General features: G+C 35.2%; 2 protein-coding genes across 2 annotated transcripts; both read right to left on the reverse strand.

The window, feature by feature from the left end:
- Positions 1-3,705: 3,705 nt before the first annotated feature.
- Positions 3,706-6,831, reverse strand: LOC150032726 (RNA-binding (RRM/RBD/RNP motifs) family protein). Its single transcript, XM_090306735.1, has 6 exons — positions 6,440-6,831; positions 6,218-6,258; positions 5,945-6,108; positions 5,762-5,861; positions 5,515-5,684; positions 3,706-4,556 (listed from the first exon to the last, which is right to left on the reverse strand). Exons 1-6 carry the CDS (start codon positions 6,574-6,576, stop codon positions 4,029-4,031), a joined length of 1,140 nt encoding a protein of 379 aa, XP_090162861.1. The 5' UTR covers positions 6,577-6,831; the 3' UTR covers positions 3,706-4,028.
- A 3,056-nt stretch (positions 6,832-9,887) lies between these two features.
- EMB3012 (embryo defective 3012) lies at positions 9,888-55,236 on the reverse strand. Its single transcript, XM_090306736.1, has 36 exons — positions 54,859-55,236; positions 54,002-54,267; positions 52,354-52,520; positions 52,031-52,247; positions 50,579-50,925; positions 47,736-47,915; positions 47,424-47,562; positions 47,198-47,346; positions 45,635-45,746; positions 44,889-45,478; positions 44,666-44,789; positions 44,188-44,465; positions 43,798-43,908; positions 43,371-43,433; positions 41,555-41,746; positions 41,194-41,253; positions 41,056-41,124; positions 26,746-26,892; positions 26,517-26,636; positions 26,229-26,348; positions 23,720-23,875; positions 23,578-23,640; positions 23,366-23,496; positions 22,121-22,532; positions 20,874-20,976; positions 20,674-20,786; positions 15,010-15,081; positions 14,276-14,351; positions 13,952-14,059; positions 13,694-13,835; positions 12,984-13,059; positions 12,680-12,901; positions 12,209-12,275; positions 11,160-11,248; positions 10,870-10,930; positions 9,888-10,752 (listed from the first exon to the last, which is right to left on the reverse strand). The coding sequence occupies exons 1-36, from the start codon at positions 55,032-55,034 to the stop codon at positions 10,379-10,381; spliced, it is 5,892 nt and encodes a 1,963-aa protein (XP_090162862.1). The 5' UTR covers positions 55,035-55,236; the 3' UTR covers positions 9,888-10,378.
- Between the last annotated feature and the right edge of the window lie 16,853 nt (positions 55,237-72,089).

Here is a 72,089-nt window from a genome sequence, read left to right on the forward strand (position 1 = left end):
GAAAATTTACAAAATGAAACGAAACAATGGTTATTTCAACATTAAAAAAAAAAAAGATTAAAATAAAAGCGACTAAATCAAAACGTTAGAAAGAAGAGAGACGATATGATAAGAAGCTCTGAACATCGAATGGGAAGGGTGGCAACTAAAATGGCAATGGATTGATGAAGAATTTGCGATATGATGATGCAGAGATGGGAGAAGAAGATATTGAGACAGTGCCCTAAAATGTGGGACCAAACACCCTAATGATAGAAACATGTTCAAACAATCATTTTCAATGTACATTGTATGTTACTTCATTCTCTAAGGGAAGGGAGAAATATATATATGTAAATAATAATTATTAAAAGGAAAAAAAGAAGCATCTAACCAAATTTGAGTAAAATTAATATCAATCTAGATTGTTTTGATTTTTGTCGTTTATTTTTGTATGAAAGTTTAATAGATTTGAAATGACAAGTTTTGTCGTGTTGAAATCATGTTGAATGCTAATAATTGAATAGATTTGAATGATGGGATCTTAAACAACCTATAATTTAAGTTGCATTCATTTTAACATCAAATATATTACTACAATTCATTTTCAAATAGTAAATTATATTGACTGAATCAATTTAAACTTTAAGCTATATAAATTGATTTTTACCATATTTTATAATAACATTTTCTTGCTTAAAAAGAAATCCTAGTTGTAAGACTATTTCACTTTATGAAAATGTTATTGATATAATTATCAAAATTATTTGAATTTGTGTAGATCCACTCTACCTATTTCAACCAAGTTCACAACTAAATTTGACATAACAATATTTGGTTGCCAAGAAATCGTAGGATGAAAATGTACTATACCAGTCGAAGCGAACCTTACTGAACTCTCCAACCCCTATAAAAAAAATACTGTTTAAACTCAAAACCTCTCCATTGTTTTAAGGTTTTGAACTAAGCTAACACCTTTTTTCCCATTAAATAAAACTTCAAAAGTACTTTTTTTTTTAAAATTTTTTTTAATTTTTTATTTCTTTGAAATCTTAGCTAAATTTAAGAGCATAGTAAACTTCTGAAAATTACTTTTCATTCCTTATACGAGATTATGAAAAAGGAAAATACTCCTCAGTTATTAATAAGAATAATAATTATTATTAATATTATAGAAAATAATAATTACAAAAGCATTAAGGGACTCTCAACATCAAACTTCTATCTCTCGAAGTGTTGTGTGCAACCTAATACAACATTTAGGATTTTCTAAACTAGAGAATGTTTTGGTCTTGTCTTTCTCATCAAGACGAGAGAACAAGAAAATAATTGCCTACAGGCTGTGTATCTATAAAAAAATGTTCGTATTCAATACGTATACCTATTTTCGTGTCTAATGATCCAAAGACTTCAGGATGTCTAAATCTTTCTACTTTTACTTGACTTATTCTATATATATATATATATATATATACACTCATTGCTTCATTCTAAAAAAAAATGGTTAACTAAAAAGGCCTTTTACTAGAATAGAGTAGAGATTCAGAATGGATAGTTCCAGAACTGACCTCTTTCTGATGTGGTTATGTACAGGTGGATTCTGCACAAACAACAACAAAGAAACACAAACAAAAATTGAGAAATCAAAAAACAGGGAAAACGGAAAAGAATCAGGAACCAACACAACAAAATTACATTATTATATGCCAAGAAGATAATGTTTGGCTGAAATCTCAAACAGCCTGCAACAAGCCCTACCATACATATTCCACAGTGATAATAAAAGAAACAAAAAATATGGCAAAAAATATGATGGAATAAGTCATGTTTAAATGGTATGGTCTTGGTTCAAGGAATTTGAGGAGGGGGTATTACCACAAGCACTCTACTTCCAAAGATGTCAGGATCATGTGTACTATACCTGAAACTGACTTCTCATATCAACAGACATTTGAAAAAGTTCAATGATTGAAATCTAATTCCAGGTAGAGGTCATCAGCCTAGCTTTTCTTTTGCCTATTCATTACTTTTCAGAATTGAAAATGCAATGTCCAAGCTCCATGTTCATCATAATCTGAAAGTGGATAAGACAGCTCGAACAATTACACGGCCTAAAATTTCCATATCCTTCAATATTACTTTGTTATCATTGAAAAAGTCGAACCACCAACCGAGAAATTATTGGAGGTTGTCATGTTGTGGTTGATCTCCATTCTCCCATGATCATTATGAGTCTTAAAAAAAGCATCTCTCAACTTCAATACTTGGCTATATAAAAAAGAAGTGACAAAGGTCACTCACTAGAAACTGTGTGGACAGCCACTGTGGTTAAATAACAACTCAATGAGAAAAGTTAAACACAAAACCATGCTCTCATTAAGCATTAGCAGTGTTATCATACTTGAAGTTAGGTAACTTTTTTGTTAGGCTACCTCCCAACTAAAACTAAGATCTAAAATATATTGAAATATAAAGGATGAAGAACTAAAAGATAATCCCCCAAGGCACTTCGAACCTTCCCTCTTGAATATGCCAACCCAACCCTTAGAACACTCAACAATTGCCTACCTTCCTTAATCCTCTACCCTCCATCTATAACCAAATACACACACTAACTCCCTATCTAATTACCCTTGTGCCCCTTACTAATACCATGCCAATATCCCTAGCTAGGACCCTTGCACTTTCATGAGGGAGATGTCAGAGTCCACAAAACCTTGGAATATCCTCTCAGTTATGACCATAATATGTTATACAGCTTCTACATGCATATAACTTGGACCAAAGGCTCAAAGAATTTGTTACAATCCAACAGCCCAAACTACATTCATACTAGCAAAGAATAGTCACGTCTTGGGGTGATGTTTGGAGCATGGGTTAGACATAAGGTAAGCATAATTTCCTAAGCCCAAATCACATTCGTTTGCCCCCACATAATTTGGCTCCCATGACTTAAACAAGCTATACAATTAAAGCTCCCCACATAGTTTTCTCAATAAGCTTCCTGAACCCTCCATTCAGGTTTAAGATGGTGAACAGTGAACATTCGACTGAAATGGGCCCTCAAATTCTCTTGCCTACTTTGGGTCCATCCTATTTTGCATGAAGGCAAAGGATCTGGATCCTACATTGGGATCTACATCCCCCTATTTTGCTATTTCGCTGAAAGGCTGAAGGATCTATATCCCCCTTCAAAAAGTACCTTAAAGAGTTTCTTTTTTCACATAAAAGTCTGCACCCGTCCCAAGGCCCAAATTCTGGAGGCATAACATAAAACAAAATTACTATGAACTCACAATTCAATCAAGAGATAGCATTTCGGTTATGCTCTTTGAGCCAATTTACAGTAATTACATCAAACAAAAAGCATTATATTTTAACAGCTTGGCTTTCTAGCAATCACTCTTAGAAGTGAAAAGGGGTAACAATCACCGAGTACAAAATTCAGTGGACAAGAAAGAGAGACTTACAGGGAAAAATTGACGAGCATATGGAGTTTTTGGAGAGCAGAATGACTGGCAACGAACGACTTTAGAGAGGGATTGCATCTATCATGCCATGTTTCTACTAGGGGCTGCAGCGCAAACATAATACAATTGGAAACTGCTGAGTTCCATAGCCTCCTAGTGCTCTCTGTCGAGACCTTTATCTTTATTTCATAATATCACGATTTCTCCTTTTCTTATGCTATTGGTGGAGTGAAAAAGAATATTTAGAACCATGCAATAGAAGGAAATCGAAAAATTCCAATTCATTAAACATTCTTCAAAATAACCATGTCACTAAAACAACATAACAGTTGGCAGCAAAATGGAGAAATTAATGGCATATATAGGTGATACATAATCTTAGCATAATCTCCAGCAAGTTAGTCACAATCAATTGTACAGTCAAATTCTAAATCTCTGAAAATTGTGATCCTGATGAACATGGCAGGAATCTTGTGACGGTAAGAGGCACACATATTTATCATTATTTTGAGGATCGGGGACTTATCAGCATTGCCGTCGTTGTAGCACATCAATTAACAAGCTCCCCGCCGCTAGCTACTACCGTCCATAAGGATGATATCGACCACTTGGAGCACTCCCTGCACCATCGTATCCTCCTCCTCCTCTACTTCCATAGAAGGAGCCTCTACCACCAGCAGGGTATCCAGTGCCCATGCCCATATCATAGCTACCTGCATACCCACCAGTATTAGGAGGACCGCCGCTGTTATATGCACCATAACTCTCGTCAGGTCCACCATAACCACCTCTAAAATCATAACCTCTACTAAAGCTTGCTCCATAACGAGCAGAGTACCCCATAGAGGGGTCTTCCCGGTAAGCTCCCATGCCACCAGTACCATACATGCCATAACCACTAAAATCGTTTCCGCCATATCCACCATATCCACCACCTCTAGCACCATATGGTCCACCTGCCCTAAAACCACCACCATACCCACCACCTCCAAACTCCCCATATGCATCCCCATAGGCACCACTGTAACTTGGCCTTGAATCATGGTATCTCTTTGAAGGGGCTGGAGGTGGATTTGCTTTTTTTGGCTCCGCCTTCTTGATCTCCACCTTCAGAACAATGAAGCACAGACCTTAATTTGTTAAAATGACTTCAACAGAAGAAACATGTTCAGTAAATAATCTCTATTCTTATGTTTCCTTTTCCAAAAAAAAAAAAAAAACGTGTATAGCTTACAATAAAAGATGGCCTTTTGTAAGAGAAGAATTGTTTTGATGAGATTTGAATTTGAAAATGTTCAAGATTTGATTCCAATCATTTTCTATTCTATTAGTTTAAAATATTCTAATATTTGACTCCATGATCAGGAAAAAAATCAAACAATATCAAGCACTAATTCCAAAAAACAAAATATCATTTCCATTTTCTACTAATTTACTTCTTTCAATAAAGTTCTCCAACTAAATTTTGCAAAAACAGATATCAAGATTTAGAACTCTTTCAAACTTCACTCCAGATCATCCCTGAGCAAATCTCACAAGAAATATATCCAAAGGCACAAGTTCAAAAGAGAAGCTACATGGCATCATTAGAAAAGTTCCCCAATGCTCAGTATAGACTTCTCAATTGAACATGGTTGTGCCTAGGTAACTACAAACATAATTCAGAACATAGTGGCAACGAAGATTTTGGTACAGATAAAGATAATGCAGTCTCGATTCAGTAAAATGTATTCATGCAAATATAAGTTAATTTTTCAAAAATTATGACTTCAGTAGAGGATGGTTTGAAGTGGCAACTATAAGACATGCTAGCTACACAGAGATTGGAGATAGTCAATGGCAATTTTGGACTTCTATAATCAATCTGTTTTTTAGCATCATGGTCATGTTGCTGTCGAAGGTTCATAGTCCCAATTCAAGAAATTGGGCCAAAAAAGAAATACTAAAGTTGTGCAACAGCAAGGGAATGTTCCATCTAATATTCAAAGAGAATTGAAACAATGAGACCTAGCGCATTGGTAAATAGACACAAAAATTATAGCAGCCAGGAAAGAAATCTGCTGACCTGACTGCCTGCCATCTCAAGCCTGTTCCCATTTGCCAAAAGATCATCAACTGCTTGCTCTGTCTCAAATGTAATAAAACCAAACCCACGAGACCGACTGGTGGAGTGGTCCCGCATGATCTGGTGTTCCTTAACCTCGCCATATTGCATAAAAAAATCCCTGAACTCATCTGCTTGACACTCAAAAGTGAGTACGATAAACCACATAGTACCATCTAAACAAGCATTGGTGTAATCAATAAGCTACCTTCATCTACAGATGTGGGAATTCCACCAACAAAAATCTTTTTGGTCTTGAAATCTCGAGAGCTGGAAGATCCTTTAGGTATTGTTCGCTTGATTTCCACCTAAAAATAAAGTCAAAGTTTGAGCACGATATCATCGAACCCCCTAATGTCTAACTCAAATTCAACACTAAACATAGGCCTACTTGTTTCCCATTAATAATATGTGTGTCCTCAATGACTTTATCTACCACAGAGGGATCAGCATAAGTCACAAACCCGAATCCGCGGGGATGTCCAGTCTTCCGGTCCTTCATTATAACAGAGTCCGTAATTTCCCCATAGTCACCAAAATGTTTAACAAATTGTGCTGCATATAATCAATTGAAATCAACTACAACAACTAGACTACGTAGCAAGAAGCTTGACGCCAAAACAAAGCAAAGTGAAAAAATAAATAAATAAATAAATAAACTAACCGGAAGTCGTTTCCCGCGGTAAACCTCCAACAAAAATTTTCCTACAAACACCGTCCATACAAAAAAGGAAAAAGAAAAGAAAACAGATCAAAAAACATAAAACTAAACAAACACTTTCACAACCTCACTTCCTGGATTCATCACAAACCCACAAAACAATACTGACCCAGTATCCAGAGATGCCCTTGGACTAATAACACAAAAGCAAAAAAGAAAACCTACCCAGCACTCGCACCGTCGCCATGAGATGGAGGGTCATGTCTACTCCCATCGTCTTTATGGTTCAAGGGTTTGGCATCGTCATGTTCACCATTAGTGGCAGCATCATTTGGCTTGGAATCCATGGAGTTTTCCGACATTAACGGAACAAAGAGAAGAAGAAGAAGGAGAAGAAGAAGAGAGAGAGGGTAAAGACAAAGGAACGAGAGAGATGGCTAAGCCCTAGAGGACATGTGTGAGCTGCTGTTGGTTCGCACCGCTGAGTACGGAAAAAATGGCGCCCCCCACCTTAAACCCTAGAATTCGCCAATTCGCAATTCGCCACAACTTCCAGACCTCTTTCTTCTTAATTCATTGGACCAGTACAATAAATAAATATCTTGCCTTTCGATCTGCTACGCCCCGCCCTATTTCTTTACCCTACAACCGGATCTTTTCTAACCGTTGTGATGATACGGATAATACCACTAAATTAAATTGATTATTTAATCTAAATTTAGGGTGAATTGCAAAAAAGTGCATTTGTACCATGATGGTAGCCGCACGTCAATTTTTTAATTGTAAAAATCGACTCCTCAAACTTATAGAAGTATTGAAGCTCAAATTTCCAATGTTTATATAAATTAGACTATTGAATGATAAAAATTGAACGCACAAATTTATGTAATTGTTACAATTTTTACGATAATATAAATATGAGAGTATATTTCTCATTGTTGTGATATAGAGGTTCTTGAAGCAATGAGGATTTGTCTAGACCTAGAGCATTTGTCTAATTCTAACATCTAGATCTTGATTATTGAATGTAACTATTTAGAAGTTGTGAAATTGTTGAATGGAGAAGCTGAGGATCTCTCAAAAGTTTCTTTTCATTGAGGAGGCGAAGAAAATAGTTCGTGAGGCGGGGGTCGTTTTCACAATGCTATAGCGTGTACTCTTAAAAAAAAAAAAAAAAAAAAAAAAAAAAAAAGCTTTGAAAAAAACTAGGAGTCATGTCTTCTTCACTCTCCGGCTTGCTTTGGGTTTACCTTGTGAGACTTTTTTGTATTGTGTTTTGTCTTGTTTCCTCCAAATACGTAAATAATAATAAAAAAGTTATATATATATATTGAGGGTTCAATTTTTATAATTGAAAGTTTAATGATGTAATTGCAACTACCATCATACTTTAAAGGTAGTTTTTGCAATTTTTCTTTAAATTTATAAAGCTCAATCCGTGTTCATTTGGATTTTCAACTTTTAAAAGTTACTAATATAGTTTTGAATTTTTAGTTTTATTATTTTTAATTTTGAGTCTGATAGGTTATTGATTTGGTGGTTTTTAACATTCATAAAATCACTAGACACGAAACTAAAATTTTAAGGTTGTATTAGACACAAAATTCAAGTTTATATTTTGTAGATCAATTAACTTATAAAGTAATCATGTAGGTTATTCCTAATTTGGTTATTGATCTTTTGATTTTTTAATTTATTTATTAAATATTTTCAAATAGATCGTTCTATACGAACATTGTTAAAATTTGTTAACAAACATTTGATTGATTGTTAAGGCTTGTCTGGTAGTTTTTTAAAATTAGACATATAAATACATTTTTCACTTCTAAATTTCTTGTTCTGAAATAAACTTTTTGTCAATGTATTAAAAAAATTAAGCTAAATTATGATAACTGAAAAAGTAATTCTTAAAAAATTTGTTCTTATTTTTAGAATTTGGCTAACAATTCATGTTTTTAGAAAGATGTAAAACATTTGTAAAAAATAGAGAGAATATAAGTTTAATTTTAAAAAATAAAAGATCCAAATAATTACCCAACTAAACCTAAATTATTAATTTGTTATCATATTTGAATTCGACATGCTTCAACGAAATTTGTTTCTTCTAAGTGACATGCATATAATTATGATGATGAAATGACAAACTATTTGTTAACAAATTTTAATAAGTTTTCGGACTTATTTGAGAATTTTAATGCATTAAAGTTTAATTTGAGATTTTTAAAAGACAAATATTTGAATCAAGAGTTTATCTAAAGATTAGGAGCTATTTGATGCACATGACCAAATATAAGAGAAGAAAAACTCTATTCAAGTGGTAAATGTTAATTTTAGGTTAAATCATCACTAAAATTATTTAAACTCTACTAATTACATTAGTTTTTTTATTTGGTTAAATCAAATAAAAAAATTTCGTAGTCTTTTTAGAAATGGATCTTATGAATCTTTAAGGTCCTAGCAGCGTGTGAATGAAAGAGCAACCCAAACACATGAATGAAATGGTATATTTATTTTGTTTGATCGTGAACAATACGTTACTTACATTGTCATAAATCCACATGTTATAATGCGAGAGACATCAAAATATTTGTGAAGTAAAAATTTTATTTTCACTTTCAAAATTGAGATAATTTAGTTAAAAATAAACTTCGAAACAAATTTATGTCATGTGAGACATCAAAGTACTTTTTTCAATTAACATTTATTCTTGAGAAAAATCTATTCATAAATTAACTCATTTTACTCGTTGCTATTTTCATCATACCACCATTTTTTTTTTAAAACATTCAATAAGGGTAACAATGCGTTTTGACCCTTAGTATTTTGACTATTTTCAGTTTGGTTCCTAATATTTAAAAGTTCTAATTTAATCTTTTAGCATTTTCTAATTATACACTCACCGATGAAAAAAAAATAGATAAGCATACATGACGTAATAGTTAGTGAGTAATTAGAATTCTAGAGAAGAATTACATTTCCTAATAAAGAAATATAAATTTAAATAAAAATTGCTAATTTTTTAAAATTGACTCTTTCTTCTTTTTGAATTTTTTACCAACTGAAAAAAATTTTCCCAGCTCAATTGGTTTGTACATTTATGACAAGGGTGAGGGTATAGTTGACAATTGTTAACACGTGAAGGACTAAATTGAAAAACTTTTCAACATTACAGATGGAAAAAAATTACTAAAATATATATAATCACTATATTAATTTGCATATATCATGGGTTGTTTTTCACATTTTTAAAATATAATTGGGACAGGAAATTCAAACTACATACCTCGTGGTCATTAGCACTCATATGCCAATTGAGCTTTCACATTTCTAACATTAGTGCGTAACCCCTTGATGTCTTTGAAACTGATCATAAGACAATAGGCTTTTAGAGATTAGTTAGGTGGAACAGCCGAGTTACGAAAAATTCATTGAACTTGATCACAATATTTCAAACAAGAACTAATAAGAAATTAAAAATCACTTTTCAATATCCGTATGATTGCAATAATTATTTAATTTTGAATTGTGATTTGATTAAATTAAAAGTTTAGAATATAAATTGATACAAGATAAATTAGGGTCAATATGAACATAATTCGATTGACGTGAACTTAACTATTTACCTTAAGGTTTGAGATTTGATCCTCCATCCCATGTATTAAAAAAAAAAAAAAAAAGATGAAAGACAAATTTGACTTCAAATTTCCCACTTCAAAATTCAAATGGGCACAAAATACAACGATCAAGGGACTCTTTGATCAATAATCATACTAGCTTTACAAATTTGAAACCCAATGTTCCCAATGGTTCAGGGCTATTGATCCCAGATGAAGACCCTAATGAGAAGAGTACACAAGTCTAACATCACTTAAGAAAGCATGATGCTAAGTACAACATAATCCATCCTCTACCATGATTCTAATTTCTAACCTATTACTCCTTTGAAAATGAACAGAGTTGGAAAACATTGCAAATCCCATAATTTTAATCATACAAAATCTGGGACTTCATGTTCAAACTTGAACCTCTTCAAAGAAAAGTGTGGAAATGGAGCCCAATACAAAAGGGGGATCCAAACAGCCGGGGGGTTCAAGTTTTCTTGAAGCCATAATATTGAGAATGTCTGTTGACTTGGAAGGAATAAGTTTAGCAACAGTCGGGAACCTAGAAGGTATTTTGCACATTGAATCTCCGCCTTCCCTCACGTTTGTAATATGGAGTCTCGTCAATTGTTTGTCTCACGTAGTCTACAAATGGTTGTGGTGTTCGAGGAGACTGTTCGTTTGTGATAACAAGGCTGCTGCGATCAGGCGTGGCGGGTGCTGTAACAGCTGGTGTTTGTGTAGTGGCAGGCCGAGAGGGCTGAGAGGACTGAGCTCTATTAGGCTTGTCCAGGTAATAAATGGATAAAGTAACAGTCAATATGAGCAAAGCCAGAGAGCCAAGTACTGTAGCCCAAATGGTCGTTGTATCGAAGGCGGTTTCTGATGCTTCTTTTTCTCCGGGGTCATAGATGACATCAATTTCTGTTCTCTGGCCTGCAACACATACATGGCATCTCCATTTGGTGATGTTAATGATCCAGCCCCCTACCCTCCCCCACCGAAAAAAAATGATGAATGTACAATCTTAGGAATAGTGGAATAACAGCTTACCGTTGGCGGCTAATGTGATAAGAATTTTATCTTTGAATCTCTTTGTTCCCATCGCTTTCACCTGAGTATAGATGACATGATAAGCAAATATGACATAAGATCTAGCATTTGGAAATGGAATATAAGAGAGACCCTTAATCTACCACTGGATTTCTAAAGAAAGACAGGCAGAACTTACTTTATATTCTGTATCCAGTATATACATTTTTTGAGTAAATGCATTCAGTATATACTTGACTGTTTGTCGAATTGATTGATTAAGAGTAAATATTAGCTAGGGCAAAACTTACTTCATACTCTGCACGACCACCAACTCCAGATTCTTTAGAAATAGGACCAACGATGACCAAATCTCGTTCATGCCAGTGAAGTTCAACGTCTATGATATGTAAAATAAAATATCATCAGCTCCATTCGGTTTAAGATACACACAAGATATCTTCAGAAAATAATAATTTAATACTAATGAACCTGGAATGAGATAGGTGCATTGTGTACTGGAAGTTATTTGCTATAGAATTACTGAAGTACGGCTGGCAGTAACAAATCAATAGACATGATAAATGGAAGGCGGGAAAAGGTTTCGGCAATAATATGACACTATATTCTTATAATAGTTATCAATAAGAGAATTTCCCTAATTATGATGCCCTATACTATACACGAATGAAACGGCCAAAGCCTATCGTTTTCCAAGAAAATTCCAGAAACATTAACTTCATTGTACTAACGTATGGTGAAAAATATTTGGCTGTACAAACTTAAGCAACCACAAAACTGGTCTAATATAAACATGGGATACGCTCAGGAAGAAAAATTACAGTAAGAAGGAAACCTTCTAACAACTTTATTGAACCATATGAGACATCATTTTATCTTTCCGGACAGTAACTAACAGCGACTAGCAGGCTCAAACCTTTAGACCTCCATGGTGATGACCATGCACACAGCTAATGGGCCATGAATTCAATTTATGAGACATAATAATTATCTTTTAATAGAAAACAGAACCCTCCAAAACTTTACTTGAAACATATGAGATAAGAGACACCGTGAGTTTATATAGGGAGTTGTACATAGAATTTGGCAGATCTACTAATATATTTCATTTCAAAATATAATATAGGAAATAGAATCACCGAACCGAGCATAACTCAATTGACATACGAGTGTGTTAGTAACCACGAGGTCTGTGATTTAAATCCCCCTACCTCCAATAGTACTAAAAAAATATAGGAAACATAATCCTCCATAACATTATTAAGCATACTAGAGATTCCCTCAAATTTATACATCAAAGTGTGTTGTATAATACGATAACATAAAGTTGTTAGCTTACCTGTATTCCCCAAGATAGTTATAGCAGTCTTGTTCGAGTCTGGAGTCAGAATTAATTGCTTTGCACTCTGAAATTTGGAAATAGTCAAAATTTGATAAGATCATACATAAAAATTTCTTGGAATACAAACTAATCTTGCTAAAAAGGAAAATATGTAAAGAGTTGGATCAACCCTTGTTGAGTAATTACAAATTATTATTATTAATTATTTTTAAAAAAGTTTTAAAAATACCTTCAAGAAGTAACAAATGGTCTAAACATGCAAAACTTAACAAAAATCTGTCATATTATCCAAAATCATCCAATTCTTGGTGGAAAAAAAAAAAAAAAAAAGGAAAAGAACTTAAATGATCAATTTCTTAAGTTGATGCCCATATTTCATTCAATTTGTGATTGGAAGAAATGTTCAGATAAATCATTCCAATTTCAGTATACTGATAAATAACAGGTGTTTATTAATGATTGAATTACCTTGTCCATCTCCATAACAGAAAAGCCCCCAACGAAAAGTGCAGAAGCAGATCCAGAAATTTGGCTGGCTTCTCGAGATGAAGCATAGATAGTTACAGATATATCTGGTCTCATGGCCTTCGACTTGGTTGCCGAACGTGCTAAGTGCTCCGGTGAGTAAGGAAAAAAGAGGCAGTATGAATTGTCATAGTCAATATCCAACCATGGCTTTGCTTTGCATATCTTTAAAGCATAAAAACGAAAACGTATGAATAGTCAATTACTTAATTTAAGAATATGGGGAAGAAAAGAATTATGTCGCAACATACCCAACAAAGGGAGGGTCTACTCTACAGTCGTGCAGGACTCTCTTATCATTTAGAAGAGTTCCATATTGGCCACTGTAATTTTTAAAAAATAATAATAATAATCAGAACAAAACTTAACACTTCAACAGTTTCTACGATATCTTTCACTGAAAAGATTCCTCAATCCCCAAACTTTAGACCCTAATTGACCTCAAAAAATAAAGAATAAAAAAGTAAACCCTACCTAATTAGTTATTAGTTTTAAGTAAATTGATAATTTTTTTTAATAAAAGTAAATTGATAGATTTACTACGCAAGTAACTAGAAAAATATAATTAACTATACCCCGATTAGAGAATATTATAAAATTACTAAATAAAAATAAAAATAAAAGCCCCTATAGCTTCCGTTTACAATTACTAATGGAAAAACTAATTTTCTGAACCATGTTTAAATTCAGGGATAAAAGGTCCCCTTTATAAGGGAAGGCACTATATATATCATTTAGCCTAAACTCGCCCAAAAGAATATTATGGTCCAATTAGTTGGTTAGGGAATTCAAAAATTGAATAAAAACCTCAAAAAACTTCAACACGAAAGTGATGACCTACCACTACTGTCTATTGTTTAATACTACAGCCCATTGACCAAAGATATTTCCCAAATTTTTAGTAACAGGTTGAAAGCTAATGCCCTATATTCACATGATGTACACTACTCTACAAACCTGAAATTCACAGAGAAGTTATATCCTTTTGCTGGGAAAGGAACATTTGTCAGAATTTCAACTGGAGGAACCACGGATAAAGCATGCCCAGTCTGCACTGTCACTGTTGTCCGTAAGTTCAAATTTGAGCCTTCAAATATTACTGTCATCATGGAACGGGTTGTGCATTACTTAACAATGGGTAAAGTAAAATGTGATAAAAATATGAGTTCTTTAAAAATACATTGACAACTCCAACACAAAGATGATATCAGGTACCTTCTGTTGAACCTGGACCAACTGCTTCAGCTATTCCAGATAGCATATCCACAGATAAAACACTTCCGTTGGTTGTAATCCACCGGCCAGAAAGTTGAGCTTTGAAACCTACATATTGGTTGAAATAAAAACCCTGCATTATCCTGAAGTATGGGGGTGCATATTTGAAAATTCATTTTTTTAAGGAGAATAATCATGACATGACATGACAGAGAAAGTAATTAAGCGTATGTCTTGATACTGACATTTTGGAGTAGAACTTAGACTTGCAGTTTATTAAGAAGAAAATCCGATGTTCTCAATCCATTGCCACAAGAAACTAACCTTTTATACTGAAGTTGAGATGACTGCCGACATGAATTACTGGGTTTTGAGGATGTATTAGTGCACCAACCGAAATCTGGAGGAGACATTGAAATTCAAGGAATTATAGAGAAATCATAGCATGATAAAACTTGCATAGAAGGCTCACACCTGTGACTTTAGATGAGTCCCTTTATGTTTTGAAAATAAAGCAGTATTTTTTTGAACGTAAGGATTTGGTTTTTGAAAATCAAGCTTATAAACACTTCTTTCATTCATAAAGTTCTATGTTTTATTATTCTCATTTTGCTAACGTTTTTCAAAACCAAGTCAAGTTTTGAAAATAGAAAAATAGCTTTCAAAAAATTAGAACTTGACTAGGAGTTCAGATGTTACTTTAAGAAATATCAAAACTATAACTGAAAATTTGGGATGAAACAAGCATAGATTTCAAAAATAAAAAACAAAAAATAAATCGTCGTCAAACAGGGTCTATGCAAACTCCAACTTCAAATAGTTTTCCAGTAACTTACCAGATGCAAGTGTTCAGACTTCAGCATGTTCATTTGTGTCCTAAAACTGCCAATTTAAATGACTGGGATTGAAAGGATCTCAAGCAAGGAGACAGCCACATTGATTTTTAGGTTTTCTTCTGACAAAAATTTTTATTCTCTCTCTCTCTCTCTCTCTCTAAAAATATACAGAAAGCACATAAGAATTATACCAATTTAAAAGAAGTGGACCAAGGCACATACCAATATATAGTCTGACTTTTCTGGATTCTTGTCAATCGATACTTGGACAAGAGCTCTACCATGCTTCCTTGCCTTCAACAATGGAAGAAAAAGTCACAACAGAGTTACAGCTAAATATGGGTAACTTGAAAATTCAATCAATAGCCAACACACACATACAATATACTACTATGTGAGTTGCATATGGTTTAGAACTCTTTTACTAGACGATTATATTTTTGTTCTTGTAGAAGATAAAATTTATTTGCATATCGAAAAAAAAAACAAGAGAATTTTGCAGTCTCTTCTACAGCATTTTCAATCAATAGCCAACACACACATACAATTTTTTTTTGTGAGTTTATAGCATATTTTAATATATTTTCCTACCCTAGCCTTTCGAGAGGACTAGTCTCTTCCAAATTCCCAATTAGGAAATCCTCACATAAAGTTCTTCCCCCCTCTCAATACTCCCTCTCCTTCTATTTATAGAAATATTCAGTAACTAACTTCTCATTTAATTACCCCTATACCCCTTACTAATACCATACTAATATTCTACTAATACTCCTATTATTTCTATAGCTAGGGGCCTTACATTACTCCGCCCTTCGAATAACACCTTGTCCTCAAGGTGTGCTTACAACATGACCACAAAATTGAGCCTCTATATTATTCCTTCCTCCACTGTACTAGGCCACCCACAAGTACTGTCTTCAACCTTTGATAAAAGGATTTTTTTTTTTTTTTTTTTTCATTTTTCATTTTTCATTAGCTGATGTGGAACGCACTTGGGCTTCACTTAATTCATCACACCCATTTATTAGGCCCACTTTTCCAGCCCATTAAGCAACCCAGCATCTTTACTCTCCCCAGGCACATATCTACTTTTTCTATTGTAACTTTTTCCAACCAGTGGGCCCACCAGCTGACATTTCACGTGGGTAAAGAATTTTTTTCCCTCCTCTTCATGCAATTTTCCTTTTTTTTTTCCAGGCCTTCTTTTCATGCAATTTTCCTTTTTTTTTTCCAGGCCTTCTTTTCCGTCCATGGTAGCTCCCCTTCTCTTGCAAATTTCAGCATATCTTTCGTGAAGACTTCCCACCTCGCTTCTTCACTGCCACCCGCATTCCGACGACCGCCGTTCGTGCACTTGCTCCTTGACCTTTGTTGCACAACATCTCCTCTTCCCGAGAATGGTCTCTCCATTTACACGTCTTCTTCTCCCACCACCGCCGCTCGTCCTCTTCGGCCATATACATTATTTCCGTCCTTCTCGCCTTCCCATTTTCTTCTCCTGGCATGACCAGAAATGATTTCGTTCGTCGGACTTTTTGCCATCTCAACCCATCCTCCGCCCGCGTATTCTCCATCCTTCGCTTGCCATTTCGTTTATTAGAGTAAGTCAAAGCAGTTAAGTTTGTACCTCGTCGTTTCTCTATCCATCTTGGCCAAAACTTGCAACAATGCTTTCTTGGGATCTCTTCGCTCGTCCCGTCATTCGCCGCTTCCTCTTCCACTCGCCATCTCGTTTTTCCATCGATGCTTTTCTTCTTTTTCCCATCCTTCTCTCGCCAACTGCCACCCTTTTCAACATTTGATTGCTTTTTTTTTCCCTTACCTTGTTGCTTCTCCAACCATATGTTTGCTGATAAGTTCTCCCTCCACTCTGGATACTGCCTTTTTGCCCTTGTCTTCTTTGATGATGCCTTCGTCCTTCCTTCCCTCTTGGCTTGTTGATTTGGTCTTCCTCGCTTTTTATGAGATCTTCTCAGGTAAGACCGACGTCGTCCAGTAACTTTTCGAACTCAACCCGACAGCTTTTGAACAAGATTTTCCTTCACTGTTTTGATGGTTGCTAGTCTTTTTTCTTCACTTTCCCCATCTCTTTGCAGAGACTCTTTAATCCTTTGTTGTATTGCCTTCATTTCTTCTTGTATCTCCAACAACACAGATTCTAGCCTCTGACCACGAGCTCTGATACCAATTTGTTAGGAACCCTCCTAACAAGAACAGTACTAAAAAAATATAGAGAAACTAAAGGACCATTCAATTATAGAAATATAGGAAAATGTATTAAAATATGTTATAAACTCACAAACAAAATAACAAGATAAACCCTAGCCTTTTGAGAGGGCTAGTCTCTCCCAAATTCTCAATTAGGAAATCCTCACATAAAGTTCTTCCCCCCTCCCAATACTCCCTCTCCTTCTATTTATAGAAATATTTAGTAACTAACTTTTCATTTAATTACCCTTACTAATACCATACTAATATTCTACTAATACTCCTATTATTTCTATAGCTAGGGGTCTTACAGATGGTTAGTCATATCCCCATATAGTGCATTTTGAACAAAAACACATCCGCTACCCTTACATATGGAAATGGACGAACGGTCTCACTAAGAAAAGTACATATAAACCTAACTATCTAGCAAAAGAAAATACATAGGATGAAAGCATAGTAAAAAGAGGTGGAGGCGATCATGCGGCCATGGGCAACACACACTGGACAAGCATGATTGTGACACTTTGCACCCCCCTCATTTGAAGAATTCTCCTCTATGTTATTTCTTTATGTTTCATTCTTTCTTTCACTCCTGTTTGAAGTTTTTATCTTTTGAGCATTAATCTCGTCATCTCTCTCTTCAATGAAAAGGTTTTCTTCCTCATTGGTGATTTTATAAATAATATAAAAATTTTCCACCGCCATTTATAATTTGTCACATCAATTTTTCGTGAGTCAACTAATAGTCAAACTAACTCAAGGCTATTTGAATTATTTTTCAAACTTCGAGAAATAAAATATACCTTGTGAAGCCTCAAGGATCCAATGCATACCAACTCCAAACCTTAGAGACCAAAATTGTATATTGTCCTAAAACTCATCAAGAAACTATTTAAAACACTAAGTGGGGTTGGTGGGATTTGAACCTCTTATCTCTTAGGTCAAGGATATACATTAAATCAATTGAGCTATACTTAGATTAGCAACTTATTTTTTTTAAAAGGAAACAACCTTTATTAATCAATAAAAATAGTACAAGAGATGAGTACTTTGATAAAAAAAGGCAAATACAAAGAAACCAATTTAAACGTCTGCCAATTTAAGCTTATGTCTTGCAAATAAGTAAATTAGCTGTGTTAGGGATACGGATGGAATGTTATGCTGTGTTATGTTTTGAATAGCTTATACACACTATTGATGGATGAATGTAATACAAGCTCATGTTGCCATAAACTTGTAACGGTAAAAATGAATCTATCTTTATCTATTGCGCTGATGAATGAATGAATGATACTCTATATGCGCTCAAGTGCTTTGCAAAGAATAGGCTTCAAAGCATTTAGAAAGGGAGCACCAAAGAGAGGCGTTGAGTTTTGCCGCCTCAAAACGAGCAAACCAAGAAGTTTCCTTCCCATTGAACACTCTTTGGTTTCTTTCAAACCAGATTTCAACCAGCACTGCTTTCACCCCATTAATCCATAGTAAATTGGAGTATTTCTTTAGAATAGGACCAAAAAGTAATTGTTGCACAATGCTGCTAAATGAAATATCGAAGACCCAAGAGGTGTTGAAGCAATTAAGGAAATCTTTCCAGCAATTTAAGGCAAAACAGTAGTCAAGGAATAGGTGTTGAAGGTCTTCTTCAGCTGATTTACAAAGGACACACCATAAAAGGAAACTATGACGCAAGGACATTTCATGTGTCCGACACCGACACGTGTTAGACACGCGAAATTGCGTCTTTTTTAAAAAAAAAAAATTCCGCACGCTCGAGACACGTGAGTTCTTTTATTTTTTATTCTTTATTATTTTTAATCTTCAAACTTTTAAGAAGAAAAAACATAAAACCTAATTTAGCAAGACTGCCACCAGCCCCTTCATTTTTTTTTTCCATCTCCATCGCATCTTTCTTTCATCCACTGCCGCTCCTCTCCATTGGACACAACCACTCTTTTCCGGATGACCACCGCCCCTTGCCGGACAATGGCCGCTCAAGGTTTCATTTCTGTTTTTTTTCCCTCCATATTTTGGTTTTCTCACTTTTGATCCTAGTTTTTTTAATTAGTGAATTTTTTTTAAGTAGGAATGAAAAAAAACTGTAACTAGTAGGTCATATTTTCTTTAAAGTTCAACCGATCCATTAATTTTCTTTATTAGATGGCATCTTCCTCCTCGTCTACATCTAGTAATAGTGGTTAATCGTCAACGATTCCTTCAATAGCAATAGTGGTCTTGGATGATGTTTGGTGGGACAAAATTGATTACATCTTTTCCTTCACATCACCTATATACAAAATGATTCGGATTTGTGATACGGATGCACCTACCCTTCATTTGGTTTATGACATGTGGATACTATGATTGAAAAAGTGAAGACTACAATATATAGGCATGAAAGAAAACGTGTAGATGAAGAATCTTCCTCTCATGAGGTTGTCCATAATATTCTCATTGATCGTTGGAACAAGAATAATACTCCACTCCATTGTCCATTCTTTTGAACCCAAGGTACTTTATAATAATTTCATTTTTCTATTCTAATCTTATACTATTTGTATTATAGTTTCTAAAAATTCAACATTTGTTAACTTGTATTTAGGTACTATAGTGAGCAATGGCTTAAGCAAGGTTCTAATCGAGTACACCTCCACATAAGCTCATTGAATGAAATGCCTCGAGAGATACTTTCTTAATGCAGAAGATTGGAACAAAGTGAACTTGGAGTTTGCTAAATTTTCAACAATGGGAAAAAAATTTATGATTTGATTCTATAATGGCTAGGTACAATGAGGATGCAAAGGATTGGTGGGCTATTCATGGTGTCTATGCACCAATGCTCCAATCAATTGCCTTTAAGATACTAGGTCAGCCTTCCTCATCTTCATTTTGTGAGAGGAATTAGAGCACATATTCATTTATTAATTCAGTTAGACGAAACAAGTTGATGCCACAACATACAGATGATCTAGTATATATTCATAGTAATTTGCATCTTTTGTCAAGAAGAAGCCCAAAATATTCACATGGAGGGACGAAATTATGGGATATTGCTGCAGATTCTTTTGATTCTTTTGAAGAAGTTGGGATGCTTGAAGTGGCTAATTTATCATTAGATGAACCAGAATTAGAGGCAGTAGTTTTTACTAATGATGGTAGTGGCAATGAGGCTAAAAATTGTGAAGATGAAGATGTTGTGGAAGTTTGAGAATGGTGTTTTAAGCTTCTAGTTTTTGAGATTCTGTTTTGCATGAAAGATGTAATCTCTATTTAGGATTTTGTGTTTTTATTGTAACTTTTTATTGAACTTACACAACTAATGTACTCTTTATTTATGTTTTAAAGAAGTATTGTATGTTCAATATATATGAATGATTAATTTATCTACAAGTATCATCACATATATTATTTTTTAAAAAAATAATGTGTCCTCAACATGTCATGTCCTACGTTTCTAGAAATTGGCGTGTCGTCGCGTTGTGTCGTGTCGTATCGTGTTGTGTCGCATGTCGTGTGTCGGTGTTTCTGCTTCCTAGAAAAGGAATAAACAAATATTGAAGTATAAGTAAATATCTTTCCTCCTGGACTGCCCATTCAAAAAGTTTGTAGACTATATAGAAAGATATATCGTGTATAGTACAAACCAATACATTTATATAAAGATGGTATTTCACAAACCTTCAAGTAAATATATCCACTGCCTTCGCTTGAGTAATGTACGGAAACAATATCTGGGTAGTTAGTTTCCACATAAGCGAGAACAGCATCATGAGCCTCATGAAAGATATTGCCTAGTTAAAAACATTGTCAGATATGATCCATAAGAAATGAATATCAAAACATATAACATCAAATTTTTACAAATAAAAACTTGGTACCTAGAGAATCATGGTAGCTTATTGGAAGACGAAGTTCACTATCAACAGCAAGATTAATCACATGGAAAGGGAATTCCTGATTTGTTAGCCTTATTTGGGTGACCTGATAATAAACACGAGATTAAGTAAGAAGTTGATGAATAGATGAAGATATATATAACACAATAAATCAACCAAACGTGAAAATAGGGGTTGATCTCTTATGCACTCAAAAGAGTAAAAATGAACACAAGGAGAGTGAAAACTGCGGGATCCTCCCAGGAACAATCCTGATTCTTCAAAAAATACAGGAAACAGAATTAATGAGTACATATCCTATAACTTCAATATTCCTAAATACTACAATGATACAGAGAGATTTTCTTGAAGAAGGCACATCCTAAAAAGTGAATGTCCCCATGTAAAGTGGAATATTGTTCCTTTGTGTGTGCACATGCTGCGACTTTGAATCATAGAAAGAAAAGATTGCCTTGGCTAAACAATGCTGGATAGTTCCAAGAGGACCAAAAGCTTTGTGAAATAAATCATTGCTAGTAATAATTAGATAGACTCTACCCACTAGTTTTCTCCTTTTAGTTATTCTGGAAGAAACAGGTATGCATGAAAGTTTGAAGGGGGAAATAAGATATCCCACCACACAAAAGGATAAAATCATCCTGTAATTGGGGGGAGGGGGGGCGGGGCAGGGGGATTACTGTCTTAAGTGTGTCATTAAGAGAGATTATAGCCCTCTCGGATCGACCTGTAAATGATAGATCAATTTTCCGATACCAATCAGGCTATCATAATCTAAATTTGTTTTAAGTTCCACAATATAAAGGAACATAGAAATTAAGAAAGGAACAAAGAATAAGAGATGAAAATAGTATTCCATGCCTCTTCAAGAAATATAACTATTAGTTGTGAGGAAAATGAAAATAAAATAAAATGATCAGAAACACAGAATGAGTAAAGGAATAACTCTCTGCTTGTTGTGGGAGAATGTTAAGTTCTCCAATATAACGAATTATTTCTAACTTTGGCTAAGTGCTCATAATAAATGTATTGAGTTCTATTTGACAGTTAAACGAGAATGAAAAGCAATGATTCTCATTGTTCATCTTTATTCTCGATGAGCTATGAAGCCTGCCAGTTTATGACATACAATTTAGTTGGCTAACTATTAACGAAAACATATACCCATGGATGTTTTAAGCCCATGGCACTCTATTTTTAGATATTAACACACATGAAAATAAAATTTATACCTCTGCCACTCTGACACAAGCAGCAATCTCCATTCTTCCAGAAGAGCGATCCTTTGCCTGAATGCATGCAATATTGTTACTCTCCGATGTCTTTATTCTTTCCTCATGAATGGAGATGGCATCCTTCCAGGCATCTTCATCCTTTTTATCACAACTTCTTAATAGGGTATATGTTATAGTTCTTTTTCGGTTCTGACTCTCCCAGTGGCCATATAAGTCCATGGATGATGGCAAAGCTTTGCTTGAAGTGTAGTAGGGAGGAAGAATCCAGGTGATTGGAACTCCAAGAGAGAGGGGAAGATTAGGTATCACTGATAAAGATGCCGAAGAATTGAAATTTTTTGTTTCTACTTTGGAGCCAGAAGTGAATTCACATAAGAAAGAAACAGCAATATTTGTTATGCCTGCAGATCTGGGGAACAAAATCGAGAAACACAGATAAAAAAAAAGCAGGAAAGGTGAAAGCAAGACAGTGATCTATAGATGAAAAGGGATCATCATACACCCAAAAACCTCCGAGAAATGTATCACCACCTCATTCCCACTAATTCAACCTTGCCTGATATGAATGACTAAATTGATTAAATTAAAAAGACAAAATAAAAACAAAAAATAAAAAAGCCCTTATAGCATAATGTTTGTCTGACATGAATGACTAAATCGATAGTACCTAACAGCTTAAAAGAATGTAATAAAGTTCCTCTATTCCTATTTATGATCATACAATTTTCCTTTTTCTCTCTTCACCCAATTTTCAGTAGAACCTTAAAAATTCAGTCTTACTAATCAAAATAAAATTTTACTACTAGCCTCAAGTAATCACAAACATTTTTCAACGATCAAATTAAAATAGGTGTATAAGCCATGCTTGTTCAGGGAATGTGCCTCGTATGCCCAAACCATCCCCAATCACCATGTACATAGATTTGTTGTTTACCGTCCTTAATATTCAGACATGTTATAGTAAATTTGTTTCACAATATACTATAGAGGGACCAAGTAGTCATCAAACCTCACCAACCACGTGTTCTAAATGCTCTTGCTCTCTCAAGCTTTTGGCAATGGTCTACAACGCTTTCTTTTCAAGATGGATTTAATTTACACATTTTTCTTTGTTCATGTTTTATAAAACCATCAAAATTAGAAGGTGAAACTTAAAATTGAACAGAAAAAAAAATGCCATAAAACCCAAATGTGTGTGGACTGAAGTAAAATTAGTTTGCTGCAGCAGTAATTAGTGCATACCTTCCATAAACCATATTGATAAAACCAATCTCCTCGTTCATATAACTTGGGAACTGAGCATCCTCTAAAACAGTTGAAGTAGGCTTGTAGTCTCTACCACTTAAGCGCTCCGATAAACTATAACTCAACACCTAAGCAACATATGTCACATTTCTATCCAAGGGATACCAGTACCTCACTTTTAATAATTACAGAGGTAGATACAGTCTCACCTTTTCATCTTCGATAGTCCAATTATAACCTTTGCACAATTGATAAAAGGAAAATGCATCACCCTGACAACAGACTAAAAGTCAGTCGGTAGTCATGTTAGTAATCGAGTGAAGATTTTTAGCTTCAGTTTTTAATTGTTACCTCTGGAAACAAGGGGTAAATAGGCATCTCGTTCCCAACACCTAGTTGTTCATTTTGTACATTCAACAACACATTTGATGGAATTCCTACTTTGATGTTTCCATATGCTCGACAAATCATAGAGCCTCCATAGCGAAAAAAAGTGGCACTGATATTCTGGAATTATGTTTTTTAAGAAAATAAGGAATTAACTAAGGAAAAGTGAGTGCATACTTAATGACAAACAAAAGCAAGAACTCAAGTGCAATAGTAGCCACACCAAATAATCGAATAGAATGATCAGATTTTTTGCCACACCAATATACATGCTCAAAGTTGTATCAATCATTGATTAAGAGGATTCTGAAACGGATAAGACCGGAAAACTTGGAATATTGATCAATTTGTATGCAAGCAATAACTAGGTAATGAAAAGAATGAAAAAAAAAAACACTCAATGAAGGTTGCTTTTGTATTCCCCCCCTCTTTTAATATGCTGAATAAGATTGCAGGATAGAAAATAAATTTGAAAAATGTAGTTAACAAAGAGACTCACTAGTCACTAGCTCTAAATAAAAAGGAAAACCCTGCTTAGAGGCCCGGGAAGGATATGTCCAAGCTTTGCAACTTTAAAGCTGACCATATTAGTTTTGTAGTGGGCAATACGGAGAAACCCTAAAATAATAAAAAGACCCATGAGTTGAGTGACTATACTACGTTGTCTTTAAGAACAATGCCAGTCTATTCTTGAGAGCTGGAATGAGTGGTCTGACCTGATTCAAGAGGCTGGAGAGAAGATTTGTGCTAGCTTTTTTTAAAAAGAAAAAAAAGAAAAAAAAAAAAAGAAACAAGACTTTTCATTGATGAAATGAAGAGAGACTAATGCTCAAAGTACATAAATCTCGAAGGAAGAAAAGAAAAGAATGCCAAGAGAATATCAATAAAAGGAAAATAAACAACCCAAATATTACATAATATTTATTGTGAAAGCTAAAGACCTGTTTGATAATGATTACGTTTTTAGTTTTTTGTTTTTGAAATTAAAAAATCCATGCTTCTCCTCCCAATCTCTTTACTATAGTTTTCACCTTTCTTAAGGAAACATTTGAATTCTTGGTCAAATAAAAATAATAAATAAATAAATCTAAATTATAAAAAAATGTGAAAGTAGTATTTATAAACATAATTTTCAAAAACCAAAAACTAAAAAAACAAATAGTTATCAACGGGGGCCTAAGATATTCACTTCTAAATCTCTTTTGTCCCACTTCACTAGGAACATAGGATTTTCCCCTTCTCTCCTCCAAATGAACTTCCTCCCATCCCCCTCATCACAGTGATGGAGAACAAAAACCTTGTGAAGAAGTCATTGAGGAGGGAATAGCCTAAATCCAAAAAGAGATTTGTTGGAGGTAGTTGAAACGGCAAAGGGGTTACTAGTATAGAGATTAAAGAAGGGAGATCGAGCATGGAAAAAGAGGGAGGGAGAAGTGGGTTTTCAACTAAAGGGTTCCAGACAGAGAAGACAAAGTGTGGGAGGGGGGTTTCAGTGAAAATGGAGTGTGACAAAGAAGGGTTACATGAGGGAGGGGCATTAGGGTTTGAGGGAGGATTGATGGTGAGAGAGACAAACAAGAGATTTATCAAGTAGGGGGCTAAAGTTACAAAGGAGATGAACAGGTTAGTGGGAGAAGAGGAGTTCAACAATACACAGACTGTTGAAACACGAGATAGATTTTAAAACTAGGAGGTATTAACTCCATGAGCCAAATATGGTGTGGGCACCCAACCTCAAATCCATTGGCCAAACACCCCATAATACACTAGACAATTCAGGAAGCACATCCTTTTACATGTCCTTATCTTTAAGGGATGCGTAGGGTAAGGAGTAGAATTGTGAAGTTTGAGGAGTTGTGAAGTCGTGCGGCCCACAATTTAAGAGCTAATCGAACATAAAATTGATGTATTTTGGTCGTGAGGCCCACAAACTCCTTGGACTTCAAAGAGTGGCGTTTAAGACTTCACTCTCTCCAACTCTAACTCCTTGGGCCAAACAACCCTTGAATCGGTGTTGCTTGTGCAAAAGGATCGTGGAATCGGTTGATCATATCTCTCTCATGTCCCTTCTCCTTGGCTTTCATAAGATATATACCCCAATCCAATCATAAAATGGTCCTTGGATTATAAGAGATGGTTTCCTCCTTGAGCACCTTTTTCAGAAAAAATAAAGCAAAGATCCTTTGGCTCAATACCATAAGAGATTTTATCAGGAAAATATAAATAAAATGTTCTCTTGATAGCACACATCTATTTGTTTCTTGGAGTTCCACCCCTAGGTTGTTTTATAATTACAAAATTCCAATGATTAGTGCAAACGTAGGTCCTTTCAGAACCAGCTGGCTTTTGTTGGCCGTGTATTACAATTCATACATAGAGAATCTATTTCCTACAGCGAGAAAGAAAATTAGAAGGATAACAACATAAATTAGAAGGATAACAATGTATGTAGCGAGTTGACAATATCTCTTACACATTTCCCAGATGAAACTGCCAAAAGTAGTCCAGAAGACTTGTGAACATTCACAATTGCATTATCCAAACTAGCATACTCAACGTACGTCCCAACTGTTGGACCACCTTCAACTGTGAGCTGCGGTTACACCAAAAGGAAAATGCAGCTACGTCACAAATTTATTTTTCTATTTTATGAAATATAGACATCACACTCTGAAAGCAACAAGCCTATCTAGTTTAACTTTCTCTAATCTAATTCATGCTTATTTTTCTATATTCCAGAATCCATAAGTTAGTGACTTACCGTGTAAGATGCACCTGGAAGAAGAAAAATATCATGGGGATGGACTCTGGGTGGCGCATAGACTTCAATTTTTATTGGCTCGCTTAATATTTCACGTCCAGATTGTTGTAGAATACTCACCTGTTTTTAATAATAAATTTAACTTGTAAATTCAAACCTCTTCAGAAGTTGAGAAATAAGTGCAAATATATACTATGGAAGATAAACACTAAGGCAACAGTAAACTCACATAAAGTGTTGTTGTCCCAAGTGATAGAGCTTTAATTTTGAAACCTGAAGCTTTAACCACCCCATGATCAGTAATCAAAGAATCATCATTGTCTACAAGCTCAACTATTTGATCTTCAATATGTACAAGAATATGCATGTACGCAAACTGCACAAAAGAAAGTGGTCAATGAACTTTTCTATTTTCTTAATGGAAATAGAACATCTTATTAATAATGGAAAAAAACACAAGAGAAGAGGCACAAGGATACTCCCAAGCCCTGGGAAATCACGAAAAGGCCCCCAAACTTTTTCTTTACACAAAACGAACATTTCATTGTCAAAACAGGAACTACATAAGAAAAAGTCCTAATTTGCTAAGATCTGTTTTTTTTTTTTTTTGATAAGAGACAAATTTCATTGATGTATTAAATTACAAAAGAGAGGGGGAAAGAAACCCCACAACCAAAGGGGTTACAAAAGACATCTCCAATTGGTCAAAAGAGAATCAAAACTATAACAATTGAAATGCTTGGATAATTTACACCAAGAGATAGCAATGTTAATCATATGATTAAAAAAAGGTCGAAATGTTGAGATTTGTTGTTGAAGTGGCGGTTGTTCTGTTCGAGCCAGACCGACCAAAGGAATGCTCTAACAATATGTTTCCATAGGAGACCTTCTCTTCCCTTGAAAGGATGATCATCAAGAACAAGGGAAAGGAATTGATTGATTTTCGAGGGAAAGACCACATACCATTTAAAAGCAAGAAGAATGTGGTTCCAAAAGGCCCTTGAAAAAGTACAGAACCTGAATAAATGACTTTGAGATTCATTGTCCTTTTTGCAAAGAATGCACCAGCTGGGAGATAGCGCTAGAGAGGGGTTACAGCGTTGAAGCTTGTCATGTGTGAGGACTGCCTTGTGTGAAAGCTCCCAGAGAAAGAATTTAATATTTTTAGGGTAGTGGTCGGACCAAATACCATTGAATGAGCATATAGAAGATAACCCATTGCTGATATGCCTAGAATCAATCCAAGACTTTGTAGAAAAGATCCCAGACGGTTCCAACTTCCATAACCATTTGTCTTCTGTTTGGAGGGGCTGATAGGTGGTGAGTGTTTGAGAGTGTGTTGCCCATTCCTCAGTTTCCAAATCATTAAGATGTCTTCGAAGATGGAGATTCGACCAACCATTTGTCCTGTTCCACAAATTAATGACCATAGCTTCTTTTGCAAAAGACAGAGCATAAAGGTTTGGAAAAGATGTATGTAACGAGGTATTGTTAACCCAAGCATCGTACCAGAAAGAAATGGAGTTCCCACAGCCTAAAATGGTAGCAACATGTTGATCCACGAGAGGTTGGAGATAGGACAATGCTTTCCAAGGACCTTTGGTAGTGGACATGGATCTATTACCCAGCTTTGTTACCGCACAAGGAAGTTCCAAATTTTGCCATGATCACACTCCGCCATAAAGCAAATCTTTCCAACCTAAAGCGCCATATCCATTTTGCAAGGAGACCCTCATTTCTCAACTTGAGATTGGTGATCCCCAAGCCACCGGTGGATTGAGGGGATGAAACTTTATCCCAATAAACAAGATGTAAGTTAGAGTCACTTCCTTCCCTTTCCACGAAAAGTCTTGAAAGATCTTTTCAATAATATTGGTCACTTTGCGAGGGAGATCGAAAAGGGAAAGATAATAAGTGGGAAGGTTGCTCAATAAAGCTTGAATAAGAGTTCGCTCAATTTTCTCAATCACAGAGGCCCAAAAAGAGAGAGTTTTGGGCTTTCCATGTAAAGGAAACCCGAGGTAGGTGTTAGGCCGCAATCCAACCTTGCAACCGCATAACCCCGCAATGTCCTGAAGATGTGTGGAAGTAAGATTGATGCCAAGAATTTCAGAATTTTGGTGATTGATGGATAGACCGGAACAGGATTGGAAAGTATCAATAACATCAAATAAATTCTTGATCTATTCCAGGTTGTAGGTGGAGAATAAGATGGTGTCAACTACAAATTGAAGATGGAAATGGACAACCCATCATTATCAAAACCAAAACCCTGAATCTTTTTATCCAATTCAGCTTGAGTTAGCAACCGACTAAGGGTACCAATAATGATATTAGAGAGGAAAGAAGATATCGAATCCCCTTGCCTAATACCCCTAGAAGCATGGATTTTCCTTTAGGACGACCATTGATAATAATGGAGTAATTTGTGGAAGATATACAACCCAAATCCATTTTCTCCAAAGGCAACCAAAACCTATGGCTTGAAGAATGGTGTCAAGGAAGCCCCAATCGACCGTAACAAAAGCCTTTTCAATATCCAGTCTAATCACAATGCCCTTCTTTCGCTTTCTAGTCCACTCATCAATAAGCTCATTGGCAATAACCGAGGCATTCAAGATTTAATGTCCCTCAACAAAGGCTGACTGGTGTTATGAAATAAGGGTAGGGAGAACCTTCTTCAGTTTATCAGAGAGGACTCTAGCCAAAATCTTATAAATACCAGCAGTCAGACCGATAGGTCTAAAATCACCAATTTTTTTGCATCAGCACGCTTGGAGATGAGGCAATATAAGTCTCATTGAGATTGGCATTGACAATACCTTTCTTAAAAAAATCCTAAAACACCCTCAATATGTCAGGCTTAAGAATGTGCCAAAACTTCTTATAGAATTCAGTAATATATCCGTCGGGGCCTAGGGATTTATTTGTACCAAGAGCACAATAATCCCCCATATTTTCTGTTCATTAAAGGGAGTTTCTAGTTGTGATGTTTGTTGCATAGTGAAGGAGGGGTAGCTAAATGTAGATAAGACAGTGAGGTTGTTTTTCTTAGAATACAATCTAGAGAAGAAGCCTAGAAATTCCTCAACAATATCGGGTTCAGCAAGAAGGCTCACACCATTTGTGGAGATAATTTCGAGAATGGTGTTTTGCCTTCTCTTTGTGGCCACAACACAATGGAAGAAAAGAGTGTTAGATCGCCTTCGCTAAGCCAAATGGCTTTGCACTTCTGTCTCCAAAGAGCCTCCTCCTTGGCCACCACCGAGAGGAGTTGTGCTTTAAGACTACTTTTTTGTACTTTATGAATGGGGAGACAATCAATTGACTCCTCAATGCTATCAAGTAGTGTGATTTCTGCTATAAGTTGGTTCTTTTGCATGTGAACACAACCAAAGGTATCTTTGTTCCATGCTCTGAGGATTTCTTTAAGACCCTTCAACTTGACAAAAAGGCCATGTCCCGATTGCCCAAGCAATGGAGTGTTCTTCCACCAATATTCTACAAGGCCACCGAAGTCTTTGTGCAAAAGCCACATATTTTCGAAGCAAAAAGGGGTGGGACCCCATTTGTCTACACCAATGGATAGCAAGATAGGGTAGTGGTCGGATGCTACCTGGACGTCGTGTAGGCAAATTTATGTTGGATGCTTTCAGTTATAAAAAAACGATCAATGAGAGTGAAGACCGGGTAATGCCTATATCCAGATCAAGTGTAAGAACCATTTTGAAGGGGAATGGCCAAGAGATCGACATTAAAAGTTTTCATACTTGCCGTTTGGGGCTTGTCATTTGATTTTTCTTAGGACCATCTGGCCACATTGAAATCACCTCCCAATATCCAGTTTTGTGTGCAAAGGCCTTGAAGGTTGTATAGCTCCTGCCAAAAGAGAGGTCTATCTTTTGCCCGAGAAGGATCATATATACCAAAAAGCCAAAAGAGAAAGCCATCAGCCAGGGAAAACTATAAGGTAAGTGAGAAAAGTCGTTTAAATACCAATCTAGATGTGATGGATGGGTCGTTCCACATGATGATGATACCACCAGAGGTTCCTGATGCCTCTAACACAGACCAACTGATATGCCTAGAGCTCCAAAGAGACTTAATGATAAAACGATCCACATCTTCGAGCTTTGTTACCTAAAGGATAACCATTGTAGTATTGTGTTTTAAAATAAGATTTTTCACAACCACTCGCTTCTCCCAAGCCTTAATGTCTGGATGTCCAGGATAGAATAATCATGTAGAAGAGGTCGACCCACCAAGAAAAGCCTTAGAATAGTCCTTGTCATAATTGATAGAGATATAAAGCCTCTTTAGTCCATTAATGCCTCTGGTTTGTTCCTGGGATCGCTTGACCTTCTTTGAGGTTGATGGAATAGATGTAATACACAGCATGTTCCAGAAGCCAGGGAACCATAATTTGAAGATGGGATGTTGGATCAGATGAGCTTGAAACAAGTTCTGCCTCTGGTTCAAGGTCGCTCTCAGCCAACAGAGAGGCGCCAATCCAAGTGTTTTGTAAGGAAAAATCGGAGGGAGGAGAGGCGCCAATCCAAGTTTGTGTGGGGAATTATAAAGGTTAGTTGGAGGAGGCAAAGAGAGAGGAAAGGTGTCATTAGAGATCGATGGATGTAGAGACAGAGAAAGGGTCGGTTTAATATTAGTGAAGGGGCTTGGATGGGCCGAGTCCGATAAAGGATCAGTTTTGAGAGCTAAAGTTGGGTCAATGGGCTTATCGGGACAAAAGTTGGTCAGGGGTGTAGCGGTCTGTTGAAGAGTTGTGGGGGGAGTAGCAAAGGGAAGGTTTGGCTAGGGTGAAGTGGGCTTTGGTTGAGAAAATATGGGATGGAGTGAAGTAAGTTTTTGTTGAGAAATGATGGGAGGGGCAAGGGGAAGAACTTCTGACGAAACAATGGGTTGGGGGATGGGCTTTTTAGAAAGGGTGGATGGGTCGATTGGTGGAAAAACGGGCTTTTGGATTTGGGAAGGAGAAGGTCTAGTAGGTATAGGCTTAGGCATGGGAGGTGGGATAAATAGGGTAGGTGAGGGGTCAAGTTGAACTGCGCCTTAGGTTCTGCATCATCTAGAGGAAGGCAACCGTCCGCTGGTTGGGAACCATGGATTATGGGAACAAATTCCAAAAACCGGTTGCTGTTAAAAAAGGGTCGATTTGCACCACTATCGATGACTCAGATGGAGAGAGGACCCCTACAACAACCAGAATGAATCCTGTGGAGTTTTGCTTAACGCTAATCGCCGCCTCTAAAAGATCCAGGCGAGATAACGTTTTCCTTGCAACTTCAACAAAGCCACCGCAGGTGTCCCCAATAAGTTTGAAGGTATGGTCGTCCCAACGGTTTAAAGGGAGGTTTTTTTATTCTGATCCATCCACCATCGCAGGGAACAACAAGATTCGCTTTGGCAGAGCTATTACTCCATGGGTGAACTTTAGAGAGAACGGACCAACCTTGTACCAATCTTTAATCGACCTAAGGATTTTGGTTTGTTCTTCATCCTCGCATCTAAGAAGAGCCAGATCGGCTTCTATTGGATTGATAGCACATCAACCACAGACGTGTACTTGGAGGGCCCAGTGTATTAAAATGCCCAAGGCGCACTAAGGCGCACTAAGGCGCAATGGCCATTTGGAGCCTAGACGCAAGGCATACAAAAAGGCACGAACTTTTTTTCATGAGGTGCACAATATATAAAAATATATATACTATATACTATATACATGTTTATTTACACAATAACCAAAACATAGATGAATAGAAATGTGACTTAAAAGAAGAATATACAAAAAAAATAAAAGGTAGATAAGATTTAAATATTAGTCATTGTCATTCAACATCAGGTTTGTACGTCAAACTCTTTGTTTTTTGGAGACTTTGAGTCGAAGAAGAAGAAGAAAAAAGTAACTAATGTTTGGAAGAAGATGTTTTTTTGAGACGTTATTTTTTTCTTTTCTTTTTTTTTTTTTGAAGAAACCGTGAATGAAGAATGATTCAAGAAGAAGAGACGTTTTGAATATTGTTTAAAGAGGAAGAAAGGTGAAGAGACATTCTCTGTATTTTTTTAGGGGAGGAGATGATGGTTTTGTGATTTAGCGAAGAAGAAGAAGAAGAAGAAGAAGAAGTTGATTCGGTGAAGAAGGAAGAAGAAGAGGAAGAGGAAGAGGAAGAAGAAGAAGAAAAGACGTATAAACCGTGAAGAAGAAGCAAGCCATCCAATTCCAATAAGACGTTGTTTTGTTGTTGTAGCCGTCGTAGGACTCATCCCAGTATGTATAATGATGCCAAATTAAGCTTTAAAAATTATATATATATATATATATAATCATATAATTATATTAAAACGCAAATAAATTTGCATTATTAAAAAAAAACTGATAGGCGCAACTAGGCGCGCTTCCTAAGCACACCTCAATGCTTTGTGGAAGGTGTACGCCTTCTGTCATATGCCTCGCCTTTTCGAGGCGAGGCACCACTGTTGCGCCTTGTGCCTAGGTGCACGCCTTTCAAGACACTGGGAAAGCCCTCATAATATTGTACCAATCGTCGTGGAAACAATGTCTCTTGACAATGATGGTTGTGTTGAAGTGAATAGTGGCATGTGCTAACTCCGTGATTTGTTTGTCTGTAACCGTTGCCCCTTTGGGATGTATTAATGGAGCTTTTGCCTTTAAAGCCTCTTTAAAGGTAGTTTTCTTAATGTTTTTTGTTGGTGCATTTAAGGTGGGTGGTTGTGGATCACATATTTTTTTATCTAAGAAGAAGTGAATCAAGGTATAAAAGGCTTTCCATCCCTTTCTTCCTTCACCAATAAGAACAAGTATCTTATTTAGGCCTCCATTGTTATAGAGTTTGGCAACTTCAGCCAAAATACCCCACCTGTTGGTTGATTTTTCAACCCATACAGTCTGATCATCAAAACGAAACTCCTTAAAGAATTTCTAGTTTAGTGGTGCAATCAACAAAGAGGAGAAAGTCTTAGTGATCCATACGAGTGTCTGCCAATTGAGAGCAAGAAAGTAAGCTCGATCCTTCATAGTTTCAATCAATTGGATACGTGAGGCTCTGTAACGGTCATCGGTTTTAATGGAGAAAACCTTTCGGTCAATGGTCACTGAGTTGGATTTGGACAGAGGCAAAATGGCCGGGTAGGTGGGGGTATAGGCCGATGGTGGGGGGAAAGGGTCATCACTGTCAGAGAAGGGCCGACATGGGGGAAGGGAGGCATGGGGTGAGTTGTGGGAAAAGAGAAAAGAGAGACCGTCATGTCACACATCAAGTTTCTTAAACGTTGAATATTTCCTTCCTCCTCACTCCATGTGAGATCACCTACACTTTAGAAGCAATCCAATTCATGTTTGTTATGATCATCAAAAAGGAACTAGAGGATATATCTGATGAAAATAGAAGAGGAAGGAGAATAGAAACACACGAATAATTTACGTGGAAAACCCTAGACCAGAGAGAAAAAACCATGATATAGACTAGTTTTTTATTATTCAAGTGATACAGAAATACAGGAAAACTTGCTCAAATAAATAGACAGACAAGAAGCCCTAGGCCCATAAGAGAATTACAAATAAGCCTCTAGGGCAAACCAACCCTTTTCAACACTCCCCCTCAAGTTGGGGCGTAAATATCAATCAGACCCAACTTGCTGATACAATAATCAAAACTCTGTCTTAACAACCCCTTTGTAAGGACATCTGCAATCTGCTGATTAAAAGGGATGTAGGGAATGCATATTCTCCCATTGTCCAGTCTTTCTTTGATGAAATGTCTGTTAATTTTGACGTGTTTGGTCCTATCATACTGGACCGGATTGTTGACAATACTTATTGCTGCTTTATTGTCACAGAACAATTTCATTGGAAGCTCACTGTCTTGTCGAAGATCTGTCAACACTTTCTTCAACCAGATTTCTACACATATCCCCAAACTCATGGCCCTGTACTCGACTTCTACACTACTTCTGGCAACCACTCCTTGTTTTTTACTTCTCCAAGTGACCAGATTGCCCCAGACAAAAGTGCAATACCCAGACATAGACTTTCTATCAATAACAGACCTAGCCCAGTCCGAATCAGTATATGCTTCTATGCCACGTTTACTTGACTTACTGAACAGTAGGCCCTTACCAGGAGTGCCCTTCAGATATCGTAAAATGCATTCGACGGCTATCATATGTTCCTCGTAGGGAGCTTGATGAACTGACTGACAACACTCACAGCATATTATTAGGTCTCGTGTGAGAAAAATATATCAACTTCCTGACTAATCGCTGATATCTCTCTTTACTGACAGGAGCTCCATTGTTAACATTGCTCAGTTTAGCATTATACTTTGCAGGGGTGTCTACAGGTTTACACACAGTCATTCCTGTTTCTTTGAGGAGATCCAGAGTATACTTTCGTTGTGAGACAGAGATACCCTCCTTCGACCGAGCCACCTCCATCCCAAGGTAGTACCGCAATTTTCCCAGATCTTTAATTTCAAATTCTTCAGCCATCTTTGTTTCAAGTCTCATAATTTCATCAATATCGTCACCGGTCAATACAATGTCATCTACATAAACAATAAGTCTTGAGATCTTTCCAGAACCAGACTTCTTTGTAAACAACATGTGATCTGAGTGCCCCTGATCATACCTCTGTGCTTTAACAAACGTAGTGAATCTGTCAAACAAGGTTCTTGGAGACTGTTTCAACCCATATAGTGACTTCTTCAATCTACAAACCCGATGCTTAAACTGGTTCTCGAAGTCGGGTGAAGGGCTCATATAGACTTCTTCGAGTTCTCCATTAAGAAACACATTCTTCACATCCAATTGGTACAAAGGTCAATCTTTATTAACAGTAACAGATAGCAGCACCGGGATCATATTGAGTTTGGCAACAAAGGAGAATATCTCAGAGTAATCAATACCAAAGGTTTGAGTAAAGCCTTTGGCTACCAGTCTCGTCTTGTATCTATCAAAAGCCATTGGATTTGTACTTAACAGTAAAAACCTATTTACATCCAATCGTCTTGTGCCCCTCAGGAAGAGCAACCTGTTCCCATGTCTCCTTTTTTCTACAGCTCTCATTTCTTCCATAACTGCAACCTTCCACTCATGAGCTTCCATGGCAACATGTATATTACTTGGAACCATTACCGTATCTAGATTGGTAGTGAGAGCCTTGAACTCGAGAGATAAGTTACTATATGTCATGTAACTATGCATAGGGAACTTCGTACATGATCTAGTCCCTTTTCTCAAGGCAATGGGAAGATCGAGAGATGCATCACGGCTTTCCTCTTCTCCAAGTTTCTTACTGCAGCTAGCCGTCTGATCTATGGATCTTTCTTTAGTACTTCCCACAGAATCACCTTCCCTTCCACTGTTCTCGTTTGCTGGAGTTATTTCCTCAGTATTGTTCTTTCCATCAGTTTCTTCATCCTCCTCAATTCCTTCTATTTTCTCATCACTATCACCAAGTTCTATATCTCTGTCCACTCTGCAATTATTAGTCTCAACATAATCATCAGTATCACAAACAAGGATGTTCATACCTGGGGCTGAGACCGAGTTAGACTCATGAACTGGAGCCGGAGAAGCAACAGGCGGCGGCACTGTTTCATTCTTGAGATTCTTCTTGTAGTATGTTATCCAAGGGATTTGATTAGTGGGAAGAACAGGACCAAGATGTTCAGGTTCAACCAACACCTCTAAGGGAATGGGAAGAACAGGATCAGGATGTTCAGGATGTACATCAACACCTTAACTAGTTTTAGTGGAAGGTAATATCATTGTTGATAGAATTAAAGGAATAATGAATAAACAACCATAAGAAGTAATGATGTGGAGCCACATCCCAAAAGAAATAGGAGATAGAGGAGCTAACCTTGAAGATTGTAAAAGATATAACAAAAAAATTATCCCAACTAGCATCCTCCCCTTAAAGTACTCTTCAACTTGGAACACAATCAACAAAAGCAAGCTATCACCCCATTAGACCAAAGCATTTAACCGTTGAAACAAGTCAGTCATAAACCAAAAGGTCTTTGAGGCACTGATTGGAAACAACAGATAACCTTGAAGATTGTTGAACAGATCATGCCAGCATGAGGGCATGGCATGAGGGCATGACAGGGCAAGCCCCCAAACTGATGGACAGAAGCAGCAAAATTAATTGATGAAAATAAAACCAGGCCACCTTTGCGCAACTATGATGTTCAATTTGTATTTAGTATTGGGAAAAATACTTAATTGTATTGTAGATTAGAGAGTCACACATATATTGAGGTGTACATGAGAACTTTAAACCAAAGGAATGTATAATTACATTGAAGGGCAACCATACATAATAACATATATTATACCACTCCCCCTCAAGTTGGAGAAAATAAGCCAATCGATACCAGTTGTTGCGAAGATAGTTTATTCCTGCTCCATATAAGACTTCTGTAAGGATGTCTACATTAGACCTCTAGTTAGGGAAATAATAGGATTATTTTTATGGTTATTAATAAGGGGTATGTTAGTAAATAGTTAGTAGGTTTGTTAGGTCTTTTTGTTATAAATAGGGGAATGCATTGGGGGCAAGGTGTGGATCATTTTGGCATGAATTTACAGTGGGGAATTTAGGAGAGAATATCCCTCTCGAAAGTCTGATATTTTTAGTTTCTTCAAAAATACTGCAATATATATTTCTATCCTTTAGTGTTCTTTGTTTTTTTCATTGTTCTTGAGAGTTCTTGCTAGGAAGTATCCTAACAATCTCCCAATTATTTTCTAGTCCTCACATATCTAGTGAACACCAACCTTTGTTGTATTTTCTAAAGAATGAAATGACAATCCACTTCAATATGTTTAGTTCACTCATGAAACACTAGGTTCAACAGTAGCTTGATTAGGACACCAGAATTTAGCTGGCACAATAATACTAAAGCGTATCTCAATTTTTTCTAACAAGATACGAAACTTTTCATTGATAAAATGAAAAGAGGTTAACAAATGAAGAATTGCAAACAAATCCCAACAACTCAAGCCTTTGCATAAGCTAAAAAAGAAACCAAAACATCCACCATGCTATTCAAACTGCAAAAAATCCTTTAAAAACATCAAATCACAAGTTAACCCGAGAGGATAACTCTAATCATGCTCAAAGCAAAAGTAAGACAAAACCCAGCTAGAACCATTTAAATCTCCTAAAACTTCAATCAACACCACCCCAAACGCCAAACATGGTGACATTGACAAAAGAAGCCAAAGAAAATCTCCAAAAAGTGACCCGTACAAAATTGAACTCAACGCACGGAACCTGGTCTTTTGAACCACTCCTATCTTATTGTACGTATATCAGACATTTTCTACTCTGTAATATAAAAAGCAGTGAAGGATAATTAGGCTAAGCCTAACCCTACAGGAACAAAAAAGAGAATCTCTTTAAATTGCAGCCCACACACCTTGATTAAGGAGGAAAATTTTTTCAATATCAAAACCACAATACTTGGTGGTTGAAATCTTTCTAAAATTGTAGGAGTGGGGCATTCAGACTTGATAGGTGTCTAGAAAAGAGTTCTATATTTTTTATGAAAAACAAGAAATATTGTTAAGCCAACAGAAACCTCATCGAAACAACATAAGGACCACTTGATAAGGAAGGATTCTCTATCCAAAGGAAGGATTAAAAAAACACCTTCCACTCGAGATTGATAGAAGCTAAGGAGTAATTACAAAATTCCTGATGTTGAGTACTCCAACTAGAGGAAGTTGCACAAGATCACAAATAGAATAAAGAGAAGAGACTTATCAAGAAAGATCCTTGCGTTTCTTTCTTTCCAAAGGAGCCACGGAATGATTCTAATGACGTTCCCCCAAAGAAATCTAGGATTCCCCTTCAAAGGCCAACCTATGAGAGCTTCCTCACAAACGCATACAGCCCGACATGCACCAATGAAGACCAAAAATCTTCCTAAAGTAACTCCACACTTGAGCAGAAAAATCACAATGCAGTAGCAGATGATTGATAGATTAACCACTTTTGCAGCATAGAGCACACATAGTAGGGGAGACACAAGGTAGGAAATCTTCTTTGAACCAAATCCATCATATTAATACTAATTAATGTCACGGTCCACAAAAGAAGTTCAATATCTTTGGGACAAGACCATACCAAATCTGTAAGCAAAAGTCTTCATCAATTACTCTTCTGTTCTGAGGAATTTTATAGAGACAACTACTTTCGTTGAGAAAAGAATAAAGAATAACTTCCATTTGAAAATTTGTATTGATGGCCAATTGTGAATTCATTTGAATTAATCTTGGATGAGACATTGACTGCTTTCCCAGAAAACATAGAACCCATATTCATGTCACAAAGTGTTTGCCCAACTAAAAATTCCATCAAATCAATTTAGCGTAAAGCTTAAATATTTTTTTATTTTCTGAAAACGGAGTGGGCAAATTCACATTGCACATCATAAGAATATTCGATGAGGATTGAGTTTAAACAAGAAGTTCTAATGCCTTAATCCATCACCTTTCGAATACACATAAGGTGTTTTCAATCTCTGACTCTCCGTAATTTTTCTCTTTCTATTGAAAATATTCAAAAGTTCTTATTGTTCTTTTGAAAGGAATTTAATCATTGATATTGGAAATAATTTCCTTCATAGTTTGAATCACTGTCTGAATAAACTAAGGAGTCTCAATTCTCACATCAATTTCTCAAAAACCAGTCAAATTAGATCGCCAATCCCTTTCTTGATAAAGTCGGTTCATTATACTATCCCAAGCCACATTAACATCTTCTTCAGCATCTAGGATCACTATAATCAAAATTCCAATGTAGATCTTGACAGGTTCCTTGATAAAATCAAGCATGAGCAATGTTGTGTGTGACGCTCAAATTCCTCTTCTAGGATTATTCTAAAGGGTTCCCTCTTGGTAAATAGGTGTATGGGGTGTTGAGAAACAAGCACAGTTGACGAAGCTCCCCCTTGCAATCAACAACAAAAATTTCTTAATCTTCCACAAAATGCAGCCAACATTGGCCCATGCGGTTGCTTTGATACTAAATTGGTAATAGACCAAGTGTTAGTTTGTTTTTGGTTAGTATCATGCTCCACAGTGTTATTTGGATTCTACTAGGTTATGTTAAGGACGCTTTGATCTGCCCGGATGTACTTACTGTTCCCTAGTTTTTTTTTTTATTTTGGTTCTAGGGCCTTTTAGTCTCTTTGCTTCTTTACTTTGTTCTTGAGCTCTAGTTATAGGGTCTTTTTGTTTCTTTGGTTCTTTACTTTGTACTCTCATTCATTATAACAATGACAAGACTTGTTTCCGTTTCAGGGGGAAAAAACAAAAACAAAAACAAAAATTAAAAGACCAAGTGACTAAAGGAGAGAATTATCCAAGAATCTTTATTCAAATGAAAGGTGTTCAATACATGAAAGGGAACTCTCTATTTATAGGAAAATAATAAACAAAAGATAGTAAAAGGGGAATAATCTAGGGATGGCCTACGATTAACCTAATTTCCCAAATTCTCCATACATCAGGTTCCTCATCAATTTAGATTGGAGGTCGTTCCTTGTTAATCATTGAATTAGGCTTAGGAACCTCTCAACCCCAAGGCCTCTAGGTTATGTCCTCTTTTGTTATATATTTTTCCTTGTTTCTCATATAAAAAATGATGAATCGAATAAAAGGAGTTTGGAAGACTCCAAAGACCTAAGGCCAAACAACAACAAAATTCTCCAATTACAAATCAAAGAAGAAAGACTATAATCAGGGGATGGGTATTTATGTTTACACCAATACATAGCATGAAATAAAAGCAAATCCATGAAGCTATCAAAAGTTGAGAAAGCATCCTTGAAAATTTTTCCATCCATTTCACACCAAAGATGCCAACAGAAACCTTTATTTATAGCTAGCCAGAAACTCTTTTTCATACCATGGAAAGGAATTCCCACAAAAAAAATTGAATCAAGGGTATTGAATATGTTGATTGGCAAAACCGTAAACCAACCATACGCATCCAACATTAACCCAGTTACTGTGACGCAAAAGAGATGATCAAAGAGATGGCAAGGATGCTTCGGGAAAAAAAAAACAAAAACAAAACAAACAAACAAACAAAAAAAGAAAAGAAAAGAAAAGAAAAGAGGAAAAAAATTTGGAGATGATATGATGCAAAGAAATCAATAATTTTGATTTACGCATAAGACCATTCTATTGTGATGGTTTTTCTCTTTCTTTTACCACTTTTTTATCTTGTACTTTTTAGCACGGGTATCTTTCTATTACATAAAACCATGCCAAATATTTAGATGAGTTGTGATTTCAGTTTCATTTATCTACTTCTTTTTCTGTATTTTTTTTTTAGTATCAGAGAAAGGGAGCTGTATAAAAAGCACCCATAAAGAATTTTATAGGTAAAACCCGCCCAATTATCAAATTATTTTTCAGTTGGTTAACTTATAACAAGTCATGATATGGCACAGAACTGTACATAATTAATTAGAATTCAAACCTGGGAGGAGTCAAAAGTACTTCCATCACTAATCCCAGCAGCCAAATCAACGACTTGTGAGCTTTCTTCCTGATAATTTTAAGAGTCCCATGGTGAACACAGTTTACATGAGGTATTGTTAGTCAAATCAGAACATACCAGAAGGCTTATTTCTTCTTGAGAGCTAATCTTGATCCAGTCTACATCAGCAACATGAACCTGTAAAGCATTATAAACTTCTTGAGTACACGTGGAGATGAACGCATCGGTATAACTAGGAATTTTCTTAAAAAAAGGCCGAACATTCATTAATAATGAAGTTTTCAGTAACCTAATCAACCAAAAATTTATTTTCTTGCCAAGTTTTCATTAAAAACCAATTTGCCTCCAAGCCAAGTATTGCTTTAGGAAAAGGAGTCATGAGTAGAAATCAAAAAGCGAAAAGGCAATCATGCAAATATAATCAAGTTCCTTACATTGCTAATACTTGCAAGAATAACGCTATGGAAAGATAAATTACCACAGCTGAAGATGATAGTGGAGGATTGAGCCCAATGTCATAAACAGTCACAAGCGCAGTCCCCAATCCTTTAGGTGACAACACTAACTCTCGGCATTGTATACCTGGAGCAGGTTGAATAACCTCAACAATACGAGAATCATTCACAACAGCATCCAAGAAACAGCTCCCTCCAGTAATCGACATATTTGCCTGTATTGTAGCATTTCTATTAGTTGCATATTACAGCAGATACTATGGTTATTACTTATACAGTTATAGGTTATGTTTATGTGCCAATTAGTAAAGTATCATTTATTGCAATTTTAACTTTTATTAGAATAAGGCTCCCTTGGGTATACAAATATGTGCATCTCTAGTGAATTGCTGCTTTCCATGACTTCCAGCATTGTACACCCAAATAGAATAGTGAAGAAATGTCGAGGATCTAACAATAACATCATACTATGACAACTTGATTGAAGAGAAAAATATTGCAATTTGTTTGGCCAAGTAAATGAGCTACAAAAAAGCACGGAAAAAAAAACAGAACTCTACTTTCATTCTTTCTTTCTACTTTTTCTTTGGTAAGAAACTGAGCTATCAACAAGCAAAATGGATCTACTGTCTTGGTTCTGATGAACAAGCAAAAATTCAGTGGTCCCAAGGATTTTAACGTCTAAGACACACTCGCAAAAAAGCCAACAAATTAAAACAGAGAGGAATTTTGGTTTCGGGTCTTGAGCAATTTTCTTAACAAGAATGTCCTGCTTTCAACCCCACTTCCTTTGACATGTTGCTTTCTTTGCCCTAAGAAACAGGATAATGATAACTTTTCAAGAAGTTCAGACCCAGAGGTCTTGGAGAAAAGTTTGGTATTACTTTAGATTAATTGCCAAGCAATCGCCATCTCTCTGGAGGGTGTCTTCCAATGGAGTTTTATATTTAGGCTTTGTTGTTAAATTGCCTCTTGCCTCTTGACCAAAAAATTCAATTGATTGTTCAGGCCGTCAGGATATAATTTGAACTTTTAATATATTCTGAACAGAAACTATCAGCAACTGTGCCGGCCTTTTGAAGCTTGAATATCCTACTTTCCAGGAAATCCAATCCCCAAGATCAATTGATGAGCTAAAAGCAACATTTCCTGTTGGAATATTTCTACATCGTAAGTTCAAGTGGAATTTCTACTTTGAAGGTTATTGTACCCCGCCTCAGAACTAGTTCGTTTTGAGGGAATGATCAGATAGTAGAATTAGGCAAATTATAAGCATAATATGGCTACTATGTTGGTTCCTCAATGATTATTTTCTTGCTTCTTATATATATATATATATATATATATATATATATATATATATATATCATTTTGGTTCCTATTGAGGTAAGGGTCAGGTAGTAGAATTGGGAAATTACTCGAAGTGGCTAATTATGTTGGTTCTCGAATGGTTCTTTTCTGGTCTCTTACACACATATATAAACATACATAAAATTTTAGTTCCTATAGATAATTTATGTACATGAACTTGCTGTTTTGATTTTGTTGAATTCATTAGATACTTCTTCAATTCATTTTAGTTAGTTTGCTTGATTGCTAAGTAGATAACTGTTTGATTAGATGGCTTGTGGTCGACAGTTGAAGTACTCTGAACACAACCACAGGATTTGAATTGAATAAATTTCTTTCGGAGTCTTGGAAAATTATAGATGTTAGGCTAAGAGATATAAAGACACCAAGAACGAAGATGCACTATCAATATGAAAGGTATCAAATCAATGCGTCCACATTCAAAGTTAGGCCAACTGATCGCATGGAGTCTGGGAATCAGGATTCTACCTTGAGATCTGGATTGAAAAACAGCAAATTGTACTCTGGGCGGACTCTTAGAGTAGAAACAAGCTGCGTTGGTGAACAGATCCAGTGTTAAAGAACCGAGTAATTAAGATAACCTGACTATCAACAAATATATAACAAGTACAAAAATGGGGCAATGAAAGCATGAAAAGAAAAAGATTGACATGATTGAAGAACATCTTGAACTCGTCACCCAAAAAAAACACTTGAACTCAGACTACTCATCATTTGAAAAGCTTGTTTCTTGTTTCAAAAAAATATATATATAAAAAAATAATTAAAAATATTTTTAAGAAAGAGAGAGAGAGAGAAGAAGAAGAAGAAGAAGAAAAAGGAGGAAGGAGAACTCAAAGACATAATCTCCCCCTATATTTAGAAATAAAAAACAGGAAATTTGCAAGGACCATACCTGTAAGCGTATTGCATCTGTCAAAAGGTTATCTGAGTTATCAAGCCACTGGGCAGAATAATCGTCCCTCACAGCATCACTAAAGCCAGTAACAGTTGCACGAACAATGCACTTGAAGAGCAAAGATATTTTTTCAACTCAGAGCAGCAGTAAAACATTGGAGGTTCAGGGGGGAGGAGGGATTTCAATCACACAAGAAGGAAGATCTCAACACCATTAAAGCAGTTATCTGCATTACATGCATTTCACCAGTATAACCCGCACCAAATAAACAACAGTACATGTGCTTTTAATGCTAGGAATGAATATTATAATAATCAGCATGAAGTATTTAACTGCAAAATCATGAAACGATGATCATTTGAGTGGGAAAAGAATATAGGATTTTACCTCTCCTGACTCATTTTGCAAGGTCAAAAATCTCTCCCAGCTATACTTAGACCTCTTTAAACCATACAGCTCATCCCAGTAAGCCAAACTTCCACAACTGCTAAGTTCCCACCTCAAACGAAGAGAAGATGAATTTGCAAAAAGTTCTCCTAAATCACTAACACCAACTGCAGCTACTCTTATAGTGCGACCATTAGCCACAGTGACAGGAGCAGCACGGAGTCTCATTGAACCCCTATCAGCTCGAATTGCAGTTCGTATGACGTCAATTTTATTCACTGTATACCATCAGTTTACCAGTTCAAAAGGATAAAACTTTAGAATGAAAATGTGAATCAACAACTAAAACAATAGACAAAGGGAGTCTACACTTGATAAATAGAAACAATTAGTACCATGATCTTTTTTCAAAAAACGAAAATGAAACTTTTCATTGAATAGATGAAAAGAGACTAATGCTTGAAGTACCAGTCCATACCAGGTTCATCGGCAATTAAAACAATTGAGGAAGGAAGTCCACACATGACTGAGACTAGAACTACTGCGATTACAGGTGTCGGATGGCCATCTCCAACCAAATTACCACGTTTAAATTGAAGTGTCTGAGTTGAGTCAGAATTAGCATATATCATAGATACTTCTTAATCAAGTAGAATAATAACAATATTACTAATGAATGACAGAAGAAGAAAGAGAAGTACATAGGTTCCAAGTCCTTGACACTGAATTTGATATGAACCATAACTTTCAGATACTTGGTGCACAAAAATTCTGCCCTTTCCAAAATCAGGTTCTTCATCCAAAATTTCAACACTTTCAATAAATTCAACACCTTGACCCCAATGTTCAGGACCACCACGAAGCATGACATTGGAACATGTTCCAAGAACAAGATGTAACTTATCCAGGCTTTCCAAACTATCAGCTTCTGCTGGAGCCGGATCAACCCAAAAACCGCCAAATTGACTACCATCATCAATGTGCCCAACAAGGAGAGGTGGGTAAGCACTGATTTGTAAAGATGCTTTTAATAAAATAGGCCCGTGCAAAGAGTGATCAAAATGCTGATATTCTTTATATAGTGTGGCTTGCAGCACAGTATGACCAGAACCAGAAGCATAGACAGAAGTCCATGAACAAGGGGAGCCATAGGAAGAACTACGTAGTTCAACATTTTCTAGCACGTCCAGCACAGGCATCTCCCATGTATTATTTTGAATTTTGAAAAACTGACTCTCAACTTTCCACTTTATATGGGAATTAAAAGCATCACATCGATAGAAATAGTCACCTACAAATAAGAAATCAATCTTACAAACAATTGTATTAAAAAAGGGAAAAGATTAAATAAATACATAAATTTTAAAAAAAAACACCATTTGAATAGGTCTAAGAAATCAATATTACAAAAAATTAGATATTTGAATAGGCCTAAGAAATCAATCACCATTTGATGACTGCATTGAGACAGCCGCTTGAAGAAATGACCCCACAACAGTCTCTACAGGGAAACTAGGAAGTATAATCATGGATCCAGGCAGGGCTACTTCAATTACAACCTACCAGTACTTCAAAGTAAGATAATCAGAACTTGTTTAAGCAGATCAAATTTTCAGATTTCGGCATAGTAAAGCACAGAACAAGTTAAACATGAACTGCTTGACAGGAACAATAAGAATTGGTTCCTTCCATCACAAAATAGAAAAGGTAAAAGGGGCAACGAGGGTGAATAAAGAAAAGATATTCTATGGTAGCAAGCCCCCAGGCATTATTTCATTTTCTGTTTTATTTTGTTCATTATTTTAATGGGCTTTGTTTTATCTGAGTCGGACCTGTACTAAGGCTTTGATATATGAGCATCAGGAGAATGATACCTTAAATATGCAAGCTTTATTGCTAGCCTTCATTTATTATGTATTTTATTTGTTTTGGGTGTAAATCAATAGGAGAATCTTTAATTTTTTTTTTAACAAGACACGAGCTTTTCTTTATAAGAGACACTTTCGTTGAGGTATGAAATTACAAAAGAGCAGGGAGGAACAATATACAAGTTTTTCATTGATTAGAACTCAAGGACGATTGTCTCTTCTACTCTATTCTCTTTTTCTTTGAAAATCTTGCATTTTTAGAGCATTAAGCTCTTGTCATTAAATCAATGAAAAGTTTTATTTTTTTTTTTCAAACAAAAGAATAATATAAAAATAAGAATTAGAATTTAAGGACACTGTTAAACGACCTGCAGAATAGATCCTATTCAAGTAAGCTCGTAAAAGTATTTTAATTGATTAATGAAATGGCGCAGTCTTGTTTTTATTCAAAGAACATCAAATCATTTGGTCGAGGATATATGCCTAAACCAATTAAGCTATGCTCAAATTTGCTATACATGTGTAAGTCAGAAGTATATAACTAACAAATTAACTGATTTGCTAACAAATTAATTGATCAATTGGCTAACAAACTAGTTAGTCATTAGCTCTTTTTGGGAGGAGTTTCTCTCTATCCAGCCTTAGTTTGTTCGTTTCTCGAGATTAAACCGTTGTTGATGTTTTCTTATAAAATTAAAAAATTTAAAATAAAACATAATATTAATTTTTATTGGAAATTTCATTACAACTTTCAAAAGTAGCATAGAATGTAAAAAGAAGTTTTCATAACAGTTTTCCAAACAGGCCATAGTACTCACTCCAATACCTTTTGTAAGTATAATTTCTTTTTAATTTATCATTTGGAATACTTATTTGCAAACTTTGCTTCACTTCGAGTGTTGCCCCCTTTTCTGCACTCTTCACTTACCGAAATATTATGATTTTTTATATATATTAAAAATTAAAAAGAAAAAAGAAAAACAAGAAAAGCAGATATAATAAACAAATAGCACAGATTAAAAGAGTGGAAAAAAATGTAAATCTAAGAAATATGCAGATGGAAGTTCAAGTAAGAAGTAACTACAGACAAGATTCTTTCAAAACAACTAAGCAGAAAATTACTAATATTTCTTAAATCTTACCTCATCAAAATTTGATGAGTCAAAAATAGATAGCACTTTAACAGTTGCTTTCCCCGAATTCTTTGCCTGAACAACTCCAGAAGCAGATACAGTGACAACACTCATGTCAGAGGAAAACCATTTGTAGTCACTTGATGTCTTAGCACAACCTATGTTGGAGAATTAAAAGATGTTAAGTAACTTTGCCAGAGTGATTTAAAGACCAAGCAGCTAAAATGCTACAGACCACCGGTAGCTTCAAGTAACACCTCCTGATAAACAGAAGGGGTCCAAGGTAGGAAGATGTTTCTAGATACACCACTTCTGTTGTCCAAGCTGAATCTTACTCGTTCACATATGACAACTTCTTGAACGATCTTGAGAACCTAAATTGGAGGAACACAATAAAAAAAGGAATAAATTTTCTAACTAGAAGGTCAAAATATAATAACTAATCATAAGACATGCTATAACAGAAGTTTAAAAGATTCAGGTATAAGTAAAGTGCAAGAAGTTGAGGAGAAGAATAAAATTCATATGATTGACTATTGACTTTTACCTCCTTTGTTTCATAATTACTACCATAGTAAGTCAGCGAACCAGTCAACATTCCTTGACCCTTTGAAATTGCTTGCAAAATTCTAGAAGTTCGCCATTTGTGTTTAGGTACAAGATCATTAGTCAAAAGGTAAGTTCTCAAGCACTGGGATTGGTTATCATGCAACTGGACATCGTCAGTCTGCATTTGTGGGAAAGAAATTATGAGCTGAAGATAGCCAAGAAAGCTTGTGCCAAATATATTAAGACAGGAAGAAAATCCACAAGTAGAGAAAAAGCTATTCGTATAAGGAAAATTCACTTCAAAGTAAATGCTATTAGCTGCGAGAGAGAACACCACAATTTAGAGAAAAGAAAATGTATAAAGCAGAAGGTGGAAATCAAAGTAGAATGCCAAAAGTTAAATTCATGTAGGCCACCTGACACGTACCTCAACTAATCTCACAGGACAACACGCTTGATCCTATATTGTTTGGGTGCCAAGAAAACTCATAGGAAATAAAATCCTAAGTAGGTGACTACCATGGATTGGACCCATTCACTCTAAGTCCTTTATTAGACCTATGGCTCTTATCCAACTCAAGATGGCTATTAACTTCACGTTATTGAAACTTTTTCTTTTTCTTCCTCCATAGAAATCAACTTACATTAAAAAGATGAAAGCAAAGGAAGGACCGCAAAAATTACATATATATATAAAGCAACCATGTTGCGTGTAATCAGTAATCAGCTGCTACAGTACTTTCTAAATCCATGAGTGTTTCCTATGCATCGAGCCAAAGAAATGTGATTAGCTGCAAAGTACATTGTACGGTCTCAACTTCAAGCAGCTAATATTAAAACGCAAGCATATAGAATGTAATTAGCTGAAACAATACCGCCTAAAATTATATTTGAGATTCTAATGCATTAAGCCAGAAACAAATGTATTTTTCAACAAAAAATTATTTACATCTTTACTTCTTCATTTTCTCTTAATTGGAAGACATGTATATATTAGCTTTATAACAGAGAAGTATGGCTATACTGATTTAAAATCACATACGACTTCGTATTTAAATCAGAGTAGAGCCCAGATAAAGTTACTGGATTTATCATTCAATTCCAAGTAACAAAATCAGTGTAGAGCTAGCTTAAAATGGATGTGGTTGAAAGTTGACACATTCGCACTATACCTGTAAAACACCTTTTTTTTATAGGAAATAGAGAAGATTTCATTGACAAAACAAGATTCCCCTAAAAAAAAATAAAGTGATGAGACATACATACATATACATATATATATATATATATATATATATTAAAACTCTCCATAGGCACGCCTTCCATTGGATGACCTCCCAAACTTCTGCTATTTTATTCATGAAGTACTTTATGATTCCTTTAAGTGAACCCTCCGAAAAGGCCTTCATATTTTCCCACAGGATTTTAGCTTCATGCTTGAGAGATGCCCCATAAGCAGCTCAGGTATAATAAGCTTTGCAGGACAGGGGAGGGGAAAGACCAATCAAAATAGAGTTTCTCCAGTAGCTTTTCACATCCACAATGGGTTACGGGTATTTGGTAAATGACCAATATAAGAGTTACTGATCCTTTGAATAAACAATACCAGCTAAGAATGATAAAACATCAAGGATTTCTTCTTTGAATTATGTCCATTATATTAATACTACTTGGCTCCAATTAGAAAGCTTTCTTAGGGTTTCCTTTCTTCCAAATAGCTTTTGCAAGCCTCTTATTGTAGATGGTAGCTTGATTGCTAAGCTGAAGAGAAAGACACAAGTGAAAATGCCTTTTTTTTAATAAGAAACAGGATGTATATTATGCACAATGGCCCCCAAAAAAAAGCCAAAAGGCAAGGGGGAAGAGAGATCCCCCTCCCACTTAAGACAAACAAAAACAACTATAAACTATAAGAGACCTTTCCAGTTCATTTGGATCATGGACAAGCTGTAATTACAAAAGAATTTCCTGTTTTTAGTGCACGCCAAGAAGCTAAGAATTAAGTGTTGCTACAAAAAGTAACCAAAGAAGAAGATACAGAAATACAACAATTCCTTTTCCAACCAAATGCTCCAAAATAAAGCTCTGACTGCCATGGACCAAAAGAGCTCTGGCATTAGTGAAAATACTGCTATCCAGTTGCCATATTAATCTGTTCACTTGTTACGTAATGCTTGCCAATAGCAACAAGAAGAAACCTTCTAAGTTCTAACCGAATTCCCTATCATACAATTCTCTAATGATTGTAAGCCTTCAGGTATTTCTTTCTATACTCCAGGATTCCCCACCAATATATCTTCTGGCTAGATAACCGAAAGAAGTCTAGGTGGAGTTGCTGCAGCCACAACCCATAGGTAACCATTTTGAAAGCGAAAAAGAACCGTTCATAGACCTCCCCTCCCTCTATTTCGTCATAAAGCTCAAAGAGTAAGAGTCTCTTATTCAATCCCTTCTCCAGCCCACAGCTAGCAGAATCAATCCCTTCTCCAGCCCACAGAAAGTTCTTCCGATATCGAGGATACCACTGTAGGGTTTTTAAAGAAGAACCAGAACTTGGGTTTCTTAGGGTTTCCTCCCAAAGGCAGTCCAAATAGTTAAAGATCATTCACCAACCAAGCATCCCAATCTACTTGCTTGTGAGAAGATATCGTAATGGTAATAATTAGGAGTAGTACCAAAACCTAAGCATGCCATATTAGCATTATCTTGAAATTTTATTCTAGGTTACATACCAAATAAAATATGTGAGTGAGTCAGGATCAAGTTTCTTAAGAGTAAAACCATATTTTAAAGTTGAATATCTATTCTGAAATAGCAATATTTGTAGGATACAAAGGTTACCTCTGTAATGTATATTTCTTGTGCATCAGGTCCTCCTGAGAAAACCTTCATTTGAATGAGATATTGACGACCAGAAACAATATACCAATTGGCAAGAGATATAGATCTTTCTATTCCTTCTACAGGTTCATCAACGATGGGCAAAGGACTAATGGACAAATGTAAAGATTCTGGCATGACAACGTTTAATGATGACATTTGAATGTGCCCACTAACCCTAGTGTCTTCAACAGTTACAGCTGTAACACCAAATCTTAGAGCCCTTGTTAAACCCAGGTCAGAATCAACATGCGCTATGGAAGAGTTTGAAGTTGACCATCGGTGGTGTGGAGATGGTAAAGTAACCACTGCATATGCAAAAAAAAAAAAAAAAAAAAAGAAAGAAAGAAAGAAAGAAAGAAGAAGAAGAAGAAGTTAAGATGCATGCTTACTTAGGGTTAACAAATAACATGTTTTAATAGTTAAAATAGGTCGTTATCTTGTAAAACTTTGGTTACAAACTCAACTAGACTATAATCCTGTCTAAGGCTGGAGGTATTTAAGTTGACAGTTTATGAAACACCTAATTAGCCAACCACACTGCAGTCTTCTAATAAAATCAGCCAAACACACTGCAGTAACAATCTCCTCCTTTGGATATTTTTTTAAGGTAAAACAAACCAATCATCCAGGCATGACGGTGGAAGCAAACCAACCAGACTAGAGCACCATAGACATTATTATATTTGTATAATTCTTATGCATAAAATGTCCGTTTTATAGGTAAATGATCCCGAGGGCCAAAGGAGTCACTTAGGAGAAAAACAAACCAAATTGGTACCACAATGGAGCTTAGAATCAACAAAATTGAAGAAGTCGCAGAGAAAAAGAAAAAAAAAAGGAAAAAGGGAGACTTGAGGGTATGCATACATTCAAACTCTAACTTGTAGGCAAATTCTATGACAGTTATGAAACATAACAACTGAATGTCCAGTTTTAACTTAAGGTGTTCATATTTAGTTTTGTTTAGCGTCCCCCCCTTATCTCCGTTAGTATTCAGGTCAACTTACGCGCACCTCAACTAATCTCACGGGACAACCCGCCTGACCCTACAACATTTTGGTCAATGGGTGCCAAGAAAACTCATAGGAAATTAATTCCTAGATAGGTAGCCACCATGGATTGAACCCTTGACCTTTTAGTCATTTATTGAGACTGTGTCTCCCTTTTTAGTTTTTACCACTAGGCCTATCATGATGATAGTTTCTGTTTAGCCCCCATTGATTTGGCCTTTTCTTTTTCTTAGTGGAGAACACCCTTGTATATCCCTTTTTCAATTTTGTCAACGAAAGTTGGTTCCTTATTAAAAGAAGATATATTTATCTACATGGAGGAGCACCATAGTCACTAATTTTACGTAGTAACTAGTTACCATAATAAATAGCTATATTTAGAATGAGTTGAAGAGTAAACCTTGGGGTATATTGGCACGAATAACTTTAAGATTGTAACGAACAGTAGCACCTACGAGGACAAAAACTGGTGAGGGAGGTTCAAGTGACATTGCCTCTGCCACAGTCAGAACAATCTTATCAGCCATGTGCTTAACATCTGGTTCAAGCAAATCCACAGAAACGATTTCGTGGCCAATTTCAATTCCTCTTACAACAAACAGATCTGAAAATACGCCCTGCATCATAAAGCAAGAATAGAAATATTACAAAATATGAAACTTTGGTTTGCTTGGACCAGGTCTAAATCAAGGGTGGAATTCTTAACATCAGCAGCATACATACACTATCTTCCAGTTTTATTTGAATATTCAAGTCTCCACATAATCCACCACAATCACTAAGAGGAGAATCCTTCAAGGGAAGATGAGCTAGGTGATGAGAGGATCCTTCAGTTTCAGGAATCAGATGCCACATAAATTGTAAGCCCACTAATGACGAAAACACGTTTTCTGCAAAGTAAATGGAAAAACAATTCAAATTCTCGTCCACATTGAAGTAAATGAAATAAGGTACAGAAATATATGCAAATATCTTAAATATGCCAAGTCCAAACAAGCTGTGGAACTGATTTTAAGATCAATGATAAGTATGAAATGCACTGAAGCACATTAGCATCAGTCTTGGAGGTGAGGGGTGAAATGAATACGTGAAGCACACAATCTATACACGTACACATACACATACACAAATATAATGTTAAAAGCAAGCATCCTTTCGAAAAAAATGTTAAAAGCCGGCACGAAGCATGAGATTTTGAAAATCAAGGATTTCCTATTAATGGAAAAACAAAGGTGAAGCATTATGAGCCTTTTTACAACAAAATGGTCGACAAAATCACATTACACAAACCTAAAAATTAAAACTCTCCCTCTGAGAATAGGTTCCATCCCCCACTTTTTCCAATGACTTATAAGTTATAACACTCCATATTTATTTCTTTATTCTCGTTTTTATGTTCCTCGACAACTAATGGAGAGAGAGAGAGAGAGAGAGAGCTCTGGATGAGAGGGTTGAACACAGGAGATGAACCACCCAACGGATTTTTGTTTAAGTTTCTTTTCCTTATTTAGTTTCTTGTTTATGCTTTTAGACAAATCACATCACCTATATCTGGGGTCAGGCACAAAGTGCACCTAAGCACATGCATTTTGCGGCTTTTAGAACGGTGACCAAGATGGGGCACAAATTAGAGATCTCAGTGTTTTTTTTTTTTTTTTGAGAGAGAGAGAGACATGAATTTATTAATTTCATTGAAGAGATTATATTACAAAACATGGTAAATTAAGTACCAAAGCCCAAAGGATTTAGAAAGAAAAAACATTTCCACTGGACAATAAGTGAAGAAACACAACAATCATGGAAATAAGGAAATGATTTACACCGAGATAGAGCATTGTAACCTTTCCAGCCATAGTTTAAGCTGTACATACCTTAAAGATGCAATTTCTCTCCAAGGATCCTATGAAATGAACATAAAGTAAAGACATGCCAAAACAGCTGCCGGTCCCACAAACACGGGTGAAAACTGAAGTTCCATCACATTTTGCAAGCATCCACACATGCAGCAGTACTAAAAAGGTCTTAGATATTAAATCTATATACTTATGGATTCTACTAGTTACAATGGGTCTCCTACAGATTATCAAACAAGTTCCATTGATGATCTAAACTTTTCTATTCTGGGATTTCACTGTGATTATACCCACAACTTCCCTGGTATTTTTCATACATTTCCATATTTTTTCCTTTTTTTTTGGATAAGAAACGATTCAATGGAATAAAGGGCTTCCATATTGTGTACTCTCTTTTTTTTTTTTTTTTTGGGGGGGGGGGGGGGGGGGGGGGGGGGGGGGGGGGGTTCATTTCCACAATTCGTGACACAACAAGAGTGATGAAAGATTGCATAATGATACATTTACAATAAATCTACCTTCACTGTCAAAGGCACGGACTCGGAGTGTAGCAAGCCCATCCAAGTCAAGTTTGATGGAATTGTGAAATATTTGGATTCTGGAAAATTTGTCGATAAAAATTTTGCAGCGAGTTACAATTCCACTATGTATGTCAGCAGCATAAACAGCAGTCTCCTTGCGACCACTGTAAGGAGCAATAGATCTCAACAGAGCACTTGTCGAGCAGTGACTACTTACATTATATTCCGGTAGAACACTCAGAATATCATGATGATCCCAAGACCTATAAATTATGGTAACAGCAATAAATAGATTAGCAGTGACCAACAAAAATCAAAAACTACAATGAGATCGCTCCCCAGAATGTCTGGTCGAATAGTCAAACTTATTAAAAATGCGACATATAACTATTATCAATATGCTATATAACTTTCCTGAGGTCTAGGGGGTTGTAAGCCTATCTCCTTTTTCGTGAAATGCTATCAATCTAAAAAAAAATTGACCTCTCCTAATGTTAACTACTAATCACTTGATACCAAATTTAAAATTCAAAATGATGCTAAGAAAGAGAAATGCTCGATACTGAGTCGCTGACAATGAATCGTATAAAGATAAGTCCTGGCATCTTTTGATGAATCGATTCAGACTGGGTATAATTATCCATAAAAGCTGTCGATGCCAGGGCAGGCCCCGTTGCTACGCTAAGCGTGACATAACAACGTGATAATCAAGTAGAATCATTACCCACTCAGCTCCTTAACTCATACAGAAACTCCAAAGTTCAGATTTCAACTTCTCTACCATTCGCTCCACTCTCTTTCTCAACTTCAGCATTACATAATATATAACATCAATTCGAAAATTGAGATTTTACCATTTGAAACAACCATCACTCCCTTGGAGCCTATACTCCACTGGATTAGTCATCTTGGGAGGCAATAGAATATTCACGTCGGCAATGTGCGGACCAGAGCCGAAATGAGCCGTCGCTCCGTACCTTCCACCGATCATCAAGAGAAGAACAAGCAGCACAGCAGCGAGAGTTGGCATCTTCAGTTGAACACAGTGGAACAACAATCATGAAGTTTACAACGAAACTCAGAAGAACAAATTCTGGCTATACAAATGGAAAGATTCGAAGCTTGAAATGGAGATTTGAGACTGAAGATCGAGCTCGAACTTGATTAACTGAGCACACGAGCAGAGATGAGAAGCTTCTTGAAGAAAGAGAATAGAACCCTAGTAAAATCTCAGAAATTTTTGCATTTGCAAACCGAGTAAGTAACGGTGGCCCTAGTGGGACACGTGACGTGAAAGTATTGGTTGCTGCTTCCTGGGCAAATGTATTTTTTTACCACCAAAATTCGCTAATACTCCCCTTGTACACTTTTGGGTTAGTTATACCTATATAATAATTTATATTTTTTTTGTATATATTATTTTAGATTGGACTAAAATAATATGTATTTGAGGTGTAATTTATTTTAATTTGATGAGAAAATATTAAATAAAAAATTAAAAAATGATAAATATAAAATAGTAAAAATGATAGAAAATATTAAATACTGGGATTTTAAAATAGCATCGACGTTAACTAATTGGGGATTACAAAATAATATGTATTGTAGCAAAATGTGGTTATTATAGTCTTAGTATAGTTCTTGCCCAAACACCTCATTGAAATTATTTTCTTCTATATAAAAAATCATTGGTTATATTATTTTGGTCTTTTTTAAAAAAATATATATTATATTATTTATATTTATATTTACTTTAAATTTAGAGTTGATGTTAGTCTACTCTTGTAAACTTGGGGCTATATGAATTAAAATCTCAAACAAATAATGATATTAATTCTTTATGTCACTAAAGCTAGACGTTTTTCTAGGGATGGCAACGGGGTCGGGGTCGGGGATGCATTCCCCATTCATGTCTCCGTGAAGATTTTTAATCCTTGTCCCCATCCCATTCTCCATTTTGGGGGGTCGGGTCGAGAATTCCCGGTCAGGGATTCGGGACCTCGTGGGAAAAATCTATGCTTCTTATTTTATTATTTTATTATTTTTATTATTTAAAATTAACTAAAAATAGTATTTATATTTAAATTATAAATTTTATATAATAAACTAATATTATTGTTACATATATTTGTTTAAATTAACAATTAAACAAGTATTTTAATATTTTTTATTATAAAATTTGTTATATAAGAAAATTAAATTTAAAAAAAAAAAAAAAAGAAAAAGAAAACTAACTGAAACTACTGTTTTAGTAGTTTTTATATATATACATATTATTCTGAATTTACAGGAACAAACGAGGTAGAAACACGAACATTAATAAATATAATATTAAAATAAATATATATACAAATAGAATAATATAAAATAAGAAATTTATTCAAAAATCTCCACTTTTTCCAAAATTGGTGGAGTTTCAACCAATGTATATATTTCTACAAATGACCACTTATTTATAGGAAATTTTGGCAAATAGGAAGTGGCCTACTTGGACAGTATAGGGGTTGAATGACACATAGCCAACACATGTGATAACGAGAAAATGACACTTGGCATTAGACACTAAGCATGGCACTAATGGGCATCTATTATTATTATATGACATTTATAATATTCCCTCTTAGATGCCTATTATATATATATGAAATATGTCTCATTGAAACCTTACTAGGAAAAAATTACATAGGAAAAAATCCTAATGGATGAAAAATAGTACATATTTCATATGATACATACTCCTAAAAGAATACAATATATTTACTCCCCCATGAAAACATCACTTAAATTTATGAAGCTGCATTCCAATGTTGTGCACCAATTTTTCAAAAGTTGCAGTTGGTAATGCTTTTGTAAATAAGTCTGCTAGGTTATCATTCGAACAAATTTGTTATACAGTGATGTCGTCATTCTTCAAGATCATGAGTGTAGAAGAGCTTCGGTGAAATATGTTTTGTTCTATCTCCTTTAATATATCCTCGTTTGATTTGGGTTATACAAGTTGTGTTGTCTTCGTATAATATTATTGGAAAACTTTTACTATAAGATAAACCACATGTTTCACGAATCTGTTGAGTCGTTGATCTTAGCCATACACATTCTCGACTAGCCTCGTCAATTGCAAGAATTTCAACGTGATTTGAGGAAGTGGTTATAATTTGTTTCACCGATCGCCGTGATATAGCAGTTCCTCCACATGTAAACAAATAACATGTTTGAGATCAAAATTTGTGTAGATAAGATAAATATTCAGAACCTACATAACCAACTATATCAAAAATTGATTTATTTGAATAAAACAAACTCATATCGATTGTTATTCGGAGATAACGGAGTACATGCTTAATTTCGTTCCCATGTCTTTTTGTATGAACATAACTATATCTAACTAATAAAGTTACTGAAAATACAATATTTGGTCTTATATTATTGGAAAGATGCATAAGTGCACCAATTGTACTAATATATGGCACTTCATGACCAAAAAGTTATTCATTATCTTCTCGAGGTCGAAATATATCTTTCTTTATATCCAATGAACGAACTTCCATTGGAATATTTAATGGATGTGCTTTGTCCATATAAAACCTTTTCAAAAATTTTATTGTATAAGTTGACTGATGAAAATTTCATCTGCTAAATGCTCAATTTGTAAACCAAGGCAAAATTTTGTTTTTCCGAAATATTTTATCTCAAATTATTTCTTAAAACATTCTATTGCCTTTGAAAGCTCTTCAGGAGTTCCAATTATATTAAAGTCATCAATTATATACAGTTATAATAGCAAATCCTGATTGTAACTTCTTTATAAAAACACGCGGACATATTGGATTATTTTGATATCCTTCTTTCAATAAATATTCACTTGGGCGATTGTACTACATCTCTCCTAATTGTTTTAATCCATATAGTGATCAATGTAACTTTATCGAATACCATTCCCGAGAATTTGATGTATATGTTTCAGGTACATTAAATCCTTTTGGGATTCTCATATAAATATCATTATCAAGATATCCATATAAATATGTTGTGATTGCATCCATAAGATGCATATTCAGACTTTTATATCTTAATATAATTACATTCACCATCAGAAAAATACGTCTCCTCAAAATCAATACCAGGTTTCTGTGAAAAACCTTGTGCAAGTAGTTTTGCTTTATATCTTATGACTTCATTATCTTCATTTCTTTTATTCACAAATACCCATTTGTATCCCACAAGTTTTACACCTTTTGGTATTCGGACTACTGGTCAAAAAATTCGACGTTTTGAAAGTGAGTTTAATTTTTCCTCAATTGTTTCTTTCCACTGAAGCCAATCTTTTCTATGTCGACATTCTTCTACAGATTTTGGTCCAGGATCCTCATTTTCAGATATAATATCAAGAACAACATTATACGCAAAAATGTTGAAAATAATTACATTAGTTCGTATCCATCTTTTTCCTATCATGATATAGTTTATTGAAATCTTATTATTATCTTTAGGTATTTCACTCCACTCACTAGTCATGTCAAGTATTTCTTCATGGGTATTTACATCATCAACCAAGTATTTTTTACTATTAATTATTTTTTTGTTTTCGAGGATTTTTATCTTTGGAATCCACTAGTCTACCAACTTTTGGCGTGTTCTAGACTCATTAGTGACAACTTGTTGTGGTGGGATATCAATTTTTTATGGAACATTTGCAACTGGTATATATGACTTAGTTACTTTCTTTGCACCTATAAATGTTGGTAATTGATTTGCCATATTTTGCATATGAATTATTTCCTGAACTTCAAGTTCACATCGATCTATACGGGGATCTAAATGAGACAATAACGATGCATTACATGTAATTTTTTTTCCAACTTCTTAATTATTCCCCCATAATGTTGGAAATTTTGTCTCATTAAGATGTCAATCAACAAATCATGCAGTAAATACATCACCCGTTAGGGGTTCAAGATATTTGATAATTGATGGGAAATCAAATCCAACGTATATTCCTAACCTCCTTTGAGGACCCATCTTAATGTGTTGTGTTAGAGCAATTGGAATATATATTGCACATCCAAAAATTCTTAAATGGGAAATATTTGGCTCATGACCATAAACTAAATGTAATGGCGAGTACTTATGATAAGCTACTGGCTTAATGCATACAAGTGACGTTGCATGCAAGATAGCATTTATCCATACAGATGAAGAAAGCTTAGCTATTCTGCTAAACCATTATGTGTATGAACATGAGCTACGAGATGTTCGACACTTATCCTGATTGACATACAATAATTATCAAAAGCTTAGGATGTAAATTCGTCAGCATTATCAAGACTAATGGTCTTAATTGTATAATCAGGAAATTGTGCTCTTAACTTAATTATTTGATAATCTTGCAAATGCAAGATTTCAACCTGATAATAAGCACACGTGTGACCATCTGCTGGATGCATTTATTAATACCATAAAATATCTAAACGGTCCACTTGGTGGGTTAATGGATCACATATATCACCATAAATTCGTTCTAAAAATGCAGATGATTCAGTCACTACTTTAGCTGGTGATGGTTTAATTATCAATTTTCCTTAGAGCGAGCATCACATGATAATTCATTAGATTGAAGAATCTTATGACTCTTCAATGGGTATTCATTTGAATTCTCAATAATGCTGCTCCTCATTATAGATCCTAGATGTCCCAATCAGTCATGCCAAATTATAAATATGTTTGGATTCATGAACTTTAGGTTTATTGTTGCATATGTTTCAATTACTTGTATATGAGGATAATACAACCCAGAAGATAAAGCAGACAAATTTTCTAATATACGTTTTTCATTTGAGACAGTGGATATGATATATAGATATTCCACATTATTCTTACTATCAATCTCAATTTGGTAACCATTGAAACGTATATCTTTAAAACCAAGTAGATTTCTCTTTGATTGATCAGAGAACAATGCATTGCCAATTGTAAATTTTGTTCATTTAGGAAAAATAATATTTGTTTTTCCAAGTCCTTCAATCAGGTTTGCAAAATTTAATATTGTATTGACTTTTGTTTCTAGCATTGTCAATTTGAAAAATATTTTCTACTTATAAGTATCGTATGTGTAGTTGCACTGTCTGCCAAACATAGATCTTCTTTACTCATTTTATGGTCACTCGATATATAAAAATGATCCGGGTTTCTTCATTAAAAAAAATAATCACAACAAGACAAATAATATTTGCAATATACAAAGGTTAATATCTATTAAGAGAAAAAAAAAACATGGAGATGAAAAAGAAAAAAAATATATTAAATCTAGATATTTTCAAAGTCAAAAGAAACACTTAATGTTCCATCAATTCTGCCATCAAAGGAAACACTTAACAAAGTCAAAAGAAACACTTAATGTTCCATCAATTCTGCCATCAAAGGAAACACTTAATGTTCCATCAATTCTACCAATTTTCTCTTCAAAAGATTCGAAGAAATCTACCACGTCCAAAATTTTCATGTGGGATGGGTCAAATATATCATTATCCTGGTATGCAAAATTTGCTCCCACATTTTTCTTTGTTTCCTTCAAGGAGGCTTGATAGAGATCAATTAAGTGTTTTGACGTACGACAAGTACGTGTCGTACGCGACCAATGTCCAGTTATTCCGTATCGGAAGTATTTATTTTCAACACTTTTTGAATTTTTATCTTGTGGAGATTTTCCTTTGTGATCATCATTTTGTGTGGTTCTTTTGAAATTTAAATTATTAGAACGACCATTATGAAAATAATAATTATTTATTCCTCTGCCATGGTCATGACCTTGTCCACGATTATTATTAAAATCCACAACATTCACTTTAGGGAATGGTGTTGTTTCGGTTGGTCGAGATTCATGATTTTTCATCAATAACTCATTATTTTGTTCGACCACGAGAAGACATGAAATTAATTCAGAATACTGTTTAAAACATTTCTCTCGATATTGTTACTGTAGGAGCATATTTGAGACATGAAATGTAGAAAATGTATTCTTTAACATATCGGCATCAATAATTTTCTCTTCGCATAACAACCATTTTGAACTGATTTTAAATAATGTGGAGTAGCAATCACTTACTGATTTGAAATATTGTAGCCTCAAGTACATCCACTCATAACGAACTTTAGGAAGAATAACTGTTTTCAGATACGATGATCTTTTATTGTAAGATACTCCATTTTCAATCCCTCGTGGAGATGATGACGAAGGAAGATCATAGCTTTTGTTTTGTCGTGATTGGATGTCGTATTTTCTTCTTTAATTGTTTCTCCTAAGTTCATAGCATCCAGGTGAATTTCAATATCGAGCATCCATGACAAATAATTATTGCCATCAATGTCAATAGTTGCGAATTCTAATTTTGTAAGGTTTATCATGACAATACTGTCACAAAATATTATATTTACATTAGAAATTTAATATGTACTAAATATGAAAAATAACATTTAATTTATTGATTATAACGAAGAGGAAAAAACCGACATACCTTTAGGACCTACCTTTAGTGGAAGAAACGACAGGAGCTCGTGTTGATAACGTGTTGTGAATTTGCTGGGTGAAGTTTCAACCAATGTATATATCCCTACAAAATCCACAAATGACCACTTGTTTATATGGAATTTTGGCAAGTAAGTAGTGACACACTTTGACACTATGCATGGGTGGTTGAACGACACATAGCCAACACATGTGATAATGAGAAAATGGCACTTGTATTGGACGCTAATCATGATACTAATGGACATCTATTATTATTATATAATATTTATAATACATACATACACACATAATAATAATAATAATAATTATTATTATTATTATTATTATTATATGTTAATAATTAAAAAAATCGAGATGGAGGCGGGGACGAGGTAGGCCCCTTTCCTGTCCTTGACCGGGGACTCAATATAAATCCCCGATTTGACCTCCATACCCGATCAAACCGGGGATTCCCTGCCTCGATCGGGTCGAAGACCTGCGGGAACCCGACCCTACGGAGAATTTTACCATCCCTATTTGACTCTTTCCGTCAATGACTCAATCGTCACCACCAAGTTCTTTTTCATTTTCATAAATTACGGTCACACATTTTAACACAGTCTTAATTCATGGAGAGATTTGCATTGGACTTAACCATTTTTCTTCTACCCGATCCCAAATTCACCATTGACATGATTTTTTCTATTTAGTTTAGTTCAACGAAAGGTTGAAGAAAGGGTTTGAATTTTTGACACTTTAGCTAAAGATGTACACACTGTAACCAAACGAGTCGTGCTCAAATTAGCGATTTACTTTTTAAATCACACGACACCACACAACCTTTGACAACTAGAAAATAATCTGTTGAATTTTGGATAGTTCGACGTGAATTTGCACCTCAAAATACCATCTGACACAACCTAAAACACAAGCGCATGCTATGAAGTACAAACAGGATACAGCTACACAATACAAATACGATCGGATACGGCGATTCGTCAATTTCTAAAAAACTAAGATACGGATACGTCTAAGGATGCGTCATTTTTTTAATATATTTTTAATATATATATTTCTAAAAAACGAGGATATTGATACGTTGACGATACATTTTTTTCTTTAAAAAAATCTATGATATAGATAAATTTAGCATACAAGTTAATAACAATAATATAAAATAGAATTCAAACACTGAAATATAATACAAAAAAAGCAACATCTAAGATGTTGAAGTACAATAGTTAATAAAATACAATAGAAAAGTGACTTATATTGCAAAGAAGAAGAAGAAGAATATTAGAGAGATAATTATGAAGATAAACGAAAAACTTATTGTTGAAGATATCCAAATGATTTATATTTTTTGGACTCTATCGGGACTCAAATGTGAAGATAGAGATTAGATGATTCTAGTCTAGGGTTTGGACCGTTATTTATTTATTTTTCTTTTAGTTTCGGACTCGAGTAGTGAGCTTTTTAAATAGGCTGACTAATTTTAGATTGAGAAAGATTAGATGAGTTACTTGTCTTTTTCTTTTAAAAAAAGTATGCATAGAAATAGATACGTCAAATCGCATGTCAGATACATATCTGAAAAGTATCTGGAAGTATCGGTATCCGATACGTGTCTGATACTAATTATTTGCCTCACATGAAGTATCTATGCTTCATAGAGCGCATGCATTGAGAGTGATGGTAGAAGTATTGACTCCTGGAAAATAGATTTAGGTACTATTAGAGATTTGGAGTTGGTAATATTTTTTAAGGTTATTGTGACAGTTATCTTACAGGATGTTGATCAATTTGTCCTTTGAATTGCCTTGTAAAACGTCCCTCAAATTGCTAATTTTGCTATATATTTTTTTCTTATCTGAAAAATTCTACATGTTTATTTGTGAGGGGTTTTCTCCCTCAGTATCATTTTCTGCAAAGTTTGGTTCGATTCTCCTTTTTCGTCGTGCATATTTAAGTGGACGTTATACTCTTTTTAGGTTTACTGTTTTAAAGAATTATCATGTCATTGTCTTATATGTGTTCCATAACCACAATTATGTCAATGTTAGTGATTGTGAATCAAGAAGCATTCTAGATCTTGAGGGTTTTTTCTAGAACACTTAAGCTTTATTCAAACTTGGGGGCCCAAGTTCACCAAGTTGACTGGTCTTCATTTAAAGGTGGAAAGATAAAAGTTCTTAGTGAGAGGGTCTCATATTTGGGGAGTTTAAGTGATCAGGGGTAGGGGGGGGAAAAAGGGGGGGGGAGGGGGGGGGGGGGGGGGGGGGGGGGGGGAAAAAAAAAAAAAAAAAAAAAAAAAGGGGGAAAAAATAAAAAAAAAGGGGGGGGGGAGTTTAAGTGATCATACACTAAGTTAGGCTATTCGTGTGTTGTTGTAATTGTTGTTCATTACCACTTTTTAATCACTTGATTTTATAATAGTGAAAATATCTTTCCATCGGCACGCTACCTCCCAGATGTTAGTAGTACTTGCACCGAATTGGGTTACCAAACTTTATATTTTGTTATTACCTTTTTTTTTTTAATTTATCTTTGATGTTTTTGGATTTGTTGTAACCTCGTGCATAACAAGCTACATTGTGTAACTGACAATCCTTCTTTTAGGTACATTTAATTTTGTAAAATTGATTTTGATAGAATTGTACTAATGTTTTGTTTCAAATGTTTAAAATTCTTTTCATTTATTTACTAGTAGTTTTGAATTATTATGTTTACTTTCTAAAGTAATTTTAGAATTATCAAATTACTAAAAAAAAAAAAGCATCTTTTATATTTTTAAAATGCAATACATACGAAGATACTAGGGGGGGGATTCTATGTTGGAAAAATTTCTCCTATAAATCCTAGGGTTATTCTGTCAAATTATAAAATTCACAACCCTAAAAGTGAGTTTTGCTGTAAAAGAGAGTAGAGAGTGTGAGTGAATTATTTTAGAGGTTGTTCTAGATTTTCAGGTGAAAATCAAGGAGTGTTTGAAGGATTCCGACGACAATGGAAAGTTTTGATAGTAGTTTTTCTTTGTTCCTTTTATTCTCTTTACCATTTAAGATTGGTCTTGTACGCAAGTATGTATTTGTCAACTATGAGTTGTGATAACTTATTGAAATACAAGTTATTGTAGCTCTTTTTAGAATAATTAGAGAAATTCAGGAAGATGCATTGACTTGAAATGAAATTCATGTAAACAATTAAACTTTGCATTCATGCGTTTACAAAATCATTGTGAATTAATTATAAAATCTAACATATTTAAATGCATAATTTGTATAAAAAGAAGCAAAAATCAACCAAGAAAATGAAACTGCAGTCGTGGATGCATAAAGAAATCAAATCAAACCCAACTTGAACGCACAAAGAACCATGCGTCAGAAGAATCATGAAGAGAAGAAAACGATAAATGCATGGCAGTGACAATCAAATCAAAGTACAAGTTGGTAGTTGATTTGAGACAGTTACGCTAGGACCAATGAATATGTGACGCGAGTATTCAAAGTAGTAGGGTATGGAATTAAATGTAATGGTGTCAGACAATCATTAGAAAGAAGCAAAGAACATTCTTTTGACACCTATAAATAGCCCATCAAACTTTAATGCAATTGTTGGATTTTCTACCAAGAGATTGGCCAAAATTCTTCTCAAATTTCTTTCCACTTCCACCATTGTCTCAAACCTTGAGCTTCTCATTGAAGAATTTTGAGTGAGAGATTGGTCTTCTTCCTTAAAAAAGTGAGAGTATACACCATCTTCCATAGCAACCGCCATTGAAGCAACAATCATCTAAGTCAAAGGAGTAAGACATTACAGCCGATGGCTTGACACTTTCATTTCTGATATTTATTCCATTTTTCTTGTTATTTCGTTTGTATTAAGATATTTGAGATTGACAAACTTGTATTTTTTTTTAAATATAAATATGATTTCCACTATGTTTCATGTTGGATTGTATGTTCTAAAACTCGCAGTTTGTAATGTCAAACATATTCTATTATCAATAAATATGTTATTGACATTTTTTCAATAAAAATTGTTGTTGAGTATGTAAATTGCACTTGTAAATACTAAATCCAAAATAATAATATTATTGTAAAGAAATAAAAGAGAAAGAATGCCAAATAGTTTTTTTACCAATATTCACTTAATAATTGCATACATATTATACAACCAAGGCAACATAAACATGTGAATATCGCCAAATATTATCAATCAAATTTAAATTTAAATTTACTAAAATATCAATCAAATTTAAATTTAAATTTACCACAAAATCAATCAAATTTAAATTTAAAACCACAACATGATTGATCAAATTTAAATCAATTAAAAAGGTTCCAAACTAATTAATTGAGACCTATTGACAGGATTAATTAATTTCGATTGACTAATACTTGAAAGTACAAGATCTTCGATCAATTTTAGTCTTAAAACTACCAAATTCAATCGATATTATTAATTCATAAAAGAAAACCACATAATTAAAATATTTGATCTTTTTTAATGGACAGAAATCCATTAAATTGAAAATAGATAGCCCACATGCTACCGCCGATGACAAGACCTCATACCAATAGAGATAGTCATCCTCGCTTATATATCCATGATCATCTCCTTATCTAACCAATGTGGGACTTTGGTCGTATTCCCAACAGAGAACTCTAGTAAATCCACCATCATCACCATATATAATAAGAACAAATTATCAAAACAAAAATAAATGAAAATCCAACCCAAATGTAAAATGAGTTAACTATAAACTTTGTAACACGAATATGTTTAAGAGAGTCTAAAAGGGTATGAAAGTTACCTTAGATATTCATAGGCAAAAGCAATATGAAGTGGTGTTTATCCAAGCTAAAGTAGGCAATAAATTCTATGACTTTGACTCCAAAGTTGATAAAAGATAATAAGATAAATCGGTTCCATACACAAATCATATAGTTTAATGAGCAAGAAACAATACTAGAATTAACAACAAAATTATATGACACAACTTTCCTCATTATATTACTCAGATAAGTGTGAAACAAAGAGTATGTATGCAAGATGAAAATTGATATTCTAGTCTTACATTTGCAAATATTATTTGAAGGATCTCTTACCAAAGAGTTCCATGAGCGCGTTTGGATCGCTCCGATCTCACCATGACCGAAATACAACATTATACATTCATATGAATAGTTATGAAAACAAACACTAATTATCGGCATGCTATGAACAACAAAATAACAAGAGAATGAGTGTCATACCAGTTGAAGATGTTCTTCACACTTCGGAACTCAAAGCAGCAGAACACCTCTACGCGATCTACCAATGCCCAGCAGCAACATGAACAACCGCACAAACACAAACGCTGCGGAGACGACACCATCAGAAAAGAGCCCTGGGTATTCTCGAAGTGAGAACCCAAAGCGTGGTCTTTGGTGAATTTGGTAGAGGAATGAGGAAACACAGACTGTGTAGGCGATAAGCAAGTGGGAGGTAAAAAGGCGCTATCGCATAGCACAATGCTTATCGTTTAGGAGAAGCTACACGATCGTCTAAATTTTACTGAACAATTGTTTAGGAAATGGTATATGATCGTTTAACAAAATCAGCACACTATACGATCGTTTAGAGAAGCTATGTGATCGTTAAGCGTGAGATAGATGATCATTTAGGTGGAGAGTTACTATCACATAGGCTCTCAAAATGATTAAGCGATTGATTAGCTTTTCACCAACGCGCGCTCGCTCTTTCTTTTTGGACGATCTTTCAAACGGGCCAAAAATCAAACAATTTCATTTTTATTTCTTCAATTACAATAACCGACTCATTCCCACTAACCTACATCCAAACGTGATTTTTGGGAGAATTATCATATAATTAACCAACTAAAATATTAATAAATATAATCATATTATATTTTTATCCTATAGTTTGATATCACATATCTACTATAGTATTTTCTCCTCTACTTGATATAAATCATATTTATATCTATTTTCCTCCAAAATAATGTATCTCATACATTTAGCCAATTATATCATATATAATTAACCAATACAATTATATCATATATAATCGAACTTCCTCTTGTCAATTTGAACATTTCAAATTAACCTAAACACTGGTTCTCGACTTTATCCAAGCTACCTAGGGGACCTAATGAACCTGTGGCTCGAAGCTCCAACGGTCCGTGAATAGCTGACTAAACTCTTTAGCTACGAAATCCACCATCCGTTAACTGTCAGGCATTCCACTAAAGACCAACTAAACTCTTCTTACCACAGATATATTTCTGTGTCCATCGGATATAACCAATCACGAGTACAATGACCCTTCACAAATGTTTGTAAGTACAGCTGGGCAAAATTACCGATTTTCCCCTGTAGTTACATCTCACTCCTTAAGTACCACTGATTCCTTTAATGAACAATACAACATAGTCCAACTATGTGTGAACACCTCTCGGGCCAAGAGAAGGTGTGTGGCGCCACATCGTTCAAGCCCCAGAATCAATCCTTAAGGAAGCTATCTATCTACTTACCCTTGCCATGGGGAAGGAGTGAATTCCATCTTGTGTAGCTGAGTTTCTAGCTCCGAAATCAGACGAATCCCCAAAATGGTAGGTTTGAATCGGCGACCTGGCCAGTCGCACCCATACAAATCAAAGGATCGCCCTCAATGGCAGAAGTTCCCAACTCACTCAGGATTGAGGTCATGTTACCTATGGTCATCCTAGTGAAGTGAAGTCTCTGTCATGAACGGTGTTATATAACGAGACGTTAACACTTTGTGGTCAGGTCTTATATAAACTCTTTGTATAGGATGCCTCCGCTCGCATGTCGCCAACACGAATGATCAGGATCAGACCATCTGTGACAAGTCACAACACTTATGACCATTCCACAAAGTGGGCCGCATCCGTAGCGTTACCAGGATAAGATTTGCCTCCTATATCCATTATACTACCGACCATTTTGGTTATCACTCAAAACATGATCCACTTATATGTCACCACATACATGCTCGAGTCACATACAGATAACCAGAAATTTTATGTTTATTGGTTTGTGGTAAAGCAAATAAAAGAAGCAACTGAGCAAAAATACAAGATGTGAAGTAAATATCATATATTAACAACACAAGCGTTCGTACAAACTGTTTACAAACTATAGGACACGAGACTTTAGGCATCAACCCCAACAGTATTGAGTTCTTATATTAAGGTGATACTTTGTGTCTTTCAGTTTCCAATAACCTTTGATTTCAAGTCTTTGTTTATCCCTTTGATTAAGAGAACTAGTCTGTTGGAAATAATGTTGTTTTTGATGAAAACTTAGGCTGATTTAAATCCCTTGATTTTAGAATGGCTTTTATCAAAACAACAAAAGAAAATAAGTAAATATTATATGAGATAATTTTTTTTTGTTTAATCAAACCCTGATGATACACCTCATTCAAAAGTAGCAAAACTAAATCTCCAACATAAACCCTAAATGACTCCCAATTCAAAAACAACAAAAACTAAACAATCATGATATCAGACTTTAACCCCCAAATTGAAAATGGCAAAATGTTTCCTCTTCAAAATTAACTCCTAGTCTCACAAAATTAAAAATGAAAAAAGTCATCACCAAAATCTGTCTTAATCTCCTTCAAATATAAAACACCAGATTATCAAACTATTACTCAACTATATAGCCTATTGTTATTTTTGGCAAACCCACAATGAAATCCATAGACACATTATTCCACTTCCACTCTGGTACACCTAGGGGCTACAACAAGCCTACCGGCTTATGTCTTAGGACCTTCATCTGTTGACCAAGCATTTACTGACAAACTCAACTATCTCTCTTTTCATATCATACCACTAGTAACAACGTTTTAGGTTATGATACATCTTGGTGCTGCCAGGATGTATCGAGAATGGGGAACTGTGAGCTTCTATCAATAATTATATCTTAAAATCACTATTTTCAAGTACACATAAATGTCCATGATAATAGAGACCAGTATTTGGGGATAGTGAGAAATCACTATCTTTTCATGTCTCTACTTGACGAAATTTCTCAACAAGGTAAGGGTCACCACATTGTGCATCAACAATCTTTTGTTTAAAGGTCAGTTGTACTATCAAATGTGCCAACTGGGAGGTGGCCTCCCCAACTGCTACTGCAATTTCATGTCGTTCAAAATCTTTGCATAAATGTATATGTCTGGTAATTAAAGTTGTTGAATGGGCTGTCTTTCTACTTAGAGCATCTACTACCACATTTGTCTTTCCTGGACGATATAAAAGTTCACAACCATAATCTTTCACTAACTCTAGTCATCTGCACTGTCTCATATTTAACTCCTTCTGACTTAGAAGTATTTCAAGTTCTTATGGTCTGTGAAAATTTGTATTTTCTCTCCATACAAGTAATCTCTTGAAATTTTCAAGGTAAAAACCACGGTTGCCAACTCTAAGTCATGAATAGTTTTGTTTATGGTTCTTCAATTGGCGGGAGGCATAAACAACTACTTTATCGCGTTGCATAAACACACATCCCAACCATTTCTTAAGGGCATCACTATAAATCATAAAACTTCCTGATCCATCTGGCACTGTAAAGACTAGTGGAATAACAAGCCTCTACTTAAGATCCTGAAAACTATCCTCACAATTTTTACTCCACACAAAATAAACTCCCTTTTTGGTGAGCTGGGTCAAATGAGTGGCTATGCGAGAGAAATCCTTTACAAACCAACAACAATAACCTGCCAACCTCAGAAAACTATGCATTTCATTAATTATCGTGGGATGGGGTCAACTCATGATCAACTCAATCTTTGCGAGGCCCACCGAGACTCCATCCTTCAACACCACATGCCCAAGAAAGGACACCTGACATAACCAGAATTCACACTTGAAGAATTTAGCATATAACTTATTCTCCCTCAACGTTCTCAAGACCTTCCGAAGATGCTCCTCATGCCTTGCCTCTGTCTTAGAATATACCAAGATATCATCAATAAAAACTATCATAAAAGTGTCAAGAAAATCCTTGAACACCCCGCTCATTAGATCCATGAATACTGCAAAAGCATTGGTCAAGTCAAACAACGTCACAATGAATTCATAATGTCCATATCTAGAACGGAATGTTGTCTTAAGAATATCATTGTCTTTTATCCTCAGTTAATGATAGCGTGAATGAAGATCAATCTTGGAGAAAACTATAGCTCCTTGTAACTAATCGAATGAGTCATCAATCCTAGGGATGGGGTATTTGTTCTTGATGGTTACCTTGTTTAATTTTTTGCAGTCTATGTATAAGCGTAACAACCTATCATTCTTCTTTACAAACAACATTGGTGCACCTCATGGTGACACACTCGCATGTATGAACCCCTTATCTAGTAACTCTTACAATTGGATCTTAAGCTCTTTCAACTCCACTTAAGCCATTTTATAAGAAGCTTTAAAGATAGGGTTAGTGTCTGTTTCTAGGCCGATCGTAAAATCTATTTCTCTGTACGGTGGCAACCCTGGGAGATCCTCTAGAAAAAAAATCTAGATACTCTCTTACCACTGTTTCTAATATCAAGGTAACCTTAATCTCTCTGGTATCAACCACACTGGTCAAGATACTTCAGGTACCTTAGTTAAGCAAATTGTTGGTTTCCATTACAAAAATTATTTTGGGCAAGACACGGTCCCAACCCCTTTAAACTCAAAGCTAGCTTTCATAGGAGGGTTAAAAATCGCCTCCTTATAGGAACAATCTATATTGGCATGGTTGGCAGCCAACCAATCCATGCCTTATATAACGTCAAGACTATTGAAGTCACATATAACATATGATTTTCTATTACAATTTGACATGTTTTATCTTTTCATTTGCTATCATAATTTCTCTAGACGAAGTAGAAACTATTAATACATAATACATAGGCTCTACTTCTAACAGTAGAAACTATTAATACATAATACATAGGCTCTACTTCTAACATAACATGTTTCACAAATATTGATGATATAAATGAATGTGATGAGCCTGAATCAAATAATACGGAGCAATAATACCCCAAGATTAGGAGCATACCTATCACCACTGTGCTAGACTTCTTGGCCTCCTAAGTGGTAAAATAAACATGATTGGGAGCATACCTATCACCACTGTGCCAGACTTCTTGGCCTCCTAAGTGGTAAAATAAACATGTCTGTTGTTGCTGACAGTCGATACTCCATGATGGGCATTCAAGGGTTGGTTTTGCTACTACTAGACTGAATACCAGGGCATTAATTAGTCGTATGCACCTTCCGCTTGCATTTGAAGCAAGTGTCTATGCCAATCAAACAATGCCCCTAGCTATGAAACACAGATACTTCATGTAAGGCAAATAATAAGTATCAGACACATAACGGATACTGATACTTTCAGATACGTCCCAGATACGTATCTGACACGCGATTTGACGTATCTATTTCTATGCATACTTTTTTTTAAAGAAAAAAGACAAGTAACTCATATAATCTTTCCCAATCTAAAATTGGGCAATCTATTTAAAAAGCTCACTACTCGAGTCCAAAACTAAAAG

The sequence above is a fragment of the Benincasa hispida genome, chromosome 11 (genome assembly GCF_027475165.1).
Source record: "Benincasa hispida cultivar pf3 chromosome 11, pf3_genome.v1.1, whole genome shotgun sequence".
Taxonomy (NCBI): Eukaryota; Viridiplantae; Streptophyta; class Magnoliopsida; order Cucurbitales; family Cucurbitaceae; genus Benincasa; species Benincasa hispida.

Bases quoted from the DNA above. Each gene is read 5' to 3' on its own strand.
- LOC150032726 (XM_090306735.1), bottom strand. From the start codon at position 6,576: ATGTCGGAAAACTCCATGGATTCCAAGCCAAATGATGCTGCCACTAAT. The intron at 6,259-6,439 runs GTAGGTTTTCTT...CGGTGTTTGTAG, and splicing joins GGCGACGGTGCGAGTGCTGG to GAAAATTTTTGTTGGAGGTT. The intron at 5,862-5,944 runs GTAGGCCTATGT...CTTTATTTTTAG, and splicing joins ATATTATTAATGGGAAACAA to GTGGAAATCAAGCGAACAAT.
- EMB3012 (XM_090306736.1), bottom strand. From the start codon at position 55,034: ATGCCAACTCTCGCTGCTGTGCTGCTTGTTCTTCTCTTGATGATCGGT. The intron at 12,902-12,983 runs GTTGCGACATAA...TATGCTTTAAAG, and splicing joins ACCCTCCCTTTGTTGGGTAT to ATATGCAAAGCAAAGCCATG. The intron at 12,276-12,679 runs GTAATTCAATCA...TCCAAATTTCAG, and splicing joins CTGTTATGGAGATGGACAAG to AGTGCAAAGCAATTAATTCT.